The sequence below is a fragment of the Odocoileus virginianus genome, chromosome 12, assembly GCF_023699985.2.
Source record: "Odocoileus virginianus isolate 20LAN1187 ecotype Illinois chromosome 12, Ovbor_1.2, whole genome shotgun sequence".
Taxonomy (NCBI): domain Eukaryota; kingdom Metazoa; phylum Chordata; class Mammalia; order Artiodactyla; family Cervidae; genus Odocoileus; species Odocoileus virginianus.
This window is the reverse complement of record NC_069685.1, coordinates 67,941,386-68,002,333: the sequence shown is the minus strand read 5'-3', so window position 1 is coordinate 68,002,333 and position 60,948 is coordinate 67,941,386. Positions and strand designations below refer to the sequence as shown.

General features: G+C 66.1%; 2 protein-coding genes across 4 annotated transcripts; one reads left to right on the top strand and one right to left on the bottom strand.

Moving 5' to 3' along the window:
- Positions 1-1,030: 1,030 nt before the first annotated feature.
- Positions 1,031-30,289, top strand: GNB1L (G protein subunit beta 1 like). 2 transcript variants are annotated; one of them, XM_070475778.1, is made up of 8 exons: positions 1,031-1,262; positions 2,656-3,844; positions 18,287-18,413; positions 18,798-18,923; positions 22,080-22,242; positions 24,268-24,366; positions 26,712-26,927; positions 29,841-30,289. In XM_070475778.1, exons 3-8 carry the CDS (start codon positions 18,295-18,297, stop codon positions 30,090-30,092), a joined length of 975 nt encoding a protein of 324 aa, XP_070331879.1. In that variant the 5' UTR covers positions 1,031-1,262; positions 2,656-3,844; positions 18,287-18,294; the 3' UTR covers positions 30,093-30,289. The 2 variants fall into 2 exon arrangements, with proteins under 2 accessions (XP_070331879.1, XP_070331878.1); XM_070475777.1 differs by lacking the exon at positions 2,656-3,844 and having other exon boundaries at positions 1,032-1,262.
- An 8,018-nt stretch (positions 30,290-38,307) lies between these two features.
- On the bottom strand, positions 38,308-45,412 carry TBX1 (T-box transcription factor 1). 2 transcript variants are annotated; one of them, XM_070475775.1, is made up of 9 exons: positions 45,338-45,412; positions 44,724-44,834; positions 43,284-43,641; positions 41,526-41,627; positions 40,725-40,896; positions 40,163-40,318; positions 39,553-39,620; positions 39,374-39,474; positions 38,308-39,097 (listed from the first exon to the last, which is right to left on the bottom strand). In XM_070475775.1, exons 2-9 carry the CDS (start codon positions 44,755-44,757, stop codon positions 38,634-38,636), a joined length of 1,455 nt encoding a protein of 484 aa, XP_070331876.1. In that variant the 5' UTR covers positions 44,758-44,834; positions 45,338-45,412; the 3' UTR covers positions 38,308-38,633. The 2 variants fall into 2 exon arrangements, with proteins under 2 accessions (XP_070331876.1, XP_070331877.1); XM_070475776.1 differs by lacking the exon at positions 45,338-45,412 and having other exon boundaries at positions 44,724-44,914.
- Between the last annotated feature and the right edge of the window lie 15,536 nt (positions 45,413-60,948).

Here is a 60,948-nt window from a genome sequence, read left to right as displayed (position 1 = left end):
AACAAAAAAGCGTTCTGGACCCAAGAATGTGTTTTCTGACCGCATGGCCCAGCTGGATGAGTGCCCTGTACAAAGCCAGCTGCCCACTCTCCACTGACCTCCCTGAGCTGCCAAACTGTCGGGAACTCCCCCTCTCCTCTGAAGCAGGAAGTTTAAATTATCAGGTCAATTAGGAAAGACACAACCGAAAAATACAAGTTTCATTCACACTTCCAGGAGGCGTTTCCTGGCTGGGTGCCACCTCTATTATTTTTGGCGAGGCTGTTGAAAGGCCCACAGACCCTGAGAAGGTACAATATAACCTTTGATTCCGTTTCAAGGATCAAAGCAAGTAAGCTTGGGTGCAAACGCAGATAACATTTCAGGGACGGTCTCATGAAAGGAGTCGCTAGACCAGGGCAGAGAGGGGGCTCGTGTGACACCACTCCCGGTGACCTCGGCCCTGGTAACCCGCCCGCGCGGGGCGGCCCCGGGGAGTCCACTCGGAGGGCGCCAGCGGCCCCCGCAGCTGCGCTCTCGGGGTCCGCGCCGGCTCCCCCCGGCTCGCCCACGGCGGACAGTCCTCGGACAGCCCCGCCCTGTCGCTCCGGGGCGCAGGTCCGCGCTCGGCCCTAGCCGGGCCTCCACGACGGGCACTCTGCGGACACGCCGTCCAGCGGGCGGGCGACGCAGCCCTTCTGTGCCAACCCTCCCGGTACCCCTCCTGGCGCTCGGCAGGAACTGAGGGTAAGGGCCGCGCCCTCAGCCGGCGGAGGCCGGGGGCGCCACGACCCCTCAGCAGCGAGCCAGCCCTCAGCCCCGCGACTCCTACAACGCCCGACTCAGCCCCGGCTGCGCCTGCGCACGCGGCCACAGCGCGCGGCGATCCGCGGGGCTCAAAGCAGAGCGCGCTCCCATCAACCCCCGCGCCTCATCGCCCGTGGGCGGGGCCGGAAGCGCCTGCGCGTTCGCAGCCCCCGGGCGCAAGGCGCAGGCGCGGGCCCCTCCGGGAGACCGGCGTTGGGCGTGGCCGCGTCCGGCGTGGGGCCGTAAGGGGCGGCCGCGCGCACGCAGGGGGCGGGGCCCACGTCGCGGCGGGGCCGGCAGCCTGGCCGCTTGGGTCTGCGATCCTCAGAGCTTCGGCAGGCGGGGTCCACGTTCTTCTTTCTCTCCCGACCTCGGCCCGCGCCGTGCCGGACCTGGCCTCGCGCGGCCGGTCTCTCCCGCTCCGTGCGTGCCGTCGAGGGAGCGGCACCGTTGTGGCGCCGCGCGGCCGCAGGCAGGTGGGCTTGGTGCGGCGGCGCGCAATCCGGGGGAGGGCCGGGCGGGCTGGGCACCCGGCTCCCTCAGGTGGCGCGGGCGGGCGGAGCGGGCCGGGGCGCGGCCGCTGCCTCCCCTCGCCTCGCGGGGCCGGGGCCGGAGTGCTCCATGGGCAGCGCGTTGTCAGCGGCCGGTGGGACTCTGTGCTGCTGGGCAGGGCCGTGCGCGGCGTTCACCTGTCGCCTGCGGCCTCTGTCGCCCGAGCGTGTCATTGTCAGGGTGGGACGGGCTTTTGGGTGGAAGACCTCCTACCCCAACATGCACACACAGAGGAGAGGGTGCGGAGGGAGGTATCGGGGGCCACCCTGGGGTGCGGGGCGGAAGGACCTACATGCCGTGCCCCCTAGAGGAGCTCTGGCACATGGGGGACAGATGGTCCCGCGGGGAGCCGTCCCGAAGGTGAGTGCAGGCCGGCGTCTGTGGGCGACAGGTGGAGGGGGCGGGTGTGGAGCCTTGTTGGCGAAACCGCCCCCGCAGGGGTGAAGCGAGGCACGCTGTGCCGACCACCGGTGGGCGTCCTTTTGCAGGGACACTGGGGAGGGGTTGGCCGTCAGGCAGGCTCGCTGCATCTGATGGGAACCGCCCCTTTTTCTCTGCTCTGTGCTGCTTTGGCCCGCTCTAGCAGGTGGCCCTTTGCGTGGTGACCTTGGGGTGGTGAGAGTAGACACAGCAAGTGGAATTAAAGCTGTCGGCCAGGAGGGGCTGGATGCCAGGCTGTTGACAGGGAGGGGGATGCAGGGAGGAGGCCCTTGGGGTGGGGGTGGCTGCCTTGTGAGTAGGGACAGGGGTCTGCACGGGGGTGGGGGTGGGCTGGAGGGCACGTGGATAACAACTGCAATGCTCTTGGGGTCTCGTGACACTGAGCACCTGAGTGCAGGGCATCGGTCCGCGGGACTGTGACGCGTCATGGGTGACGGGGGTGATGAGTGCTGGAGCAGGCCAGGGTGGTCTCAGGCCAGGGTCAGCTGTATCTTCACTTAGTGGTTGGTATTTGGCCGCAGACAAGTGACTTCACTCACCCCCGCACCTCAGGCACGGCGAGAGGACTGGCCTCGGTGGGTCAGTGTTCGCTGTGAATAGAGCCCCCCGTGACCCTCCTCCTGAAATTCCCTGACAGCATCCAGGCTGTCCGAGGAAGCCCGGGGGGACCTGACCTGGGTCCTCCTCCTCCTGGGTGGACATGTCCGCCATCACGCCCTGTCCTTGAAGGGGTCAGGCGGTGTTTGCCTGCCTTCTTGGCCTCCCCAGTGGGCCTCCAGTTCCCTCACATGGAGAGGTCTGGTGGGGCCCGGGGTTGGCCACCCAGTGGTGATGGTGGGGCCTCCTTCCCACTCCTCCTGCCTTGTTTTTGGACAGATCGCCTTGGATGGTGGCCTGCAGCTTTCGGTCCCATCGGCTCTCCTGGGCTCTCCTGTTGCGGTTGCAGTCAGCTGCCCGCTCAGCACTTGCCTGGAGCGCCCCTCTTCAGCCGCCTGTGCCTGTGCGTCCGTTGCTTCGGCCTGCTCTCCGGGCCCCTCTCCTCGTGTCCTCCCTGGTTGGCGCAGCAGCTCCCGTCCACTCCCAGCAGGCCTCGTCACGGTGGCAGGGCCCTCACTACCCTGTCCGGGTGGCGGCCAGCTGAGCCACACACATCCCTGGCAGCAGATGCACGGGGCCTCTCCTGGGGTCGTGGACGCACCCCCAGCGGATCCCTGGATTGAGTGCTCCTACTGTGGGGACCCCGTGTGTGTACACGACTGTGGAGCAGACGAGCTCGGCGAGCTCGGTGCTGTGTCGCAGACAGGGCCGCCCCTGCGTGCCGGGCTCGGTCCTGGGCGCCTTCGATAGCGCGCCTTGGCTGCTGGACCGATTCCTGGCGCAGCTGGACAGTTACCTGACCTCCCGCTTCGAGCACCACTGGGACAACCTCAGGCGCCTAACAGGCTGAGCCTGAGTGTGGGCAGCCCCCTGCCTCCATGGGGACTGGGTACAACCATGGGCTTTATCCCCAGGATCTTGAGGAGGTTATTCAATCCCCAGACGGCCCTGCCGAGTGCCATGCAGCAGTGCCCTGGGCTCTGCCTCCAGCCTTGAGCCGGCCACCGGTGGCCCCACGGCTGCCCGTGGTGAGAGTGCTCACCTAGGCTCTCAGAGGCCTGGCGCGCAACACGGGCATTCTGCCCGGGCACTCCGCCCAGGCCTGGCCCCACTGCTCTGGGCTTTCTGCTGTTCCTAGTTCAACTCCACGTCCAGAAATGCTCTGAGCAGCCGCTGGCGACGGAGGGCACCCCAGGCCCATGGGGCCCCCTGCCTCGTCCAGCTCTGCACACAGTCCTGGTCCCACAGGGCCAGCCGCCCCCCAGCCAGGGCAGGTGCCCTCAAAGCTGCCCCTCCACATACGGGACTGGCCAAGCCCCTGCCCAGAGAACAGGTCCCTCTAGCCCAGGGTGTCCAGGATTCACCCTTAGGTTCCCCCCGGGGGCAGTGGACACTGCCAAGACCCCAGAAAAGCCACCGTTCCGACCCTGCCCCCGTCTGCGGCCCCATTGGAGCACGGGCTGTGCAGGTATGGCGGTGACCCGGGTGAAGCGGCCTGCATGCCCCCGTCATGGCGGGGTGGCCCCGCTGGACACTAGGTGTGGCTCCGGGTGGTGCCTGGGCCCAGCCCCGCTGCTGGGTGGAAGGTGCGTGTGTTCAGGGTGGCTGGGCACAGGCAGCTCTCCATGAGCCCCACGCCCTCCCCAGGGGGAGCTGCAGCGGCGTGGTGGTCTCTGCCTTGTGCCCCTCATCCTCCAAGCCCCCAGTGGCCCCCAGAGCTTGGGGGGGGCACTGCCGGCAAGTGGACCGAGGTCCCAGGATCATCCCCGTCGGACATCCGTGTGGGCTGGTCCCCACCCCTTCCGTCCTGGGATGCCCTGACCTGCGTCCCCACCCTCTGGGCTCCTGTGTGGCTGTGGCATCTGCTCTCGCCGCTGCCCCAGGCTTTGCCCCGTGTGCCCATCCTCGGGGCAGGAAGTTAAGGCCGCCTGGAGGAAGTGGCTGTTTTCAGTCTTGGGTCTGAGTGGGAGGGCCTTGGTGAGGAAGGGTGCCCCCGGGGCTCATAGCCGCTAGCCCGCCGGTTGGGCACCTCCCAGGTCCAGTCTCATCAGGGCCGCGCTGCCCTCCCTGGCCGTCCAGCCCACTGCACGCCTGCCTCAGCCCGCACACCTCGTGCTGTGACGGCCACGTCCCCAGCAGACGGCGAGCCCTGCAGCGGGGCCTCCAGCAGTCGGCCTGGTGTCCCCGGCACACGGGCAGGGCCATTAAACGTGCATGGGGTCCATGGCCAAGCGTGAGTCATGTCTATGGTGGGAGGGGCCGGGGCCAGCCGCGAGCACCTGGCCAGTGTCGCAGGTGAGTCTCCTGCCTGGGCCATGGGCATTGCGGGGTCTGGCTGAAGGAGTTGGGGCTGAAGCAGGGGGCGGGGGGGCTCAGGGGAGCAGTGTGGCCCCAAGGACCAGCTTCCAGGCTGGCGGCGAGGGGAGGAGTGGGCCCCAGACCAGGGCTGTGAGGTTCGGGGCCGGGCCATAGTGACCAATCCTCTGCTCGGGGCCGGGGCAGGGGTCCTGGTGGTGCGCACTGAGGCACCTCGGGCCAGTCAGCAGAGAGGGGCAGGCACACCGGCTCCCATGGGTGGCTCGGCCTGTGCTTCAGGACCCTGTGGGTCTTAGAGTTCTGGAGAAGACGGAAGAAGATCAGTCGAAACCTAAGTGCGACTGATAAGTCATTCTAGAAAAAACGAATAACCAGGTGGTAAAACATTTTAAGTAAAATAGACATCATTGGCATTATTTCACTCTCTACCATGCTGGAAGAGCCTCTGGGTCCACGCGCGTTATTTCATGTCACAGACACCTTGTGAGTAGAATAGCTTCGAGTCTGGAAGCAGGGGGAGGCTGCAGTTCAGTCCCTCAGTCGTGTGCAACTCTTGTGACCCCCTGGACTACGCCCCCCGGCTCCTCTGTCCGTGGGATTTCCCAGGCAGCAGTACTGGAGTGGGTTGCCACTTCCAGCATTTCCTGCTCCAGGGAACCTTCCTGACGTGGGGGTTGAACCCACGTCCCCTGCATTGCAGGTGGATTCTTTACCACCGAGCCCCCATGAAGGCTGGCGGGAGGAGGCGGATACAGCAAAGCAAGCTTGCAGGTGGGAAGTGAGTGCCGTCTCATCTCTGATCTGATGGAGGGGTCTGGATGTTCCTGCCCCTCCTGGTGGCACTGCGGCCCCAGTGGGACTGCATCCGTCCAGCCTGGTCAGCCAGGGCCTGGCCTGCTGTGGGTTGGGAGGGCAGGAGGGCACTGACCTGGCCTTTCCGTTAGGTGTGGACTTGGGGGCGCGGCTGACCTGTTGACACCGACGTGGACTGCTTGGTCTTGCATCCTAGCAGTCTCGGGTTGCCGGCATGAGTGCCCCTCCAACCTCACCCCGCGTGCCGAGCTGCTCAGCCCCAGGCAGCGGTGTGAGGACGTCGCCCTGCTCCCCCAGTTTGGACGCTCTACCTCCATGTGGCTCAGGCCGCCTGGCCTCGGCAGCCCCTCCCCGCCCTCCCGGTCCTGTCTCCCCGTCACCGGCGCATCTGAGTGGCGCCGGACTGGCCAGTGGCGGGGGTGAGCCCACACCTGCCCATACAGGAGCAGCCTGCTCGGGCCGCCTGCTGGCTGCCAAGGAGCCGTAAGTGGGTGCGCCTTTTACCCCCATGGGTGTGGACCCCTCCAAGTTACCTGGAGCTTCCTGCTGCCAGCCCGCGGGCATCAGCCGCGTCCCAGGCCCTGCAGAGCACCACCGGGCACCGTGGTCAGCCCTGGGTTGCTGGGCCCTGGGGAGCAGACCTCCTGGCGGGAGTGGGACCCCCAGGTCTGCGCCCGGGAACAGGCCCACATCCTGGGCAACGGGGGCCTTTTCCACACCCGCACTGGGGACAGGCAGGCCAGCGGCCTGTGGCTGGCTGGGGTCCCACCCTGCCCGTAAGTGCCGGCAGCCGGCCGAGCACACCCACATGGCCTGCCTTCCTGCCACGTCCGACTCCTGGGCTAGCGACCCCTCACCCTGGCGTTGCCTCCTGGCCCATCCCGCCATCCCAAGGGGTCTGATGGGTGGCTGCGTGCCCGTGGCTGTAGGTCAGCCCCTGCGGCTCGTTTGGGTGAGGCCAGGCCACGGAGGTACTCGGGGAGCAGGCCATGCTGAGGCGGGTTGCTGGGCAGGGCCGTCGGGCTGCCCCTGACTGCCCTCCCCACGCATGGCCACACTAGGCCCGGAGGCGGGGGTGACGGGTCAGGGACAGGGTGCAGGTTGGGGTCCCTGGGTACCGGGTTCCTGCCCCCACCCTGGGCTCCGAAGCCACCTGGGGCGCTGGCCTGGCCCCCACCCCCTCGCGGCCCCAAGCTGCCTGCCTAAGCCCCTCCCAGGTCTGCATCTTTGAAGCCACAGATACTGACAGAGGATCCAGTGAATCCAAGGTCGCCCGGCGGGCGTTGACAGACAGCCGGCCACGATACTATTTCTGATTTAATAACCAAATGGGGGCCGGCCCTCAGTAATAATTAGGGCTAATTACTGAGGAGGTGTTGACAGACCGGCTGAGAGGAAACAAACCACCTTTATCCCGGGCTTAGAGTCGGGTTTCGCGGCGCTATCTGCCCTCCGAAAGGAGACGCTTCAATCACTCACCGAGGCTTCAAAGGGGCAGGGGCCCAGCAGGGCGGGCACGGGAGGGCTGTGACGCACGCCTTTGACTCCGTGGCCAGCCGCTGTCCCAGAGACGCTCCTTTGTGCAGTTGGGGTCCCAGGCAGACCCGCCGTTGCACCACCTGGGCCAGGGCTCCATGGGCGCGGCGGGCCTCCCGGGCGGGCAGGGAGGCTGGCGCGTGTCCTAGGCCCAGGGAGCAAGCTGCAGGGAACGGGCCGGGCTCTGTCCTGGACCCTGGACCAAGGCTTCCCTGCAGCATCATAGGCAGGCCCGGCCTCCTGGCGGCGCAGGGCTGGGCCGCCCCCACCAGCGAGCCAGCACTGTGGACAGGACGCTGACCCATGGGCCTCAGCAACAGGACCACCGTGCCGTGTCACAGGCTCCCCCAGACCTCCCCGTGGCTCCGAGCTGGGGGAGTGGCGGGCAGACCTCCTATCCAGCCAGGAGGCTGTCCAGTGATGGCCCAGGCCTCCGGGGGTGTGATGCAACTTCCAGGGGCCAGTCCTGGGTTTGGGCCTTGCCGTGGTCAGGGCTGATCAGGGCGGTGGAGGACGATGGCCTGTCCAGGTGCGGCCCAGGAGGCTCAGAGGGAAGTGTCTCAGTTTTTCCCGCCTGCAGGACCACAGGGCATTCCTTAGGGCATGCCCACTGGCGGGGCCATGCCGCGTGAGGGAGGCCTCTCACTCCCCAACTCCCCTCTGCTCCAGGAGGAGCTGAGAGCGTGCTGACGAAGGTTCCCAGGCAGCTGCTTAGTTGAGTGCGGACCACCTTCTGTGGGGGCCGCTATTTATGGGTCTAAGTCTCAGTTCAGTTAAGTCGCTCAGTCGTGTCTGACTCTTTGTGACCCCAAGGACTGCAGCACACCAGGCCTCCCTGTCCATCACTAACTCCTGGAGTCCACCCAAACCCATGTCCGCTGAGTCGGTAATGCCATCCAGCCACCTCATCCTCTGTTGTCCGCTTCTCCTCCCACCTTCAATGTTTCCCAGCATCAGGGTCTTTTCAAATGAGTCAGCTCTTTGCATCAGGTGGCTGAAGTGTTGGAGTTTGAGCTTCAGCATTACTCCTTCCAGTGAATATTCAGGACTGATTTCCTTTAGGATGGACTGGTTGGATCTCCTTGTAGTCCAAGGGACTCTCAAGAGTCTTCGCCAACACCACAGTTCAAAAGCATCAATTCTTCGGTGCTCAGCTTTCTTTATGGTCCAACTCTCATATCTGTAGATGACCACTGGAAAACCATAGCTTTGATGAGACAGACTTTTGTTGGCAAAGTAATGTCTCTGCTTTTTAATATGCTGTCTAGGTTAGTCATAACTTTCCTTCCAAGGAGTAAGTGTCTTTTAATTTCATGGCTGCAGTCACCATCTGCAGTGATTTTGGAGCCCCTCAAAAATAAAGTCAGCCACTGTTTCCACTGTTTCCCCATCTATTTGCCATGAAGTGAAGGGACCAGATGCTATGATCTTAGTTTTCTGAATGTTGAGCTTTAAGCCAACTTTTTCACTTTCCTCTTTCACTTTCATCAAGAGGCTTTTTAGTTCCTCTTCACTTTCTGCCATAAGGGTGGTGTCATCTGCATATCTGAGGTTATTGATATTTCTCCTAGCAGTCTTGATTCCAGCTTGTGCTTCATCCAGCCCAGCATTTCTCCTGATGTACTCTGCATATAAGTTAAATAAGCAGGGTGACAATATACAGCCTTGATGTACTCCTTTTCCTATTTGGAACCAGTCTGTTGTTCCATGTCCAGTTCTAACTGTTGCTTCCTGACCTGCATACAGATTTCTCAAGAGGCAGGTCAAGTGGTCTGGTATTCCCATTTCTTTAAGAATTTTCCAGTTTATTGTGATCCACACAGTCAAAGGCTTTGGCACAGTCAAAATGTCAACATAGTCTGGCACAGAAATAGATGTTTTTCTGGAACTCTCTTGCTTTTCTGATGATCCAGCGGATGTTGGCAATTTGATCTCTGATTCCTCTGCCTTTTCTAAATCCAGCTTGAACATGTGGAAGTTCACGGTTCATGTATTGCTGAAGCCTGGCTTGGGGAATTTTGAGCATTACTTCACTCGCGTGTGAGATGAGTGCAATTATGCAGTAGTTTGAGCATTCTTTGGCATTGCCTTTTTAGGGATTGGAATGAAAACTGACCTTTTCCAGTCCTGTGGCCACTGCTGAGTTTTCTAAATTTTCTGGCACATTGAGTGCAGCACTTTCACAGCATTGTCTTTGAGGATTTGAAATAGCTCAACTGGAATTCCATCACCTCCACTAGCTTTGTTCGTAGTGATGCTTTCTAAGGCACACTTGACTTCACATTCCTGGATGTCTGGCTCTAGATGAGTAATCACACTATTGTGATTATCTGGGTCATGAAGATCTTTTTTGTATAGCTCTTCTGTGTATTCTTGCCACCTCTTCTTAATATTTTCTGCTTCTGTTAGGTCCATACCATTTCTGTCCTTTAGTGAGCCCACCTTTGCATGAAATATTCCCTTTGTATCTCTAATTTTCTTGAAGAGATCTCTAGTCTTTCACATTCTGTTGTTTTCCTCTCTATCTTTGCATTGATTGCTAAGGAAGGCTTTCTTATCTCTCCTGGCTATTCTTTGGAACTCTGCATTCAAATGGGTATATCTTTCCTTTTCTCCTTTGCTTTTCATTTCTCTTCTTTTCACAGCTATTTGTAAGGCCTCCTCAGATATCCATTTTGCTTTTTTGCATTTCTTTTTCTTGGGGATGGTCTTGATCCCTGTCTCAAGTACAATGTCACGATCCTCCATCCATAGTTCATCACACACTGTATCAGGTCTAGTCTCTTAAGTCTATTTGTCACTTCCACTGTATAATCGTAAGGGATTTGATTTAGGTCATGCCTGAATGGTCTAGTGGTTTTCCCTGCATTCTTCAATTTCAGTCTGAATTTGGCAATAAGGAGTTCATGATCTGAACCACAGTCAGCTCCCAGTCTTGTTTTTGTTGATTATATAGAGCTTCTCCATCTTTGGCTGCAAAGAATATAATCAATTTGATTTCGGTGTTGGCCATCTGGTGATGTCTGTGTGAAGAGTCTTCTCTTGTGTTGTTGGAAGAGGGTGTTTGCTATGACCAGTGCGTTCTCTTGGCAAAACTCTGTTAGCGTTTGCCCTGCTTCATTCTGTACTCCAAGGACAGATTTGCCTGTTACTCCAGGTATTTCTTAACTTCCGACTTTTGCATTCCAGTCCCCTGTGACAAAAAGGACGTCTTTTTTGGGTGTTTTTTCTGGAAGGTCTTGTAGGTCATCACTGTTCAGCTTCTTCAGCGTGACTCATCAGGGCATAGACTTGGATTATAGTGATATTGAATGGTTTGCCTTGGAAACGAACAGAGATCATTGTGTTGTTTTTGAGATTGCATCCAAAACTGCATTTTGGACTCTTGTTGACTATGATGGCTACTCCATTTCTTCTGAGGGATTCTTGCCCACAGTAGTAGATATAATGGTCATCTGAGTAAAATTCACGCATTCCAGTCCATTCTAGGATCTATTAGGGCAAAAATACGGTGGGAAATCACTTTAAGTAGGAAAAGCACTTAAAAACTGGCAGTGTCTGTTTAAAGTCACCTTAACTGGAATGAGAAATTGGATCTAAAGCCAGAAAATGTAGGTAGGAAGCTGGGTTTTCATAGTATCTTGGTGGTGAGTCACTGGAGAAGCAGTGGCCCCCAGATACTCCCCGGTCCACGTGGTTTGGAGCTCAGAGGCCTTGAGGACGGCGGGAGGACACTCGCCCCCGGCTGGTGCGGGCATCCTCTGCGGGATGAGCAGCCTCAGGCACTGTGGTCCCTGATTCCTGGGCTCATTCCAGTTTCCTTCATTTTCCCTGCAGTCCTTCCCCAGGGCCCCAACTGGACATGACCCCTTGGTCGGTTGCGTCCGTGGGGGCTCCTGTGGGCTGTGGCGCCCGAGACAGTGGTGAGCGAGTTTCCCCAGCCGGGACTTACTGCCTGTGTTCCTCACGTCGGGCCTGGGGTTTGGGTTTCGGGGAGCAGGACCTCCCACATAAAGGGCCGTCGCACGCACCGTAGCCAGGGAACGTCTGTCCACAGGAGCCCTGTCTCCCCAGAGGAAGGCGGCCTCCTCACAGGTCTCTGCCCGCTGGCCCATTCCTTCAGCTGTTTCCTTCGTCTCTGTGGCCTCAGGCTGATCCTTACAACATGTGCTTGTGGGGAGGCAACGCGCAGGCAGAAACCCCCCCGCCCAGCCCCGAGCCCTGGCGCCTGCCGTTCGCAGCGCGCCCGGCGAGCTGGGCCGTGCGGTGCAGGCTGGCCCTTGCTCTGTCCTGCGTGGGTGCTTGCACAGCGCTGCGCTCCTCGACACTCGGCTCCTGCACTGTCGCTCCAGGGCGGGTGGTGGTTTGGTCATCTCGCACTGGAGCGATACTCGAACAGAGCGGACCGCTCAGGCGCAGGCGTTTGCAGGCATGATCTCGTTTCTCTGGAGTAGATGTCCAGCGGTCGCGGGGCTGGCCACGTGACTGCTGCTCCCTGGTCCGGGGCCGCCCGGCTGGCTGTGGGCTCCTGCAGTTCGCATCCTCGCAGCGGGTCTGCCGGCCTCACCTGAGCTGTGGCGCTTCTGTTTGCATTTCCCCGAGGCTGAGGGTGGTGAGCCGCGTGTTCACCATCTGCGCATCTTGCAGGTGAAGTGTCTGCTCACATCTTTGGTTTAGGTGGTGTTCAGTGTTTTTAAATATTGTGGATACACAATAAAGCGCACACATTTGAAGTAGATAACTGGAAAAGTTCCAGCATCTGTGTAAGCATTGCTGTGCCTGAGACACACGCACACCTGAGACACATGCACCTGAGACACGCACACCTGAGACACGCGCACCTGAGACACACGCACGTGCAACACGCACACCTGAGACACGTGCACGTCATCCTGGGGAGGTGCCCAGGGCCTCTTCACGACCTCCGGCCTCACGCAGCCTCCCGCTGCCCGCACCACCCCTCCACAGGTGCCCTCAGCTGCTTCCCGTGGCCGCTGCATAGGTTGTTCTTTCTACAGTTTTACCTGAATGGCGTCACGGTGTTTCCTTTCTTCCACTGGCTGCTCTTACGCGCTTTTGAGGTTGACTCGCGGGGAGGCCTGATCAGCGCTGCTTTGCTGAGGTGTAGGGTCCACCACTGTGTGTTCAGCCTCTGTGGGTGTTAGGACCGCCCCCAGTGTGGGGCCTTTTTCTTGAGACACAGCCAAACTGTATTCCAAAGTGACTGAACCAGTATACGCCCAGGAGAGCTCCCCCACTCCCCACGCATCCCAGCAGCTGGTGGTGTGGCCTGTCTTTAGCACTGGCCGCTCCCTTGACCCTGCAGGGCACGTGGCCGCGACTGTCACTAGATTTCCCTGATGCACAGGGCCGGTGAGTATGTTCTCATGTTCTGATTTGCCACTTCATATCTTCTTTTTTTAAGATACACACACACACACATATTTATCTGAATTTACTTGTTGGCTGCACCAGCTCTTAGCTGCAGCCTGTGCAATCTAGTTCCTTGACCATGGATCAAACCTAGGCCCCTGCACTGGGACTGTGATGTCTCAGCCACGGGACCACCAGGGAAGCCCCAGGAACCTCTCTGCTGGGGCCTTCCCTTCATTCATTTCAAGTGTGTTTACCTTTGCCTCATGGAGTACAATCAAAGGTGCTTAAAACCCTTATCTCATGTTCCCAATGTCAGAACCATTGCGGTTGGCATCTGTAAATGGTCGTTTGCTCCGAGAATTTATCTCATTTCCTGGTTCTGTGTGTGGAATAACTTTATGTCGTCCCCTGGACGTACCCTGGACGGACTATTGTGTTGGGTCCCCTGGAGAACGTTCAGTGTCATGTTAGCAGGCCGTCACCGCAGTCAGATGACCCCTCCCTCTGCACGGACCACAGTTTTTTACTCGCATATCCATTTCCAAAGCTTTCGCCCACTCACCAGTCACTCTGCGGTCAGCCTGAGCCCCGGGCCGTGTTCAGTGGTCCCGACTCAGGTGTTGACGCTGATGCTGCTTTGGGTCCATCCCACCCCACACAGCTCAGAGGTGAGCGCAGGCTTTCCAGGGTTCCTTCCACAACTGCCTGTCTGTCTCTGTAGCTCTCTGCCCTCTGCCGTCTGTCTCACACACAGGGCCCTTTCTGCGCGGTCCCTCTGGCCACAAAGTCAGGACGGCCCTCAGAGCCTCTTCTCCCACACAGCTCTGCATCCAGGGCCACACCGAGGGCCGGGCCGAGAGAGGAGAGAAGCAGGTACCGTGCCAGGCACTGCTGGGGAATCAGAGCTGGAATCTCCAGAACCCAGGGTGGTGGTGGCCGTCTGGCACGCTCCCACAGCGTGTGCTGCGTTTTTGACTCCATCCAGGACTCAGCCGTTTTCCCTGCACTGAGCTTAGTTCCTCTCCAAGTCTTAGCCACCCCTGCCTCGCAGCCCTGCAGCCTGACCCAGCCTGGAGGCAGTGCCCCAGGATGCAAACACAGAAGCAGGAAGCTCGTCCCCACTCAGCTCAGCTCTCCAAGTTCCTGCCTGCCTCCAAAGTCTGTCTGCTGTTGTTCACTTCTTAGAGCTTCAGTTCAGTTCAGTTCAGTTGCTCAGTCGTGTCCGATTCTTTGCGACCCCGTGAATCACAGCATGCCAGGCCTCCCTGTCCATCACCAACTCCCAGAGTTTACCCAAACTCATGTTCATCATCTTTCTGTCAGTGATGCCATCCAACCATCTCATCTTCTGTCGTCCCCTTCTCCTGCCCCCAATCCTTCCCAGCATCAGGGTCTTTTCCAATGAGTCAACTCTTCGCATAAGGTAACCAAAGTATTGGAGTTTCAGCTTCAACATCAGTCTTTCCAATGAACACCCAGGACTGATCTCCTTTAGGATGGACTGGTTGGATCTCCTTGCAGTCCAAGGGACTCTCAGGAGTCTTCGCCAACACCACAGTTCAAAAGCATCAATTCTTTGGCGCTCATCTTTCTTCACAGTCCAACTCTCACATCTGTACATGACCACTGAAAAACCATAGCCTTGACGAGATGGATCTTTCTTGGCAATGTCTCTGCTTTTTAATATGCTATCTGGGTTGGTCATAACTTTCCTTCCAAGGAGTAAGCGTCTTTTAATTTCTTGGCTGCAATCACCATCTGCAGTGATTTTGGAGCCCAAAAAAAGTCTGACACCGTTTCCACTGTTCCCATCTATTTCCCATGAAGTGATGGGACCAGATGCCATGATCTTAGTTTTCTGAATGTTGAGCTTTAAGCCAACTTTTTCACTCTCCTTTTTCACTTTCATCAAGATGCTTTTTAGTTCCTCTTCACTTTCTGCCATAAGGGTGGTGTCGTCTGCATATCTGAGGTTATTGATATTTCTCTCGGCAATCTTGACTCCAGCTTGTGCTTCATCCAGCCCAGCATTTCTCCTTATGTACTCTGCATATAAATTAAATAAGCAGGGTGATAATATACAGCCTTTGACACACTCCTTTTCCTATATGGAACCTTTCTGTTGTTCCATGTTCAGTTCTAACTGTTGCTTCCTGACCTGCATACAGGTTTCCCAAGAGACAGGTCAGGTGGTCTGGTATTCCCATCTCTTTAAGAATTTTCCACAGTTTATTGTGATCCACACAGTCAAAGGCTTTGGCATAGTCAATAAAGCAGAAATAGATGTTTTTCTGGAACTCTCTTGCTTTTTCGATGATCCAGTGGATGTTGGCAATTTGATCTCTGGTTCCTCTGCCTTTTCTAAAACCAGCTTGAACATCTGGAAGTTCATGGTTCATGTATTGCTGAAGCTTGGCTTCAAGAATTATGAGCATTACTTTACTAGCGTCTGAGTTGAGTGTAATTGTGTGGTAGTTTGAGCATTCTTTGGCATTGCCTTTCTTAGGGATTGGAGTGAAAACCGACCTTTTCCGGTCCTGTGGCCACTGCTGAGTTTTCTAAATTTGCTGGCATATTGAGTGCAGCCCTTTCACAGCATCATCTTTCAGGATTTGGATAGCTCAACTGGAATTCCATCACCTCCACTAGCTTTGTTCGTAGTGATGCTTTCTAAGGCCCACGTGACTTCACATTCCTGGATGTCTGGCTCTAGGTGAGTGAGCACACCATTGTGATTATCTGGGTCGTGAAGATCTTTTTTGTACAGTTTTTTTGTGTATTCTTGCCACCTCTTCTTAATATCTTCTGTTTCTGTTAGGTCCATACCATTTCTGTCTTACAGCTTCAGGTAATTGCTATTTATGTTTTGCCTGGAGGTTTTCTTTGCAGTTGACCGGAGAGAGAGGAGAGAGTCAGCATCGAGCCTGCTCCATCCCAGCCAGAACCAGAGCTGCTGGGGCGGCATCAGTCCTGGGCGGGAGCACCTCTCCTTAGCTTCAAGGACTGTTCTCTTGTCTTAGTGTGTGGATTGTCTGTTCTTGTCTTTTGCCCAATTTTCTATTTGGTATTTAGCTCTTCCTTCGTTTTGAAGACGTCCACGTGTTTTAAAGATACTTTAGGTTTTTAGCCCTTTTGATGTCCAACAGTTAAACGACTCCTGGTTAAGTCTTTTATTTTCTTAGTTGGGACTGTAATGGAATTTTCTCTGCTGGGTTGCTGTTTGTGTCCATGGAGCCTGTTGAGTTCTCTTTGCTGCTACCACCGTGCTGAAGTTTTCCTTGACTGTCTGAGTCTGTTTCACCCTTTTTTATCTCGGCTCTCCACGTAAACCAGGAGCTCATTGCGGCCCGCACGTGGCGTGCGGTCAGCGCGCTCTTCAGGCTCAAGTTCAGAAGGGTCGCCCTGCTGTCCCCGTGACCTTGACTTTTGCCCTGAGTCTGAGCCGCGTGTCCTCTCTGGGCCCCTGTGGGTGGGTCCGGAGGTTCCTGAGGCCTGGGCAGATGGGCGGGCCTGTCCTCGCGTGTCCCCCGGGGGGTGGTGGGTGGGGCGGCCTGTCCTCGCGTGTCCCCCGGGGGGTGGTGGGTGGGGCGGCCTGTCCTCGCGTGTCCCCCGGGGGGTGGTGGACGGGGCGGCCTGTCCTCGCGTGTCCCCCGGGGGGTGTAGGTGGGGTGGCCTGTCCTCGCGTGTCCCCCGGGGGATGGTGGACGGGGTGGCCTGTCCTCGCGTGTCCCCTGGGAGGTGGTGGACGGGGCGGCCTGTCCTCGCGTGTCCCCCGGGGGGTGGTGGACAGGGCGGCCTGTCCTCGCGTGTCCCCCGGGGGGTGGTAGGTGGGGTGGCCTGTCCTCGCGTGTCCCCCGGGGGGTGGTGGACGGGGTGGCCTGTCCTCGCGTGTCCCCTGGGAGGTGGTGGACGGGGCGGCCTGTCCTCGCGTGTCCCCCAGGGGGTGGTGGACGGGGCGGCCTGTCCTCGCGTGTCCCCCGGGGGGTGGTGGACGGGGCGGCCTGTCCTCGCGTGTCCCCTGATAGAGCATCTCCTCTGCAGCCCCAGAGCAGCCCCTGCCCCGAGCAGCCTCTCCCCGGCCCGGTCTCTCCAGATCTGAGCAGGCTGCACTCTGCTGCAGCTCGGGCCGTCGTGGTCCTCAGCCGTGCAGCGTTGAGTGCGCCCCAGCCCTGCACTCTGCTGGGTCCCTCCGCACCTGCAGGCCCCCCAACTGGGCCGGCCTCCTCGTCTGCTTGCGCTGTTGACAGGGGCCGGTCCAGGGTGCTCCCCATGAACCACCAAGGCCTGGTCTCGGGTCCTGGTGAGGGATACTCAGGCTGCAGTTCCAGCCCCGAGGTAGCTGAGAGCTGTGAGGCGATGTCGGGCAGCTCTGGGCGCAGCTCCAGCTCCAGTTCAAGCCTGACAGTTCCGCCGGCGCGGGGTCTCGCCCTCAGGGGCTGCTCCTGTAAGATGACCTGCCCCCCAGAGCCCTGGCCTTGTCCCTCGCAGGCCAGGACTCCAGGCCAGGGGTCAGGCACAGGCTCCTGCCCCTCCTGCGCCCACACGGGGTGGGGGGCCTGCAGAACCCAGAACCCCCACACAGTGTAACCCCTTGGCCTCCTCGTCTGGGGGCTGGGCTTGGGGGCCTCTTGGGGCGTGTGTCGCAGTGGTGGAAGAGCCTTCAGACTCTCTTAATTTTTTAAGAAATGTGTCTTGCAAAACGCATAGCTGTGCTCTGTGGATTAACTGTTGGACTCCTCTGCCCGCCGAGGGGGAGAGTGACAGGCCAGGGGCGAGGCCTCCAGGTGGCTAGGTGCTCACCGCTCAGGGCGGCCAGCTGCCAGGAGATGGGATAATGTGATTATTCTCAATTAGATTAATAAAGAATAATTAGACGTCATAAATCAAGTCATCATGGGGTATTGTCATGGGAAAAATATGTAGCTAGAATTAATTAGTTTTCAAATAAAGCGTTTACTTTAATTGCCTGAAATGATGGAGCCCTTAATTGCTGAGGCTTCGTCTTGGCCTGAGCATCCGGCTGTTGTAACAACGTGACGAGTTTGTTCCCTGCGTCCTTCCGTCGGGAAACAAGGTGAGGGGGCCTGATTCATCCGCTGGAGCCAGCCCCGTACAGGTTCTGGAAACTCCCGTCAGGCCGCGGGCGGATGGCGAGTGCAGGCTGGGCCTCTGCTGGTGCTGCCCCGGGCCCGTGCTGCGTGTGCGCGCGCCCGCTGTGTGAACACGTGTGTGTGCCTGGTGGCCTGCACTGTGGGAGCCCCTCGGCCCCTGCCCCGTGGCACTCTGATGGCTGTGTGCAGACTGGGGGGGACTGTCCGGGGCCCAGCAGGACAGCCCCTCAGCCGCCCTGGGCCGTTCCCAGCTGTCCACTCGGCCTGGCCCAGGACCTGTGGGCAGACAGGTGGCTGCCAGCGGGACTGGGGCAGGGTGGTCAGGGGGGGCTCAGAGTGGCCCCGGCAGCTCCTCCTTTGGGGGGTCCACAGGCCTTAATCACGAGACCAGGGATTTGAGGCAGGGTCTGTGCTCTGTGAGAGCAGCCCTCCCGGGCGGTGTAAAGTTACCGGGCCTGCGTCTTGCCCGCACACCGTGGGGGCCGCTGCTCTGCCCCTGGGTGGCAGCGTGCGGGGTCCGGAGCCTGGAGGAGGCCACTGGCCGGCCCGTTGCTTGGGCCGGGGTTGGGGGGATGACCGGGACCTGCACACCCCCGACTGCGCAGGGAGGGCTAGGCAGGAAGGGCAGCCCCGGGGATGCAGAGGGCAGGGCAAGGGCTCCAGGTGATGGGGGCCCACCGTCTGGGGGACCCCGGGGCGCCCATGCCATCTGGAGGAGTGAGGAGCACGTGGTTGTTCATGCCCCCCTCTGTCTGCAGGCGAGTGCATGGCAGCCCCCACGCCCCCACCGCCGGACCCCCAGTTCGTTCTGCGCGGCGCCCACTCAGCCGTGCACGCACTGCACTTCTGCGCTGGAGCCGAGGGGCATCCACTGCTCCTCTCAGGGTGAGTGCCCTGCCCAGGCGGCCAGGAGGAGTTGGGGGAAGGCCCAGGCTGCCCCCACCCTAGGCACGCACCCTCGGCCACCCCACAAGCATGCAGGGTGTCTCTCTCAGCACCCGCTCCCCAGGAGAGAGCTGCTCCGGGCTCCTGCCCTGCCTGGAAGCAGAGTACATCTCCCGGGCGCATGTGGCCAGCTGTCCCCTGCAAGTTGCTGGCTGGAGCGCCTGCTCACTGGCCAAATAGTGTCCCCCCAGCCCCCACCCCACACCCAGGCCTGACTTCAGCCCACCCCCCGACCCCGAGGCCTGACGCCAGCCTGCCCCCCCGCCCCTGGGGCCAGCCCTGACCACCCCCCCCCGCCCGGCCCTGACCGTGCTGTCTGAACAGGTCGCTGCGTGGGCTGGTGCACATCTGGAGCCTACAGACGCGGAGGCCGCTCGCGGCCCTGGACGGCCATGGGGGCCAGTGTGTGACCTGGCTGCACACGCTTCCCCGGGGGCCCCAGCTGCTCAGGTGGGTCGCGGTGGCGCTGACCCAGGGGTAGAGGTCTCCTGTGGACGGCCCGGGGCCCCAGCCGCAGGGCAGCCCCAGCACCACGGGGCTGTCCTAGGGCGGCCTCTGTGGAGAACCCACCGGGGAGCTCCTGTGGGCTGGGGCTGTGGATCCACTTTGAGCACAGCGGCCGCAGGCTCCCCCTGTCAGGGCCCACAGGCCGCGGGCGGCTCCTGAGTGCTCGCGCCCCAGCCAGGGGCCTCGTGGGTGGCAAGGAAAGACCACGTGCCACAGCGAAGACCAGACGCGGCCACAGCAGCTAATGAAGCAAATGCTGAAGATGAAGGGAGAGCCACTCCTCGCCCGGATGGTTGAGGCCGCGCCCCGCAGCCCCTGGCCCGGGCGGGGCCCACACTGGCCCGCCGCCCTCTGCAGGCTGGGCCGTGGTGTAGGGATACCCGCTCCACAGCTGCCTTCCTGCGTGGGGGAGGTTGGTCCCCGGGGCGGCACCGAGCCTGCGCTGAAGCTCTGCAGGCTGCTGGGGGGGGGCGGGTGCCGGAAGGCCCTGCAGGTGCTGGGGGGGTGGGAGATGGCAGAGCGAGGGGTACAGTTTCCGGGCAGGAGACCATGTGTGTGGAGGCCGCGTGGGCCTGACCTGTGCATCCCAGGAGGGGCTGGGGGCTGGCATCAGGGCAGGGGCCCGCGGAGGCGATGGGACGCGCCCCAGCTGGGCGGTTGGCCAAGAGGCAGCCGGAGGGCGCTGGGGGGTACAGGGCACGCTGGGGGCCTCCGCCTTCCCCTGGAGAGAGGCACCGTCCAGGACTGGGGCCCCACTGTCAGACTGCCTGCTGTCTGGGGCTCTCTGCCTTTCTTCAGGGGTCATACCCCCAGATAGCTGACAGGTCAGAGGGCTTTCCCAAGCACCCTCTGCCCCAGAACTCCTGGACAGGTCGGCTCTGCGGCTCTGGACTTGAAGCCTGGGCACCTGGGCACCATGGCGCCTGGTCCCCAGGAAACGAGGCCTCTAGGCCCCAGGGGGCTTCAAAGCACTTTCATGCTGGACGCAAGCATCTTGCGAGCCTGGGGCGGCTGAGGCTGGGCAAGTCGGGGCCGTGTCCTGGGCGTGTGCTCGTCCAGCCCCTGCAGGGCCTCGCCCCATCCCCCACACTGCCCAGATGCACCCCTTGCACATGGGCCTCGCTCTCTCCATGATGGTTGGAGTAGAGGCTGTGTCCGAAGACCCTGCTGAGCTGCCCAGCCTTCCTCCTGGGTGTCGAGTGGAGGTGTAGGCCTTTATGGGCCCCCTGCTCCCCCAAGCAACCTGGGCTATCCTGGGGGAGCCCCCCAGGAGGCGGGCCCCTTGGAAAGCCGGCCTGTGCACACGTTGGGGGGTGCTGGCGTGCGTGCGTGACAGCTGGCCAGGGTGCCCCGCCGGGACAGACACAGAGCGCGCAGGTACTTGAGGGGCCAGGTGTGTATGGCAGCGTGGAGGCTGGGGCCCAGCTGTGTTTGTAAGTCTGGCCTCTGAAGTGGCACTCGAGGGGAAGGTGCCCCTTCACGTCAGAGGCCGGAGGACAAATCTGGGGCCCGGGCCGGCCTCACCAGGCCCCGCAGCCCCCCGGCCTGGCCTGCACGCCCGAGGCCACACCTGTGCCCATGGGCGGGCCCCTCCTTCTGCTCTGGGCCGAGTGACAAGCTTACAGAAAGAGGCCTGGGAGTTTGAGCGTGGCTGTGTGGTCGTGGGAGAGCCCTGGGCAGCCGCGCTCCCCCGCCCCTGCTTGCCTGGCCCTTCCTCTCCATCTTTGGAAGGATGCCCCCACCTTCTTGCTTTACCGTCTGAACAGGCATCTCCAAAGTGCGGAGACTCGTTTTCAGTTTTGGGGGGTTTTTAACCTAAATGAGCGACCGGGCAGCTTCCGCCCACCCTGCCGGCGGGACGGGCCAGGGTGTGCGGCTGCCATGTCGTGAGTTCCTGTCCTGCTCTGCACGTGTGGTCCAGGTGCCTGCCTTTGCCAGTGCGCAGCAGAGGGTTTCACCTGGGGCTGGTGTGGATGAGGCTTGAGAAGCCTCCCGGAGGCCCCCGGTGCCCAAGAAGAGGCTCCCGCTGGCCGGCCTGGGGTCGGGGTGGTCGGGACACAAACATCAGTGAGGACCGTGGGCGACGGCCCGTTAGTCACACGGGAACAGGCGGAGGTGAGGGCCCCCCCTGCCCCGGGGGGGTCACCATCGTCCACACAGGTGCCCACTTCGGGGGGGCGGCTTTTAGTGGGCACACCTGGCAAGCACATCTGTGCAGGCGTGACGGGTGGGCGTCAGCCTTGTGCACAGGGTCGTCCCCGTGTTGTTGGCCCCGAGTGTGAAATGCCACCCTGGAGATGACACCCAAGGGCCCCCACACACACGAGGGACAGGGCGAGGCACAGCCTGCCCGGTCCAAGGACCTGGTGAGCGCTGGCCAACCATTGTTCGCCCAGGATCCAGGCTAGCCACTCCCAGCCCGGCGATGACGCGCGTGGCTGTGCCTGGTCCTTCGGCTCGGGGGCCAGCATGGAGGCCCCGTGTCCCCACTGCCCTCGTGGGCTGCCCAGCCCCGTCTCTGCTTCTGTCCCGTCCCACGCATGACTCCTGCCCCGGGTACGGGCTCATGGCCCGCAGGGGGTCTCGTGCAGCCCCCAGGTCAGCCCACCCGCTGTCCCGGCCCCTCCGTCCCCTCCCACCTGTGCCCACGTGCCTCCCCGTGTTCCTGGCCCTTGGCCGGCCCTTGGTTCTTTGGGCTAAGCCTCCCGTTCCCTGGACCCCTGGGGCTCTCGGCTCGGACTGCTGCGGTGGGCCTTCGGGAGGAGACCCTCTGCGTCCATGCCTCGTCCCCCGGGGGCGTGCGCGCAGTGCACATGTCGGAGACGGTCCCCTGCTCCTGGGCTCCTCGGACGGGAGACCCGAGGGCCAGCAAGGGGCCGCTGCAGGGACGCAGGCTTGAGCTGCAGTGGGCCCAGCCTTTCAGGGCGTCAGTGCCAGGCAGTGGGCGGGCTCCCGCGACCTGTCCTCAGTGTCCGCCCCTGTCTGCCACGGACCCCAGGCCGGCGCATCTGGGCCACAGGCGCAAGTGTGGCCCTTCTCAGTGCAGGAGCCGGGGCCCTCCCCGCGAGGGTCACAGCCCGCCTCCTCCTGTTCTGGCAGCCAGGGCCGCGACCTGCAGCTGTGTGTGTGGGACCTGGCAGAGGGCAGGAATGCCGTGGTGGACGCCGTGCGTCTGGAGAGCATGGGCTTCTGCAGGGCCTCCATCCTGGCCGATGGCCCACAGCGCTGGATGGTGGCCGTGCCCGGGAGAGGTAATGACGAGGTGAGTGAGCCCCGAGCAGCTCTGGGGTCTCTGAGCGGCCTAGGCCTGGTCTTCTACATGGTGGCCATGGTGGTGGGCTTGGGCAGGGGGCCCAGGTGGGCTGAGGTCTCCGGGAGGCCCTCAGGGCATCAGGAGCAGGCAGACCCATGTGGTCCAGGTGGGCCTCAGAGCCGGGCCAGCAGGGGAGGTGGCCTATTGGGGTCAGAGCTGGGCGCCGGCGTGAGGCCTTGGGCAGGGCTGGGACGCTGCTGGGGGACATGTACCGGGGTGGCGACTGCAGGACAGAGGGGGACGTCAGAGAGCAGGCCCCAGGGTCACTGTTTGGGGGGCGCAGGCTGAGCGGGGACTGGTCAGCTGGGCCTGGGGGGGTGCTGGGGGGCTCAGAGCCACATACCTGGGGGCGGCACCCCCTCCATCCCTCACTGTGTCCCTGCTCCCTGAGGGCCGTTTGGCAGGCAGGGCTGGGCAGGCACTCGAGCCCTGCACCCAGGAAGTTTGGCCAGCGCCCAAGAGGAGCCGTGAATCTCAGAGCAGACCCAGCTCATAAATAACGAGGCAGGAACAGGCGTCTGTTTGTTCGCCGAGGCACCTAAATCTCCAATTAGGAGCTACATGTGCTTTTGTTGCCAATTTGCCAAAAACCTGTTAAAAGTTTTATTAATGTGAAGAGAGAGGGCTCCGCTCTCTACTGCGGCAACAGCTAGATGGTACTGAGCCTTCTGCACTGGCGCCCTTCCCGAGCGGGCGGCGGGGTCTGGGCCGGGGGATAGGCGCCTCCTGGGAGGGGGCCGTTCGCCGTGTTTCCGCCTGGACTCAGGCCGCGGGCCCGGGGGCGCCGGATGTGCCCAGGACGTGCTCCTGCCCCACCGGGCCTGGCCGTCTGGGTGGCCATGCTTGCCCGAACCAGACATCCTTCTGGAAGCAGAACGTGCCCTCGGATGCCAGGAGGGAGCAGTGGTGTGTGGGAGGCCCCCCACCCACCGACCACAGGGACCGCGGCCACGCGCTCTCAGGCCAGCACCGCCCCCGGCCAGGCCCCCAACACGCAGGCCCACGGCCCCTGGGCCCTGCCCTCGGCCGGGACGCGCCTGGACGCCTGAGGCCTGGGGGGCCTCCCCCGAGAGGACCCAGTGTCCTGGTCTGCCCAGTCACTTCCGGGCCACACCCTGGGCCTCTGCGTCCTCCCCAGCGTCCTTTGTCCTGCTGGCACCTCTCCTGAGCCTCACAGCTGCCGCGGGGGTGTGTTCGGACTTGTGGCGGGGCAACCCTCTTGTGGCTCAGGTCCTTTTCCGCATCTTTGGGGCAGTGAGGACAAGGTGTGCGGGGCAGAAGCTGGCCCTGCAGGCACGACAGTGTGGAGAGCGTGTGTCAGACGCATGTGCGTGTGTGGTGTTGGTGAGAGCGTTCACCCCCACACCGCATGTCTGCACCTCTGGTTCACCCGGAGTCCCTCCCAGGGGTCCTGTGTTCGGTCCTGTATTCCCAGCAGGCGTCCAGTCCTCTCAATGCTGCAGACTGCACCGCGGCCTAGCCATCCGCAGACCTGGGCTGCCTGTGTCCCCGCTGGCACGCTGCCCGTGGCATGTCCCCCACAGAGTGACCACCGGGCAGGGCACCCAGGAAGGTCTGTGCTGGCGTGGGCGACTCCAAGCACAGGCCAGCGCAGCGGGCACTGGGGGCCAGGACAGCCCGGAGGCTCCAGGCCATCCATTTCAGGCCCAGTCCGGCGGGGGTGCCAGGAGGGCGGGGGCGCAGGCGCTGAGTCAGCACGCCGGGCCAAGCCGCCCGGCCGACCAGGAGGTCAGCGTGAGGGAGGCCCCAGGCGGCTGCTGGATGGTAGCGCCCTTGAGGGCCCCGCCGGTCACTGGGGAGTCACGTGTGCCTCCCACACGGCCGGGAGCCAGGGGGCCGTGCGGAGGCGCAGACAGGCCCGCAGCGCCGAGCTGAGTGAGCCTCGAGACTCCTGCTTGTGCGGCCCAGACTCAACCTGGCTGCAGCCCAGACCCGCCTGTTTTTTACTGTCAGGTCCAAGTTCTGGAGCTGCCGTCCAAGACGTTGGTGAGCTGCCTGAAGCCCGAGGCGGGGGCCAGACTGGGCATGCCCATGTGCCTGCAGCTCTGGCAGGTAAGGCCCCACGCCCGGCCACGCCCTGGCCACGCCCCCGGGCGTGAGTCATGCCTATTAGGGACGGGGCTCCTGGTCCCCCTCTTCCACCACCTTGCCATCCCCAGCCTGCCCCGCTCCTGCTGCAAAGGCGCCTGCAGCCCCCGCAGGACACGGGCTCGTTTTCGCGCCCGTGGGTGGTGGGGGTCAGCGGCCACCTCCCTGGGGAGCCACGTGCAGCCCTCTGGTTTGTGGGCGGTGCTGGCCAACTGTGCAAGCCTCGTGGCCTCTGCTCGCGGGATGAGCTGCCTAGCTCTCTAGCTGGTGGGGGGCTCAGTGCTGCTGTCCAGCGGCCGTGTCTGCCTCTCTCGGCCGACCTTGCTGACCGCATGTGGTCGGGAGGTGTCTCCGAGGTTGCAGCGGGGGTGGGGGCGGCCTCGGTCGCCGTGGCATCTCTGCTCCGGGGGTAGCGAGTGGACGGCTCAGGGCATGCACTCCGGAGACTGGGCGGCGTCCTTGCTGCCACAGACACCATGGGGAGCGGGTCACTGACCGGGGCCGCTCTCCTATGCCACTGGGACTAGGGGAGCCATCCCGCCCTGCAGTTAGATGTGGCCCCACGGGGTGAAGGGGCCTGTGCGCCCCGCTCCTGGCCCTCCAGGGCCCTGCCCTTCCTCATACTCGCTGCCCCTGCAGCTTCTGAACTGAGAGCAGCCCACGGGGGCGTAGGGAGGTGTGGGCCCCGAGACGCCCCTGGACGGTGAGGCTGTGGGTGCCAGGCTGGCGGGCCAGGGGGGTGGGGGTGCTCACAGGCCCCAGAGGGGACACATCGCATCCACTCACTCTCTCTGGAGACGCTGTCAGTGTCGTTGCCTAATCGTGTAAGAATTCCATCAGAACCACATGTAGAAACAGGATGTACAAACTTGTCAAGGTAACCAGCACAGCTGACAGAAGGACACGCTGAGCTGCGATGGCTGATACGGATCCAGCCCAGAGCCCCTGGCTCAGAGTCCGCTCTGGATGTCTCTCCAGGCCTGGGTCTCGGACTGCCTACCGCTGACGGATCCAAGTGTGGCAGGGGGCCTGACCAGCCAGTCAGAGGCCTTCTTGTTCAGCTCCTGAGAACAACGGCGTGTGTTGTGAGGAGGATGGTCACGTGGGAGGTCAGGGGTCATGCACACCCGACCTGGAAGCTGGCCTACCAATGCCCGCCCTCTGGCCAAGGAGCTCCCTGGGAACCTGGAGGTGCTGGGGCCCCTGTGGCCAGCACACCCGAGGGCGGGTGGGGATGCTGAGTGAGTGGGGGGGGCCTGCCCGTGGGGTCTCTGTGTACGGCAGGGGGCCTGGGGGTCTCAGCGCAGGGGGGTGGGCCCCGCACCAGGAGCTCTGACTGCTGCCCCCACCGCTGCACGGGGCCCGGACGGGTCGGTGGCGTGCAGCCCTCACTTAGCCATGTGCTCGGAGCCCCCGGCCCAGGAGCGGGGCAGCCCCCGTGCCAGGGGAACATGCAGGCAGGGGCGGCGGGAGGCCAGGGCGGAGCCCCCAAGGGGTGGACCCAGGCCCAGCAGTCCGCACGGTGGGAGCTCATGTAGTCATCTGAAAACCGGGCACACGGGGGCCCTCCCATCCCTCCAGACCCCGGGTGGACCCGTGCGGGGCTCCCCGCCCCCTTCTCTCCCCGGCACCCTCGCGTCACGCGTGCGGTGCAGCCCCAGGCCCGCAGGAGGGCCGTGTCCAGTGAAGCCCAGGCCGTGTCCAATGGCAGCCTCCCTTCCCAGGGCTGCGGCAACCCCGGGCCAGGCCCCCGCTGGCCCTCCAGGACCCAGGGCGGCCACTGAGCCCCTGGTCGGGGAAGCCTCGCGGCCCAGGTGAGGGGCGGGCGTGCTCGGTCAGCTCTGAGCCCCGGGGGCTTGGCCAGCGGTCCCGGGGCGGCCACCAGGCTCAGGGCAGCTGCTCCTGGTTGGTGCCAGGCCGGCCTGGGGTCCACATGCCCCCCACCCCCTGCGGCTGCTGCGCAGCCTCTGACCCGTGCCCTCATCTATCACACGGCGGGCGGGGCGCTGACTCCATGGGCTTGGCGGCCAGAGGCGGGGGGCTCGCAGTGACGTTGACAGAGTGCAGAAGGCTCATTTTTCACAGAGACGGAGCTCGGGGTTTTCTTTGGCCGGCTTGCCAGACAGGTGGCCGGCCCTGCCCAGGGGTAGCCGCGCATGTCAGTGGCGGGAAGGAGCCGGAGGGCCGGCCCGTGCCCCGCGTCCCCTGGCGCTGGCCCAGACTGCCTGTTGGACCCCCGGGCCCAGCGGGGCGGGCCACCGTCCCCAGCCCTTTCTCCCCACGGAGCCGATGCCCCACTGTCCCCGCAGGCTGCGTCCAGCTCCCGCCCGTCGCTTCTGGCCGGCTACGAGGACGGCTCACTGGCCCTGTGGGACGTCTCCACGCGGAAGGTGTGCAGCCGCGTCGCCTGCCACTCGGAGCCCGTCATGGGCCTGGCCTTGGACCCGTGGAGGGCCAGGGGCGTGTCGGGCTCCGCGGAGAAGGCACTGGCCGTCTGGAGCCTGGAGGGGCAGCAGGCACTGCAGGTCAGCGGGCCGGGCCGCGGGTTCATCCATCCTGCTCCGCGCCAGCGGTCTGATGGGCTGAAACAATATTTAGGCATGAAGAGGACTTGGTGCAGGTCCCCGGCTAATTAATCATTCGGGCCGGCGCGGGCAGGCGGCGGGTGAGGGGCCGGCACTCCTGAGCAGTTCACAGGGCTTGGGTTTCTCTCGGGCCTCGGCTGACAGCGGTCACGTCTCGTCCATCTAGAGGAAAGGCATGTAGATGCGGGCTGTGCAAGCCAGTTTGAAAACTCAGAGGAATTTGGTCAGTAAGGAACTGATTAATCAAAAAAAAAAAGAAAAAAAAGAACCAAACCGTACGTGGAGAAATCCCCTAGTGAGGCCCCTGTAGCGTCTGCATGCTGCCTGGTGGGGGTAGGGGGGCCTCGGGGCAAAGTGACCCAGGCCTTGCCCACCCTCCATGTCCACAGAGCCCCTGGGGCCACGTCTGAGTGCCCAACCCTGTGGGGAGCCTGGGTGCACACTGGCTTCTGGGGGGGGTGGGAGCCCCCGTTCGCCAGGAGGCCTTGGGAGGCTGAGATCCTGTCCACAGCCAGCTCTGAGGGCCCAGGTCTGGGGAGCAGGTCCTGCACCCACCGAGGACCCCTACAGCGAGGGAGCACGGGGCAGGGCTGCCAGGGTGAGCCACAGGCAGGAGTTGGGGGCTGAGGCTAGACTCCAGCGGCTAGAGGAGCGCCAGCCTCCAGAAAGGCGCCCCCTCGGGAAGCCTGCGCTGGAAGCAGAGCGAGTGGCCGTGGCTGCAGGTGGCGTCTGAGCCGGGCACCGTGTCCCCGTGGCCGGGGCAGCACCCCAGCTCCCCTGGCACCGGCCCGCTCCCCGCAGACCGGCCTGTACCTCACTCACCAGCCAGCACGGTGGCTGCCGGGCCTGTGTCTCAGCGAGCCCTCGGCCCCTGTGGGGTGGGGCAGACCAGGTCCCCACCGGGCTCTCTGCTGTGGGGTGGCACTTCTCCCATCACCAGGACCTTGGAGTCCTGGACGCGGGTGGTGGGAGTGGACATCCCCGAGGTGGGCAAGGCTGCACCTACTTATCTCACGTTGAGGGCAGAGGGCCCACCAGGTGGACATCAGGGCCCCTCCTCCTCTGCCCCTGCCTGCTGCGGCCGAGGCAGCACCCCCACCCATGGGGTGCTGCACCACTTCCTGGTGTCGCTTGGACTTCAGCCCAACTGGCCGAGGCCTGGGGACCAGGCGGCTCCACGGAGAGCCCCACCCACCGCAGCAACCCTAGCCGCCGCCGCCCCCCCCCCACCCCCGGCTGCTCCTGCTGTCTTGGCCCAGGTCAGCCTGATGTGTCTTGCGTTGTGGGGGAAACAGCGACAGAAACGTAAGACTCAGAGCATATGGGGCGCGTCCAGCACAGAACTGGAGGTGCCGCTCGCAGATATACTGGGAACTCCGGGCAGAGGGAGGCGGGAGGAGGCTGGCTGGGCCCCACTCCGCACCATCCCAGGGGTGCGCCACCTCCCGGCCACCTGCTGCCGCCTCTCCAGGGCCGCCCGTCCTGGAGGCTTCCAGGGGAGGGGTCGGGCCTCGGGGGCTGGGTGCGCTGGTGTACACGGGCAAGTCGTGGGCCTCAGTGCTGCCCTGGAGCCACGTGGGCAGAGATGTGCCTCGCCTTCCGGCCACGGCTCTAACAAGCCCAAATCAATCTCTCCGTGGGCAGGCGGGCAGGCTAGCGCTGCAGACGCAGCTGGGGCTCCGCGCGGAGCCGAGCGAGGTAATGGGAACCAGATGGGCCCAGCGCATTCCTGGCACCTGAGGTCACGCGCCGAGCGAGCCCTGGTGGCCGGGTCCTTCCCCGGAGTCCTGGTCCGGGCGGGCTCAGCAGGGCCCACGGTGCCTGGGCCCTGGGTCACCCTCACCAGGACCCTGGGCATCCGCCCACCTGGGGGTCCCCGCTCTGCCCCCTCTGGCAGGCTCTGGGCCGCGGCTGCCCTCAGACAGGTGGTGTGCAGACCGCCCTGCCTCCCGCCTCAGGCGGGTCCATAGTCTTAAAGAGGCTGATTTACACTAGCCAGGCAGCTCTCCCTCCAGGCCCAGGCTGGTCGGCCAGGCCTCCCCTCGCCCCCATTGCTGGCCGGGGCGTGCCGCCCTCCCCAATCCTGCCAGGGGTGCGCCGCCGAAGCAAGCAGTGGGATGTGCGGGCCGGTGGGTGGCAGACACTGCCCACGCGTCCAGGGACCAAGGACAGGGCTCTGACCCCATGACCAACCCCGGTGCTGGCGGGAAGGATGGCCCGTCTTCTCCAGCCCAGGCGGTCCCAGCTTCCAGGAGGAGGAAGACCCTGCCCCCTGGGTCCCTCCCAGGCAGCGATGCTGGCCTGCATGCACCCCACCCCGCAGGGACCCCCTCTCTGTCCCCACTGTTAACAGCCCCCCAAAGCAGGCCACGTGGGTTCTGGCACGTCCACCGCTCTGATCCCAAGGGCTTGAGCTCCCGGGAGAGGCAGGGGCAGGTCCTCACCCCTGACAGTCAGGGCGCAAGCCTGCTCTGCGCGCTTTGCCTGCCCCCGCGGGGCCTTGCCTGTGGAGCAGAGGGGCGGCTGCTCTGGCGCTGGGGCACTCAGCCCCGAGCCTGGATTCCTGGGCAAGACGGGCAGAGGGCGTGGGACCCGCGGGGTGCTTGTCACCGTGGACGGGGAGGAGGAGGGACGTCCCGGATGGTGGGGAATCCTGGAGGCGGGGCTCCTGGGAGTCCCCGGGGGTGGGGCGTCCAGGGAGGCGGGGTGTCCTGGGATGGGGGGTGTCCTGGAGTGGGGCGCATCCAGGGGGCAGAGTGTCCTGGGGGTGGGGCATCCTGGGGCTGATGAGGGAAGAGCATCGGAAGCAAACCTAAGGAGCCGCCTGACGTCTCCCTGCCGGTCTGATCACAGGTGCGCGGGACCCACGAGCTCACCAACCCCGGGATCGCCGACGTCAAGATCCGGCCAGACAGCAAGATCCTGGCCACTGCGGGCTGGGACCACCGTGTCCGCGTGTTTCAGTGGCGGACGATGCGGCCGCTGGCCGTGCTGGCCTTCCACAGCGCCACCATCCACTGCGTGGCCTTCGACACCGCGGGCCTGCTGGCCGCGGGCTCCGGGGACCAGCGCATCAGCGTCTGGTCGCTCTACCCGCCCACGTGACTCAGCATGGAGGGGATGCAGGCACAGAGGCGTGGTCCTGGGCCCCCTCCTGCCCGGGGCCAACTCCCCATCATGACGACGCAGAGACTGTGGGCCCTGGTGGCTGCTGTTTACGGCATAACCAGGCTGGATGCTGGGCACCTGCCAGGCAAGAGAGGCCATTCTCCGTACCTGACAATAAACTCGTTTGCAGACCAGCAGTTTGGAGGTGTGAATTTTCCCAGGTGACCCCTGCTTCCCTGGGGCGGCAGAGCCAGGGCCATCCTCAGAGCGTCCCCCGGCAGGTGGCCGGCCACACAGCGGGGTGGGGGTGGGGGTCGTGGTCCCAGGCTCCACGCCCCCGCAGACAGCCCGGGCTGAGGGCTGAGAGTGTGCCCGAGCGAGAGGATGCCAATGGGGGGTGGGGAGGGGGCCAGGCCTGCAGCGGGGCCCCAGGAGGAGGGCTCAGCCCAGGAGTGAGGCTGATGAGCAGTTGGCCACCGTAGGGTGGCCTTTGGGTGTGGGGCGCGGTGGCTGAGCTGGGAAGACGGCGACCCGGAGCAGCTTCTGACCCTCCTCGCCAGGCTGTGGGCTGGGAGGAAGAAGACCCTGGCGCTGGGCGTGGGGGCTGTGGGAGACCCCAGCGGAACCCAGGCCACAGGCCCCTTGGTCCCACCGGCTTCTTTGTGAAGGAGCCCCCGGGCGCCTGGTCAGGGAGGAGTGCCCGCTTTGTCTGTGGCCTCGGAGGCCTCCCTGAGGGGCGCCCGGGGCCCCCGCCCTCACTGTGCTTCACGCGGTGGGCCCGGGCGGGTGGGCCTGTGGGGGCTGCGCTCCAGGGCTGCCCGGCCCTCACCAGCATCTGGAGCCCACGTGTGCATCCAGGTGGCGGACACCGTGCTGCGAGGGCAGGGCCCCGCCGGAGGGTCTGGCCTCCAGGTCCCACGCGGAGCCAGGGGACGGCGAGCTTCAGCTGGTGGGGTGAGGCAGGGAGGCAGGTGTGGTTGACATGCCAGCACCGCGGGGGCGGCAGCAGGAGGGCCCGAGGGGGTTGGGGGGGCTTCACGTGAGACCGGTCCCCCGCCCCAGAGGAGGCAGCTCCTTGCAGCCCTGAGGGGCACCCGCATCCTTGGAGAGCTCTGTGATTAGATACGAGCATTGTCACTGAACTTGCAGCCAGCGTTGACGCATTGGGGAATTCTGCTCTATCACAGCCATAAGCTGATTTATGAGCGGAGGTGGGGTGTGACGGCATGGGGAGTTATCACTGCACAACATCCAGCTGATCAGTCTGGAGGGTGAACAACTGACGTTTTTATTTGGAAATTTCAAGCATAGATCAAAGTGAAGGGGAAAAGCACAGAGCCAGCACCCAGCTTCAGCGTGAGGCCTTGGCCTCCAGTTGTCAGGCCAGCTCTGGAGTTCATCCGGGGGGCCTGGGCGAGCCGAGGCCACGGGCCTTCCCTGGGCCACGACCCTGGGCCTCGATGCACCTCTCAGCTCAGCTCCTTGGGGAAGGACGGCAGGAGATGGTTCGGGGAGTGACTGAGCCCCCGAGTTGCACGGCTGGGCTCAGGGATGGGAGGGGGAACACGGGGCAGGGGGCGAGGGGCCCGGCCCAGGGCTGGGCTGGGGGGACACCACGGGGCTCCGGGCGCCGTCCCCCAGCCCCACTGCCCCATTCCTCCCGGCGTCCAGCGCCGCCCCTTCCAGCCTGGGTGTGGACATGGTGCCCAGCCGTCCATGCCACCGTCCCCCCTCGTCTGGGCCGGGCCCCGTGGACAGAGGGACCCCGCGGGGCGTGTCCCTGTCCGTCCGTCTGCCCCTCGTGGTGGACGTGCACCCTGAGGCCCCCTCCCGCCCAGCCTGGCCGTGCGCAGCCCTGAGCGCTGGGCCTGGACCCCCCGAGCCCGTCCTGGGCCTGCTCTCCCCGCAGCATGGCTGACCCCGTCCTGGTAGACGTCGCTGTCTTCCCCGGCGCACACAGTACTCGAGCGCAGAAACTCTCTGAGGACGCCGTGGCGCTGGATGTGCCCGGAGGTGTCGCTCTGCCCACCCCCCTCCCCGGGCCTGGCCCCGAGGGTCGAGGGTGGGAGCCCCACACACAGAGGGGAAGACGCTGGGTGGGCCAGGAGGGTGCGGAGTCAGCAGGACCCCCCCACTCCCAGGGTCAGGGTCAGGGGTCAGGAGTCGACACAGGCTCTGACTGGCACTTCAGTAACCTTCCTGGTGGTTTCGGGGACCTTTCTCAGGGTCACCCCCCGGGCCTGCCCCACAGGCCCCTTCTGCTCCAGAGCCACTGGGACAGGCCAGGCTCTGGCTTTCAGAGGGGCCCTCTCCTGGGGGTCCTGAGCCCACACCCCGCTGGAGCCCGCAGCTGGACGGCCTGCCTCATGGCAAGTCTGGGCCCCTGGGCACGGGGCTGGGTGGACCTGGCCTGGTGGGCACACAGCCAAGAGAGGGGCTCCCGCGGGAGGGACACGTGTCCGTCCAGCTGCGTGCCAGGCAGGCCACGGGGCTCAGAACACCGGCTGCGCTGTGAGCTGACCCTAACCCTGTGCCCCCAAGATTCCTGTGCCCTCAGGGGGCTTGCCTCCACCTGCCTAGGGTGACAACCGGCCGGAGTCTCCAGACAGGAAACGACCCTGGGAAAAACTGTCGGTTTACAGACTCGTGAGGACTGACTTGGGCTTCCCAGGGGGCACGGTGGTAAACAGCCTGCCTGCCAAGGCAGGAGACTCAGGTTTGATCCCTGGGATCTTCCCTGGAGGATCCCCTGGAGGAGGGCATAGCAACTCAAGCCAGTATTCTTGCCTGGAGAGTCCATGGACGGAGGAGCCTGGCGGGCTGCAGTCCACAGGGTCGCAGAAGAATCAGACACGACTGAGTGAGGACTTACTTGATCAATTCGAGATGAATAGCATGGTTTTAATAGACTGTGAATAACCCAGGGGTTATAAATTGTTAAACATACGTAAATACACTTAAAAGTTTCTGGCATCTTGGCTGTTTTTTGGTGCACGGCTCAGCGGCATAGGGGCCCCACACGGGGTCCTGCAGCGGTCAGCACACACATCTCCAGAGCTTTCCGTCTTCCCAAACTGACGGTCTGCCCCGTCCCTGTCCTCCGCCCTGGTCCCCACCATCTACTTCCTGTCTGTGACTCTGATGACCCCGGGGCCTCATGCAGGTGGAGCCACGCAGGGTCTGTCCTGCGTCTGGCGCTTCACCGGGCATCCGGTCCTCGGAGCTCATACGTGTCGTGGCGCCAGCACGTCCTTCCTTTTTATCCCTCGTGTGGACAGACCGGGCCTCTGTCCATTCATCGGTCGACCTGTTCCGTCCACTGCTGAGCTGTCTGCGGGGGAGGGGGTGTGTGACTCCCGCCACTCGAAGGCTGGACCACCCTGAGCGTGGGCTCAGGGCCCGCTCCCGGCTCTCCTGGGTCCACACCGGGCATGGGATTCCATCCACCGGCTGTGCCTGCTGCCTGGCTCTGCGCCCGCCAGCACTAGCTGTCTTCCGGGGCTTTCTGCTGTTGACAGCCGCCCTTGTGGGTGTGAGCTGCTCCTTGCCGTGGTCTAATCCAGGTTCTGCGTTCACCCTCAGTTATCTTCCAGGGGTGCACATGGCAGGATCTCTATCTTCTGGGAACTCGCTCCCTAGGGGGCACACTTGCGTGGCAGCCGCTGACCACTGGAGGGACCCAGGAGCAGAGAGCAAGCCTGGGCCAGCTTCCCCGGGGCCGAGTCCGCCCTGTTGGCACGGGGTCGGGTGTCCAGCCCACCCCAGACAGGGGCCCTTCCCGGCATCCACGGTGCTGGGCGGCCGGGACACCAGGGCCCCACCAGCAGCCCACCTGCAGAGCAGAGGACCGGCTACCAAGGCCTTGGATCCGGGAGAGCACCCCGCCCTGCCGTGTCGCGGGCACGGCTCCCAGCTCTCCCCAAGTGGATGCTGATGGCGTCCTGGGCCCCCTCACTGAAGGCACCCCCCAGCCGGCCCCCCGAAGGCACAGAGGGCCTGCTCATCTGGGCCACAGAGGGGAAACGTGCCAGGACCGCCAGCCCCCAGGCCACCACCCGCCTGCTCGGAGAGGGGGCAGCTCTCCAGGAGTGCCTCCGGTCACACAGCCCAGGGGGCAGCAGCCCATGTGGGGCCCATGGCCTCCCCTCAGCCGCCCCACAGAGACGGGGCTTCTCGCTGGCACAGGGGGCCATGGGGTGATGGGGGGGTGCGGACCACAGTGGGTGGGGGTGGGGGGCTACGGGGGGTGGGTGGTGGATGGTGGGTCGGTGGTACCGTCGGGTGCATGGGGGGTGCGTGGGGGTGGGCGGGGCCCCAGGGTGGATGGTGGGGCCCGCTCAGCGGGCAGCCTGGAGGCCTGTGGCCCCTGCGGCCATGTCCCCCCCCTCGCTGAGAGGCCCTCGGGCAGGAGTGCAGCTGGCAGCCCAGGGCCCCACAGGCTCTCCGGAGGAACGGCCGCCTGAGAGCCCCCAGATCTGGCCAGCTGCCTCTCAAGGAAGCTGCCTGATTTCCTTCTCACGTTAAGAAGATCCACTCGCTGTTATCAGGAGGGAGGCCGCTTGCACATACGCGGTAGCCCCCATTTGTGCTACAGCCTCATGGCTGGACCCCCAGCCCCCAGCGCCGCTTCAGAGTTGGGAGGTGGCCTCCAGGCACCTGGGGAACCTCACCCAGGCCAGTCAAGGGCACACGGCCTGTAGGGCTCCTGCAGCCAGGAGCCGGCGGCCAGGCAGCCCATGGGCACAGGGCGTCCCAGGGCGTTGAGGCACATGGGAGGGCCCAGTGGACCAGGCGTCCCCGCCGTGGACTGCCTGCCTGCCCGCGGCACACAGCCTGCTTGGGGAAGGCCCGTGTGCATCCCGGGACCACGGGGAGACAAACCGTTGGCCCTGCCCTGCACAAGGCCCCCATCGGCCTGGCCGCCGCCACCATCCTTACTGGGTGATGAGCTCATGGACATACTGGGGAAGAACCTCAGAAATGCATCCGGGATAAAGCCTGAATTCAGAGGCGGGAGGAAAGGGAGAGGGGCTGAGGCCAGGATGACAAGGAGGAGCTGGGACGGTTAGCGTCCTGGAGGGGCCAGTACTGGGGGGGTGTCTTCCAGGAGAGAGGGCACCCCCAGAGCTGCAGGGGCCTGGCCCACCACACACAAGCACGTAGCTGAGAACACGAGGCTCCAGGTGTCGCTGCTGAGGCAGGCTGAGGCCCTGGGCATTGGCGATGGCGCCTCAGGACTGCTGGTGCCCAGGGCCACGCCGCAGGAGCACCCGTCTGTACGCGGGCCCAGCCGGGGGTGGGGGGGCAGGGGGCGCGGTGGTGGGGCTGGGAGGAGGGGTTGGGCGTGTGCTCCCTGCGATCAAGAGCTGATGGAGAAGGGATGTCAACATTACCCTTTATAATTAAGAAGATCGTTTAATCGCTGCTATTAAGACCTAAGCTCCCCCAAAGTGGGCTGCTTTCATCAGAACCCCTTTGGTTCTGCCGATTCCCACACGCAGACCTGGCAGCAGTTGAGTGGAGGCTCCGAGAGTCCCCATCTGGTTTAAGAATGACAACGAACAGGAAAGGGAATTGCATCAAAGGCACAATTGGTGTTTTTCTAAATACAGAGCGTGTGTGAGGTGGACCAGCACACACCGCATCTGCCCTCCAAGAGCGGGGCCACGTCACACTCCCCACACCCCACCCCGGCCTGCTCCCAACTGGGAGGCCGCGTGAGCATCCCCCGACCCAGACCACGGCTGCCACAGGGATGTCCCCTGAGAGCCCTCACTATAGCCAGGACCTCACGCTGTATGGAGGGTGTCCGCCTCGCGTCCTCACGCGGCGAGGTCGGGTCTGCGGGGTCTCGGGGCTCCTACAGCGGGCCTCTGGGGGCCCGGCTGAACAGGCACCGGGAGAGTCACCAGAACCGCAACCGCTGGGCCGGGGGCGGGCGGCTCCTGAACGCCCCGGGAGGCGGCAGGACCAGGGCGCCCTCCACCCCGGGACGTGGGACGCGGTCCCCCACAGCCCAGGCTGCTTGGGATCCAGGGGCTCCTCCCCCCACTCCTGCCTTTACCTCTTCACGCGGCGGGCGTCGAGGCTCTTCGAAGAGCTTCGGGACCGAAGGGTCCGGAGCCCCTGGACCAGGTCTCTGAGGTCCCTCCTGGCCCTGGAGACAGACATGGGGCCAGAACGGGGTCTCTGGGCACAGGGAGGATGCTCAGGGTGTCCGACAGCTGGGAGGGAGCCCCCGAGGAGGATCCCAGCCCCCCCAGAGAAGGGTCGGAGTGGGAAGCAGGGGCCAGCGGGGTGGGGGAGGGGGATGGCCTGTCCCAGGGAGGTGCCTGCACCTGGGGACAAGTGACCGAGAGGCCCAAGTGCCCTTCAGAGGCCCGATGACCTGAGCCAGGCCTCCCCCCGATCCCAGGATGAGAGGGAGGGTGACTGTGGCGTGGGGGGCACAGCACAGCCCAGCACCCACCCAAGAACAAGCGAGGGCCCCTCACATGAGTCTGGACGTGGGTCTGCAGTGGCTGGCGGGAACCTCAGCTCGTGGCTGGCCTGTGACAAGGTCTCAGCCAGGTCAACTCAGCCGCGGAGGAAGCGGGAAAAAACACATCTCTAGGAGTGGGGGCTTCGCCCCAGGTCAGGCAAGCATCTGCAGAGCCCAGCCACAGGTGCCTGGCTCTCGAATGCAGCTGGTGGGAGCCCAGCATCCACCTTTATTCCATCCTTCTTGTTGGCATTGGCCCGCCCTGCGGTGGGCACAGCAACCCTCGCTCTAGTCTGGGGAGGGGGCGGTCTTGGGAGGCGCCGCTCAACTGCCAACGCTGGTCACCAGAGAACACGTGCCCTCACTTCAGCGCTGAACAAACCCAAAATGGAGATTTCTGCACCCGTGGTTCTCCCTGGTCTGGACGGAGCGTGGGAGGACGGAGCGCCACGTGGAGACCGACTGGGCAGAGCAAACCACGGCGTGTCTCTCCACCCAGGACGAGGAGGGCTGGCTGCATTTGTGGCCCCAAGCGAGGAAGCCAGGGGCACAACCGACTCACTCAGAGGCAGACCTGGGGTTGAGGGCAGACTATCCACTAGGGCGGAGCCGCTGGGGCAGCATCCAGGGCTGCGTTCCTGAAGCTCTGTCCACCAAGCCTGCTGGCCACTCAGGAAGACGCTGCAGGGGTCTTCACGCCCGGCGCCAGGTACTCCGTGAGGATCTGGGGGCCCTGGTCCCCCTGCTCACTCCTCAGCAGCCGTGGTCACCATGTCCCATCCTAGACCGGACTCACGAGAATGGCTCCTGCCCTCCAATCGCTGAGCTCCACTTACCGCCTCCAGGGCAGACACCTCCAGAAAGAAAGTGTCAGCCCAGGGCAGACATCAGGAACGCCCGGCCATGCCCTGGGACTGGTGGCCCAGGCCCTGGCTGCCAGGTGGCCTCCAGGCCCACAGACGCAGCGGGTCAGGCCCGGAAGGGGGACGGGGCCTCAGCCACTCGCACTTCCTGTCCCTCTCGTGTCCAGGCCAGCAGCCTTGACGCTGACGGCTCTTCCTGCCTGGACTCAGGAAGGGACCGCATCAAAGGTCCGGTGTAGCACTGATGGGGAGAGGTCCCACGCCACCTGGCCTGGGAAAAACGCTTCCCAGGCAGGTTTCAGGATGACTCATGACCACTGTCATTGTGGCCTCGCTCAGGCCACCCCGTGGGGACTCTGGCAGCAAAGAGAGTCAATAAACAGGGGAAGGCACAGGCCTGGGCGGGGGCCAGCGGGGAAGCGCTCTGAGAGCAGAGTCAGGGTTTCTTCCCTTCCCAGCCCCCAGCGGACAGAGTCCATCCTGCTCGACCAGGACTGTTATCCCAGCTTCCATGGAAAAACAGGACAGGCACCGGTCCTGAAAACGGGCCATGGGCGGGGCCCGGGTTCTAGGCAGAGGGGCAGCTGCCAAGGCAGGAATGTCAAGCCGCGAGGCCGGATGAACACCTGGGACGAGGAGCTCAGGCCGCGGGGACCGCGAGGTGGAAGGGGGGGGGTGCGGAGCGCGCGGGCGGGAGGGCCGGGGGCGGGGCAGCAGGTGGGCTCCGGGAGGCGGGGCTGGCAGCGCGAGGCAGGGACCCCGGCCCTGCGGCCCTCCTGGCCGGGGAGCCCGCGAGCCCCCGAGTCCGGCTCTCCCCAGACACCCTTAGCGATGTAACCCGACGCAAAGAAATGGACACTCAGGCAGCTTCCAAAAGAGGCGAAACCGTTTATCAAGGCGGCGCCGGCGCGGTATCTACACTTTTATCTACAAATATCTACAAGTATCTACACCACACCGCCTGCAGACGGGGGTTCTCGGGTCGTCCACGCTGCAGCGGCCAGCCGGGCCGGGGCCGTCGCGGCCTCGCCGGGAACAATAAATACCACTTCCTTCCCGCGCGCACCGCGCACTTCGGCACGGGCAGCGCGCCCCGGGAGCCCCGGGGCCGGGGAGCGGGGTCCTCGGGCCGCCCTGGGACTGGCGGGGGGCGGCCCCGCGCCGCGTGGCCTGGGCCCCGGGCGGGCGGGCGCACTATCTGGGGCAGTAGTCGTAGGAGCCCGGCGGCGCAGCCCCGGCCGACGAGTACATGCTGGCGGCGGCGGCGGCGGCGGCAGCGGCGGCCGCGGCCGCGGCGGGGCTCACGGCCGGGTGGTGGTGCGGGTGCGCATGCGGGTGCGCGTGGAAGCCGTGGCCGCGCAGGCCGGGCAGCGGGTAGGGCGCCGGCCGGCTCTTGGCCCCGAGGTAGTGATCGTAGGCAGCGGCCGGGTACTTGTAGGGGTGGTGGTGCAGCGGCTCCGACGCGCCGGGCGCCTCCAGGCGCAGCTCGGGGTGCGGGGGGCTGGGCCGGCCTCCCGGCGCACCGGGCAGGGGGACCCCGGGCCCAGGCAGCGCGGGGCTGAGCACCCGCGCCAGCAGCTGCGGCGGGTGCGCCGGGTCCCCAAGTCCCGCCGGGCCGCTCGCTTCGCGCTCGAATTCTCGCCGGGCCTCGGCCGTGTCTGCGGGGAGGGCCGACGGCTGAGCCGCGGAGAAGACGGCGAGAGCGCGCCGGCCCCCGCCCGGAGCCCCTGCCCAGCTCCGGGCCCTCCCCAGGGGCCCGCGCCCGCCAGCGGGCGGGGCGGGGCGGGCGGGCGCAGCCGTCGGGCCGGCGGGCTAGTGCGCGCTTGCCCGGCCGCCGCGGTCGTTGTGCAACCGCCGCAAAGGCCGCGAGCGCCCCTGCGGCGCGGGCGAGGCTGGGCGCGGCCGCCCGCCCGGATCCCACGACCCCGGCCTACCTTTCTCCGCGCCGTTGGGCTGCGTAGGGGAGGCCACGGGGTTGCGCGAGCGGGCGAACGCGCTCATAAGCGGCAGCGCGCCAGGCCGGTGGTTCCGGGGCCTGCGGAAGGGAGGCGGGCGGGAGTCAGGGGCGCCAGCGGGGCGCCCGCGTGCTCTTGCTCTCCTGGGGGACACTCACCAGTCCTCGGGGTCGCAGTCTCGGAAGCCTTTGGCGAAGGGGTTACTGGCGATCTTGAGCTGCGTGATCTGCGGGAAGCGGGCACTGGGCTCGCCCTGGGGGCCACGGGACTTACCCATAGGGGAGGGAGCGGTAGGAGCCCGCCACTCTCCCCTCTGCTCCTCCCCCACTCCGGTTCTCCATTAGAAACGGCTGGAACACACCCGCTCCCTCCCACGCAGGGGGCTGCGCGCCTCAGGGCTGGGGAGCCCTCCTTCTGGCTGAGGCCCTCCTCCTCTTCTGCACCCGCAAGTGCCCCCCAGGCTGGGCTAGGAATGCGGTTATGTCCACCCCCGACCCGCTGAGGTCTGGAGTGGAGGGCACCCCAGCAATCAGGCCCCTGGTGGGAGCTTCCAGAATGGTTTGGAAAACAAACTTTCAGGCTACAATGACAGTTGCTGCTTGAGGGGTCAACCAGATAGGAAGCTGGTCTGGCCAGGGACACAGAGGGGAGGGGGATGGTCTGAGGCCCTGTGGTGGGGGGGCGGGGGGCGGTGCTCCAGACTGGTTGGGTTTCCCCAGGCAGCCACCCCTTCCCAGGGGTGCTGAGCAGGCCGCCCCGGGGCCTCACCCGGTGGTTCTGGTAGGCGGTGACCGCGGTGAAGCGAGTCTCCTCAAACACGAAGGTTTTGAAGTTCTCCTCAGCGTACTTCTCGCTGTCTTTGCGTGGGTCCACGTACACCACGTGGAAGCGTGGCTGGTATCTGTGCATGGAGTTGAGGATGATCTGGAAGAGAGGTGATGAGGTCCGAGCTCAGCTCGGAGACCAGCAGGGCCCAGACAGGTGTGCACTTCCCGACAACCCGGCACAACCCTGCGCTCACCCAGGAAGCCTGCCTCTCAGGAGCCGCCAGACTCCAAAGGCTGCTGCCCCCACCCTACCCCACAGCCCCCCATCCTTTCCAGGGAAATCTAAATCGTCTCCAGCAAAAGCCCAGCAGCGGGGTGAAGGGACCAGCAAGGCTCTCTCTCCAAGGCCCAGGCCCCTGACCCGAGCGCTGGCTTTCCCTGGCCCGTCCGTCATCCACACTGCCGTGGTGCGGGTCAGCGGGGACTCCCTTGGCCTGCCGGCGGTCAGCAGGGACCCCCTCGGCCTGCCAGGGGACGGGGTGGTAGCCTGGGGGGCCGCTCACATGGCCGTTGTCGTCCAGCAGGTTGTTGGTCAGCTTGAGCTTGTCGAAGGAGACAATCTGCTTCATCCACTGGGCCCCCTTGGCCGGCGAGTCGGGGTGGTAGTGGACGCGGCCCGGCGTGGCGGGGTCTGCCTTCCCAGCCACCAGCCAGGATGAGCTGTGGAAGGCATACCTGGGCCGTGGGGGGACGGGGCCACGACACAGCGGGTGAGGGCCTTGCCTGGGGAGCCTGAGGTGCCCGAGGCTCCCACGGGCGGACGGGGGGTTGCCCAGGGAGCCTCGAGGAAACGGAACCCCATTCTGACACACAGGCAGCAGGAAGCGCCAGCAGGGAGGCAGCCGGCTCTGGCGCCACAGTTCGCAGCACGCGGGTCCCGCCAGCCTGCAGCCTCCCGAGTCACAGGCCAGCGCGGCAGGGAGGGGGGGGCCTGGATCTGGCCTGCCAGGGCCTAGGGCGCAGGGCGGACCGGGCTCTCTTTATTAATTGCTGTTAATTGTCCGGGCGGCCAGGCCCGCCCAGCGTAATCTCTCCCGGCCACCCCACCTTTCCTGCTGGCTCCGGGGCCAGCGTCCCGGGGGAGGGGGAAGGGACGGGCTCACCTTGCAGGAGAGGGGAACGCGGACAAGGCTGGTGGGGGGCCCCCAGCACATGTGCGCCCCCCCAGGGCCAGTCCCCAGAACTGCTGGGGGTGGACGGGCCTGTGGGGCTGGGGTCTGGCGGGACCGGAGAGTTGGCCACCGGTCGCAACCGACCTTTCTGGGCCGCCCGCCTCCACCCGCCGGGCCGGGCCGGGCTCTCACCGGTAGCGCTTGTCGTCCACGGGCACGAAGTCCATGAGGAGCATGTACTCAGCCATGGGGTCCATGCCGAACAGCTTCACTTGGAAGGTGGGGAACATGCGCCTGGGGGCGGCAAGATCCCGTCAGCTCGGGAGGGGAGGGCAGGCCGCCCGCTTCCAGCGGCCCAGGACGTGGCAGGCCGGGGCCCTGGTCATATCTCCTCTCACCCGGCTGCCTGACCGACCTGACTAGGCCCCTGCCCCACCAAGGGCGAGTGGACAGCAGCACAGCCCCTTGCCCCCCCACCCCGGTTAGAAACCCAGAAACGGCTAACTCAGCGTGTCAGGCGGGCCTGCAGGCCCTGACCTCGGCCTCTGGTTTCTTACTGCACCTCCACCCGCGTAGACCCAGCCTCGCTGACTGCAGATCAGGCCATCGGGGCCGGGTCAGCCCAGTGGGCCGCAGCAACGCAGTCCCGGGTCCTGGGCCCTCAGCAGGACGGCCCCTGACCGCCTGATCTAAGCGATCGCTTTAAGCTCCCGGCTCCAACAAAGTGAAAGCGAGGCGGACCGACCGAGGGATTCCAGGAGTCCCGGGCGGCCTTGCAGCTGAGTCTACGGCTGCTTCCCCGGTTCCCCCCGAGAGGCCAAGCTGGGGAGTCCACAGCCCTGGCCCTAAGGCTTCTCGCCAGTTCCTGGGGTTCTCCCCACCTTCCTTGAGGACACACGCAAGTTCCCCAGGCACAGCTACTCCAGGCCGGCCTGGCCTGTGTCCTTGGGGTCCCCTGACCGTCCCCTCCCCTGAGCTCCAACTCGTCATGCACGCAATCCCAGCTCAGGGCGATGGCCGCAGGCTGGTCTAGTCCCGGGTGCCGGCTGCCGGTTGGAACAGCGTGCCGCCCGGCCCCAGCCCGCCTGTCCCGCCGCTGCCTTTTACAGGCACCTCCTCTCGGGTGGTGGGCTGACGCCAGCCCTCCTGGACAAGCCACCCCTACCCCCTGCCCCTGCAGGCCAGAGGGGGCTGCAGAATGCTGGCGGGGCCAGGCAGAAGGCTGAGCGCCCAGGGCCGGCTGGAGAGCTGGAGAAGGCCTCGGGCTCCCTGGGGAAGACGCCGCGACAGGGCAGGAGGAGCCCGGCACGGGCTCTGCAAACAGGCCCTGAGCCCTCCCGGGCCGTGCAGATGCAGAGCCGGTGTCTCCTGTGTACATTAGACACAGACGGGCACCCGCCTTTGTCTGCCGGTCACATCGGCTCCATCGCAAAACTTGTTCCCCTTCTCTCCGGGCCCTTCAAACAAACACAGCCCAACGGAAGGCGGCGGCCCCAGCGGCAGAGCCAGGCCCCCCGCGGTCGGCAGAGACGTAGGCCTGAGAAAACGGGGTGGCAGCCTCCCCACAACACAGCCCGCCCAGGAGGGTCTTCACTGTCCCAGAGCAGTTCCGACCCACTGCCCCGTTGCCGGGCAGCGCCTCCATCTAGCCCGGATGGACTGAATTGAGGAACCAGAGACGGGAGTTTCCTCTGAAAAGTCGGGATCCACTTGGATCCGCTGGTTGGCGAGGCCCCGAGGAAGTGAGCCGGCCCCTGCCTCAAGCCGCGGATGTCCCGGGGTGGCGGGTGGACCCCCGGCGGCCTGCTCCTCGCCGGCCCCTCTGCTGGCTCCCCAGGCAGCTGTCGCCGGAGCCGGGACCCGGTAGCAGAGAAGCCGGCCGTGCCCCCGCCCCACTCGCCGGCCCCTCCAGGCTGGGGCGGCCCGCGGCCGAGGAGGGGGCGCCCTGACCTGCCGGCCTTGGTGACGATCATCTCGGTGCCCAGCTGGTTGAACTCGTCCCACAGCGCCTTCATCTCCAGCTGCACGCTCACGCTGGCCACCTTCGCATTCTTCTTCACCGGCGCCTTGGCGGCGGCCACGCAGCTGGCCCCGGGGCCCTCGGGCTCGGCGGCGCTGCTGGCGGCCCCGGCGGCCGGCGCGAACGGGTAGGCGTGAGGCGGGCCCGGGGCGCCCGGCGCGGCGGCGGAGCACGGCTCGTAGCGCGGCGGCGGGGGCTCGCGCGCGCCGTAAGGGTCGGCGCCGGGCGACGCGGCGCCCGGGAAGCCCCCCGCCGCTCCCAGGCCGCTCAGGCTGCTGGCCGTGAAGGCTGCAACGTCGCAGAAGTGCGAGAGCTGCGTGAGCCACGGGCTGGACACGGCGGAGATCATGGCCCGCGGGCCGCGCGCCCCGCCGAGGTGAGCGCTGCCCCGCGCCCCGGGCCGAGTGGCGGGCGCGCGCCGCCCAGCGCCGCCGCCCGCGGAGCCGCCCCGCCCCGCCCCGCCCCGCGCCCCCGCCCGCGCCGAGACAATGGCCTCCCGGCCCCCTCCCCGCCCCCCGCCCCTCCCGGCCCCGGACCGCCCGGACCGGCTCCCCGGGCGGCGGGCGAGCGTGCGAGCGCCGGAGCGCCCGCCGGCTGCCCTCCCGCGCGGCGCTGCCCGCCTGGGCTCCTGCACTTTGCTATTCCCTTACCTTTGTTTCCGTCGCTTTCGTCTCCCCTCCGCATCCTCCGGCCTCCCTGCACTGTCTCTCGCGTCTCTGTCTCTGTTTTCCTTTCCGCCGCTTCCCCTCTCCTGCTGCTCCCTCTGCGCTCTTTCCTTTCGGTCTGCCTGTACCCCTCCCGTCTGTGCGTCTCTCTATTATTCGTGGCTTTTAACTTTTTTTTTTTAAGACCGAACTGTTTCCCTTGACTTTCTTCTTAAGACTCGACTTTCTTAACTTCGCACACTTCTCGTTGGTTCTGGCCCTCTTCGTCTCCTTTCCGTCTTTCCCCTTTCGGGTGTCCTGTTTTCCTCTCCTTTTTCTCCAGCTCTTTCCTCCCGCCGTCCCCTCCTGCGCTCTCTCTCCTCCGAGTCCCCCGGCTTTCGGGGGCTCCTCTGCTGTCCCCCCGCCTCTCCGAGCTCTCTGACTCCCTGTGGTCCCTCTCTCTGTCCCCCTCCTACCTCCCACACTCTCTTCTGCTCTGGGCTCAGCTGCACGGGTCTCTGCAGCGGGGTCCCCAGGCGAAGGGGGCACAGGATTCGGGCAGGATGCCGCCCTTCCTCTGCGCCCTAGAGTCCAGGCTGGAAGCCGGGCACTCACTCCGCCAGTGCTGCCTTTCCCGTCCTCCCCCAATCCCGCCAGCCCTCTTTGCATGGGCCCCAGGGGCCGGGGTCTGGCAGGCATCTGCCCAGACACAGCGGGGAGGCTTACCTTCCATGTCCCTGGTGACGGTGCTGAAGTGCATGCCGGCCGGGGATCCCAGCGGCTTCGCAGGCGCGGAGGACCCCGGGGCCGTACGTGCGGTGCGCTCTGCGGCCTCTGCTGCAACCAGAGAGGCGATGCTGAACGCGCTGGCCCGGGGAGACAGCGGGCCCCGCGCGTCCATAGGCGCCCAGCGGCCTGGCCGGCGCCGCCTCCGACTGCGTGCACCCGGCCCCACGGAGGCCGGCCCAGCCCACGGCCCGGGGGCGGGAGCCTGCGGTGCCACTCACCGCCGCGGCCCCAGGCCCAGGGGACATGGCGTCACGGCCCCCCACCCTGGGCCGAGGGGGCCCTGGCGTGTGGAGCGCCCCGGAGGGTGGTGCGGGCCCTCCTGTGTTTCAAGCTCCCCAGCCCTTCGCCTCAGCTCCCAGGGGCCTCCGTGGCCAGCGCCCCCAGACCTTTCGCAGCTCCCCAGGCCTGGCCTCCCTCTGTACAGCGAAGCCACCGGCTTCCACCGCCCCGAGGGGAGGCGAGAGCAGGCGCCCCCAGCCCCAGACCGCGGCCGCGGGGCTCCGGCTGGGCCCTGCCCTGGACTCCTCCCGCCTCCCCAGCTGCCCCTGCACCTGGGCGCGGAGAGGGCCGTCCAGGCTCCGGCAGCGGCCACGGGCGGACGGCCCCAGGGCCGCAGTGTCGTTCTTTCCTCGGCGCCCAGGGACGGGACCCGGCCCCGCGAGCGGCTCCCGGGCCCCTGTGGGCGGCTCACGGTCGTGCCCAGGGACCCTGAGCAGAGGGACACCGCCCAGGCCGCCCAGCCCGGGAACCCGAGTGTCACGCGCACCCGCGCGCCACCCGCCCCTGGCCTGGACGCTTATACATCCGGAGGGTGGGCAGTGCCCGCTCCTCCGACCTCCCCGAGCACCGGCCGGGCTCAGGGAGGGCCGGGGGCGGGGCCTGGACTGGCCAAGGGAGCCGAGGACACGTCGGAGGAATTCAGGCCGTGGCCGGTCCGGTTGCTCGCTGCCCCTCGCCCGCCCCACGGCTGGCCTGCCCTCCTGGAAGGCCCGGCTGCCCACTTGGGCCTGCTGACCGAGGCTTCCCGGATGCTAAGCTTGAAGCGGCCGGCGCTTCCCCGCACCTCCTGCCTCTGGGGCCACCTCCGCCCAGTTGGGGGCATCCATGGCCGCCCAGCCCAGACGCCCCCCTTGCAGGGCGCCAGGCCTCCGTGACCCAGGACTTGCTTGGGCCCTGGGCTCTGGCCCTCAGGCCTGTCTCCAAGACCTGTGCTGCTTCGCCTGTCTGGAGCGAGAGGCAGCAGCCTTTCTGGGGGTTGTTGGACCCCCAAGCTGGAGAGTGTGCTGGCCGAGAACCCGGGGGGTCTGGAGCTGCTCCGGCAGGAAGCACGGGGCTCCAGGGCCTGAGGTCCAGGACTGGCGCGGCCTAGAGCAGAGGCGGTGAGCACGTGGGCCCTGCTGTGTGATGGGGTGGGCGACCGTGACCTCGTGAGCACTGAGCCCCGCCCCTCCCCTGGACAGTCTCTGCGGCCCGTGGACCAAGCTGGGAAGGCGCGTGGTTGCCAGGGGTTGCCCTCCCCAAGGGGTGGCTGTGGCCATGTCCTGTGCGGCCCGGAAGCAGGTCCAGGGAGTCCTATGATGCAGGAGCAGCCAGGCTTGAGCTTCCTGCCCACCCCCCCAGCCAGCCACCCCCGCAGCAGGGCCAGCCCCGGGGCTGCCAGGAGCCCAGGTCGAAGGACCCGCGGGCAGGAGGAGCTGCTGCAGGAGGTGAGCATGTCAGCACCCAGAGGGGCACACGGGGTATCCCCAGGGGCATGTAGCAGGTGGGTGGGCGGGCTGTGCGGGTGCCCGTGGTTGTATCCGTGCACCCGGGGAGCCTTCCCGTATACCTGGGCGAACACCGGAAGGCCGTGGGCAGGTGCTGAGTCCAAGGGAGACACTGGCCTTGGGAAAGGAGCAGAAGTGAAAGTGAAAACTCTGGGGCCTCTGGAGTTGTGGGGTCAGCTTCCGGGGCTCTGTCCTGAGGGCCCTGGCCCTCAGAGGAGTTCGAGGTGGGGGACAGGAGCAGGGTCCTCTCGGCCCTTCTTAACCCCTTGGTGCCTGAGCCGGAACATGGGCGGCCAGGCTGGATGGGGAAAGCGCAGAAGGGAGTGTGCCAGTTCTGGTTGAGAGCAGGACGGACGAGGTCAGGGCGCTCCTCCTGCAACTCACAGCTCTGCTTCCCCCGCTGCCGCTGCCCACTCCAGCCACCGCAGGCCCCGAATGCAGCAGCAATGCCAGGCCCCAGCTGGAACCCAGCTGCAGGGGCCAGAGATGCTAAAGATAGTGCAACACTCTGGTCACCTGATGGGAAAGGCCGGCTCATCAGAAAAGACCCTGATGTTGGGAAAGACTGAAGGCAGGAGAAGAAAGGGGCGACAGAGGGTGAGATAGTTGGATGGCATCACTGACTCAACGGACGTGAGTTTGGGTAAACTCTGGGAGTTGGTGATGGACAGGGAGGCCTGGCGTGCGGCAGTCCATGGGGTTGCAAGGAGTCAGACGTGAATGAGTGGCTGAAGAACAAAAGGGACCGGACCCCTCAGCATTGCTGCCTCCTGCGCCCCTGGGGGTGCACTCGCCCGTCCCTCCTGGCCCCCCGCCCCGCGCCACTCTTCGCTACGCGCACCCCAGTGCCCTCACCGCCCAGGGGGAGCATGTGCCCTGCCATGCCGCATCCACTCTCCCTCACCTCGACCTGCATGGTTCCTTTCCGCCTCACTCCCCCTGCCGGCCGCACCTCCGAGAGCAAGAGGTGGGAGTCGGGCGGGCGCCACCAGGGCCGAGGGCTGATCAGGTTCTGCCCAATCAGGGCACGACGCCCCCTTCACCCGGGATGCGGGCTGAAGACAGGACCTGCATTCCCCGCGCCGGTCAGCAGGATGGAACCAGGATGAAACTACCTTACAGGCCCTAGAAATGAGGCTCTTGTGGACCCTCAGCCCGACGTGGGGGCCAGAAGGGCAGCCAAGGGCAGAAGGCGGCCGGTGGGAGGGAGCGGGCAGCCACCCCCTGCTTCTCGGGGCTGCTGTGGGGTGAGCCCCAGCTGCACTCACCCTCGCCCCCAGCATCCCTAGCCCTGTCTCAGAGGTTCACTTCCCAGCTCACAAGGGGCAGCCTGGGGTGTCTGGGCGGCACCCAGCTCCTCCCCAGAGCACACGTCGGTCCCCAGGGGAGCCGGCAACACCGGGGTCCATGTGTCACTCCTGCCGCCGTGCAGGCACTTCCGTGGCGTCTGCCTGGCACTCTGAGCTCCCAGCCCTGGAAGGATCGGTGGGCCCTTGGGTGTCACTGTGCTCGAGTGCTCCTGGAGACACGGTGGGCTCCACCTGCACCACCACACCCCCCCTCCCCCCCCACTGCCTGGGTCTCCGGCCGCCACAGGGGCCAGAGCGCAGAGTGGGGCAGCGGCTGCCACAGCATTCCGCAGGAGCGCAGCAGGCTTTCTTCCACCTGGCTCGTTCGTTTCAGGACTGGTTTGCCAGGAACATTCCCCACGCCCGCAGTTCCCCTGGCCCCACAGGAAGGCCTGCAGTCACTCCCCCGCAGGGGGCAGTGCGGGGTCTCAGGGGAGGCCGGAGTGGGACCGACCTTCGCTGGAGCCGGGATGGCTCCCTCCCCTTCCGCCTCGCTCCTGCGGGTGCCTGCTCAGGACCTTGGCCCCTGGGCACGTCCCACCTGCCTTCCTCCAGCCAAGGTGCTGGGGCTGCGATGCCAATACAGGCGGCTCTCTGGGTGGCCCTCGTGGGCACGAACGGGCAGTAACCCGGAGCCCCGGAGGCAGGCAGGAGGCCCCCTCTTCCTCTAGCGTGGCCGAGGCTGGAAGAGCGGGAGAGAGAAGCGGGTGCAGTCTGAGCCGGGCTTCCAGAAACCCAGCTCGCAGCCTCGGGGCCTCGCGTGGTCGGCCCATCAGGGAGGGGGGTGCAGAACTTCAGGCCCCAGGGCAGGGCTGGGGCTGGGAGGAGAGGCTAGCGGCCAAGCTACACCATTCATCCCGGGTGAGGGCGGCTTCTCTCCCCCGCACCCACCCTCCCCCCACACCCGTCCCCTCCCCCACACCCCTCTCACTCTGTCCCACCCCTCCCCTCCCCCCACCCGTCCCCTTCCCCACCCTACTGCTCCCCCACCCCATCCCCTCCCCACACACCTGTCCTGTCCCCTCCCCCACCCCACCCCGCCCCCACCCCTGCCCCCACTGACCTGGGCTCTTGTGACACCACCTGCGTTTGGAGGAAGCGCGCTCCCCGCCAGCCTGGAGGCTCCTGCACTGGGACCAGAGGTGGCTCTGTTGGCCCCTAACTGCCCCCAGGCCGTTCCCGCAGGGTGCCCCCAGCTGCAGCGCACGTGCCTGCCAGTCCCCCAGGTGGGGAGCTCTAGGCCTGAGGTTCGGCTCGTGCCCCACTGTACACTGGGGTTCCCGTGCGGGGCCTGAGCATCCGAAGAGGTGCTGGCGAAGGCTGGCGCCGCAGCGGCCTGGTGTGTGCTCCTCGCTGGCTTGCAGGTGTCTGGGTGGGGTGAGCTGAGCCGCGTCTGGGGGGCTGCCCCCACCCCTTCTGAGGCATCACCTGGAGCTCTTCCTGGCCTCTGGGGGCGGGTGACTGCAGCGTGAACACAGGGCAGTGAGTGGGGGACGCAGACGGGGGCGGGGGGGAGGGGGATGGACAAGGCAGCCAGGAGAGCCTCACAGCGCACCCTCGGAGCTGGGAGGGTCCCCGGGTCGGCGCAGCTGGTGCACCTCCACCCCCTCCCTGAGGGTGCTCCTTCCAGGCCCAGGAGAACAGAACCCGGGAGACAGTGAGCAGGGGCTGGGGGACAGAGGGGGCTGCGGCCAGACCCGGGTGACAGCGGCCCCGCCCCCCTGCAGGCTGGAAGTCCACCTCCGAGAACAAGCAAACAGAGGACCACGGCCGGGCCTCTCCGGTTTCTGGGCCTGTTGACTTAGCTGCCCACTTGGTGGGAGGACCCAGCCGCCTGGAGAGCCGGCTGTCCATCTGTCTGTCCATCTACTGCCACACCAGCCCCTCCACCGCAGGCGCCGTCAGGCAGAGACGGGACTCAGAGGCCCCGGGGACCTAGATTGAGGCCCCAAGGCTTCCGCCTTCGTGGTCAGGGTGGGGAGGGACAGGCCCCGCTGGGGTCTCGGCTGAGGGCGAGGGCGGGGAGCTGGACGCCTGAGACCGTCTCCTCAGACCCCTCTGGTGGGCAGGGGACCCTGACTGCATGCACACACCGGTGAGTGCACGCCCGCCACACACGTAACACACCCACAGATGTGCGTGCACATCACACACCACTACACACACAGAGACCAACACAGGCCAGGGCGCACACGCAGGAGCATGTGTGTGCGGGTGCATCCCCCACGGGCCCCTGTGGGAAATCGTCACCGTCCGGGGCACTCAGCTCAGTGAGTTGGGGGGCCTCAGCCTTGGCCAGCTCAGACGAGGTCTGTGTGGAGTCCTGGGCACCCCACAGGGAAGGAAGGTCCGAATGTTTCAGCCTGCTCTTGTGGGATGATTTCCTGAAGTTGATGCCCTCAGACCGTGCCCTTCTTGAGGGCAGGTCCGATGGCCAGTACGATACCCCGGCCAGGGGCAGGGGCGGTCACTCTGCGGGGGTCTTCCCAGGCAGGCCCCAGGAGGCCAACCTCCCAGCTCAAGCCGCAGCCCTGAGTCGGGCTCAGTGGGCAGGTGGGCTCGGGAAGCAAGGCTTGGGAGCAGGGCCGGAGGTGATGGACAGTGACCGCCGGTCTGGGCCCAGCACCTCTGAAACTTAGAGCAGTTAGACTAACTAAATATATCAGACCGGGAATTTTCATGAGATACTTGATCCAGTTAGTAATTTAAATTCAAGCTGTTCTCACTGCCACAGCCCTGGGTGGGAGTCTGGCCTGAGTTGGTGGAGGGTCGGCTCCAAGCTCGACCCCTGCGCCCCCCCCCCCTGCGTCCTGTCCGCTCCCGGCGACATTTCGCCCAGAAGCTCACCTGGGCCTGGAGGCCTGGTGTCCAAGAGCTGTGCCCACTGCCCCGGGCAGGCCGCCTCGCACTCCCTTCAGCCTGGTGCATGGGAGCTAATGGCAGCAGGCAGGCCAACTGGGCCGCCCAGGGACACCGTGCGGTGGGGACGCTGCTGTCCCGGCAGTCATGTGAAGGCAGAGGGACCAGGGGGCAAGGCTCCAGGACCTGGACCCACGGGTAGCGGTGCCTGGGGAGGCAGCGGGGGCAGTGTTTTGAAGGGGACGGGCCTCTCGAGCTGGCTGAGCTGGGGTGGACGGTGTGGCTCCAGCGCCATGCGGGGATAGGCACGAGCCCCACCCTGCAGCCGCTGCCTCCCCAAGCCTCCAGGTCGCTGCCCGGCAGGCGAGCAGAGCTGCGCGCCCACGTGTGGGCTGAGCAAGCTCCCCCCGCTCCCAAGCGGTGCTGCTCTGCCCAGGGCCTGGCCACTGCCCAGCCGGCCCCCCGGGACCGTGGGGAGGGCGGCCGCTGCATCTGTGGGCCTGGGGACCACGCAGGGGTTCCGGGAGGGGGCTGCCTGGCTCTACCCCCAAGGCTCGCTTGAGTCTCCTCCACCGGCTTCCACGCCCGGCCCAGGCGTCTGCACAGGCCCTGGTCTCCCGCGTCTGCGGGCCCCGCCCTGCCCCACCGACCCCAGACAAATCCTTCTCCTCCTCCCCGGCTCTGCAAAACCAGCTTGGAATTTCTCAAAAGCAAACAGCTCGGAGCTGCGGTTTTAGGAGCGGAGATTCCTCCTGTCTTGTCTGAGGCGGCATCGGGCGGGCTGGACGGGGCCCGTGGCCGAGCCCCTGGGACCCCGGCAAGGACGGCCCGAGGCTGCAGGCTGCGTGGGGGCAGAGAGGACCCTGGATGTGGACAAAGCCAGCCGCGGGTGAGCACGGAGGGCGGGGCTCGCGGCATCCTCGGGCCGGGATGCGTGGGAACGTGGGGGTGGGGGCCCCCCGGAGAGCACCTCGAGGGGCCCACGGGCTGGGCGAGGGGGGAGGGGGCTCTCGCCAGGTGGTCTTAATCTCCTCAGTGAAATAGGAGTCGGGGTGGGCGGGGGCGGCGGGCGCCTGAGGGGCAGGAGACAGCTGCGGGGAGGGGGCGGCCTGGGGCCCTGCACACGGGCCCACTCCCACAGCCGTGGGCGGCCACTCCCCCCGCAGCCCACGGGGCTGAGAGGCTCTGGGCTGCCCCCAGGGCCGGCCCTTCCCGCAGTCGCCCCCGAAGCCCCCCACTCGGGCCTCCCGGCCTCACCACAGCCACCGGGCCCCAGGGGGTCCTCATAGGTGCAGGGCGCTGGCCAGGCCTGCCAGATGGGCACACTGAAGCCGAGGGCCCGGGAAGGGCCGGTGGATGCCCCCTCCAGCGAAGCGGGCGCTTGGCACCAGCTGTGCAAGACACACAGACAGAGGGAGCTTCCACCAGCCCCTCCCGCCGGGGTGCCTGCCAGAACCCAGTGCACGGGCCGCCCGCGCTGGGCGGGGTGTCAGTGGGCGCCAGGCTGTCTCAGGCCCGGCTGGGATCGGCCAGGCCCTGGGGCCAGCGGGAGCCTCTGAGGTGCTGCCTGAGGAGACCGAGGCAGCCCCGGCCGAGCCCGCGTGGTGTGTGGGCATCTGCGGCCCTGGCCTGCCCGTCTCCGGAGCGCCTGCCGGAGGGGTCCCTGCCCTGCATCCCCCATGCCCAGCTCTGTGATCCCGGGCCCTGCTCTCCCGGAACCCCGGGCTCGGGGCCGTCCCCTCACATGGCCGCGGATGTAGCTGCCCCGAGCGCCTCACCCTCCCTGCACACGCGGGACAGGACGCTATTAGTCACGCTCACCTCACCGTGGAGGGGATCTTGCAGATTCTTTCCCAACCTTTGCCGCCAGCAGCGGAAGAAGGGGGTGTCCTGCAGAGGCTGCCCCGGGGGGGTGGGCACCCCGGCACAGCGGAGGGAGGTGGAGAGGCTGCTCCCTGTGGAGACATGTCTCGTTGGCCGGGGAGAGGTTGGGATCTGGGGGGTTCTCTCCCGACTCCAGCTTTCGGCCTCTGGCTTCGCAGACGCAGCCTGTTCTCTGCGAGAGGCCTGCCCCGCGATGTGTGGCCCTAACACTGTGGCCTCCTCAGCCTGCCTCCCTCGTCTGCAGGCCCAGGCCCGGGCGGAGGGGAGTGACCGCGGTGTGGACGGCGGGTGAGGGCAGCCCCAGGCTGCAGTGGGGACGGACTGTCCCAGCTCGGCCTGCGGGACCCTCGGGGTTGTTGTGAGAAGCGATGGGTGCCTGTGGGGCACTGGGCCGCGGCGGTCGCCCCGAGGGGGCCGCCGGGGTCTGGACCCTGCCCTCTCGGTACAGCGTGTCACCTCCTCCTGTCCACATGTGCGGTCTCTTCTCAAGTGGCCTCACGGTCCCTGGCTCTGATCTTGCTGGACGTTTCTAGAGAGGTGCCTAGGCCCTTGCAGACCAGTCTGTCCCACGCGCCCACTCCCTGCCGGTTGGCCTGCAGCCTGAACCCAGGCTCAGAGCGGCTGCGGCAGCCAGTGTGGACGTCCAGCGTCAGGCCTCTTGGATTTCTAAGCAGGGGATCCCCCTCCTGGGGGCAGTTGACACCTGAGCCCCTGCCCAGTGGCAAGGGCAGGGGTGAGCGACCTGAGTGGACACGGCCGCCGTGGGGGCTGCAGAGAAGCGCAGCGCCCCTTGCCTAGTACCAGGGGGAGACTGAGGCTCAGAGTGGGCGAGGGCCCGACCGCGACGGCCCCCGCTGCCCACCGCCCGCCCAGGCAGAACGGCCATTTCCTCCGGCTCACGCCCCAGGGAGCAACACGGAGCTGCAAAACAAACAGGCCGCTGCTCCCGCCGCCGCGGCCGCTGACGGATGACCGGAGGGGCTGGCCGCGCTGACGGACGGCCGCCCGTCATGTGTGGGCCGGGGCGGGGGCCCGCGAGGCCGCGGACGCAGACGCGCCCTTGCAAACTGAGGGCTGGCCTCAGCCCACCCTGAGACCCTCTGGAGCCGGCCGACCCAGCGGACCGAGCCCTGGGCCGGTCAGTGCCCAGCTGCGGTCCCCCAACGTGCACCTGGCACGAGGCAAGGTGTCCTCTCGCGAGTCCTCACAGCCTTTCCGGGGTGCACAGCTGTCTCTGGAAGCGCCAGGGCCCCCTCCCAGCCTTCTACACTCAGGCTGGGCCAGGCCGGGCCTCCCAAGGCCGTGGTCAGCCCCTGTGTGTGCCAGAGGGCAACCACGGGGCCCGGCGCCCACTCAGAGAGCCCGCTCAGGGCAGGTGCAGTGTGCATGCTGACGGGGAGCCGACAGGGGCCCTGGTCTCAGGGTGAGACCGGGCCAGGTCCAAGTGCTGCCTGTAAGGCCCCGGGGCATCTGCCCGCATCGGTCCAGCTCCAGCCTCCCTGGCAGCCCCTGTGTCTGTGTCTGGGTGGGAGGGTCACCTTGTCTTACAGACGGGAGAACCAAGGCTTGGGGGTTCCAGCAGGAGGGACCACAGGCCAGGGCAGGCCCCCCCGGGCACAGCTGATGCTGATTACTCTCTCTGATGGCGACCCCACAGGCAGGGCCTCGCAGAGACCGTGGTGGACACACCTCCTGGGCAGCCCAGGGACCTTCTGGCACTGACTGCTGACCACCTGCAAGGCCCGAGGGATGCCCAGACACCCAGCCTGAAGCTTGCCACAGCCCAGGCCACCCAGCTGATGACCGGACAGAGAGGAAGGGGCAGCTGGGGCCGGGCCTCTGACCCCCGGGAGCTCGTCTGGCCGAGAGGAAGTTTCTGAGACCCCCTGTTTCCTGAACCTCAGGGTGGGCCAGGCTGGGGCCGCCCACTTCCCTCCAGAGCCCCCAGCCCTGCCCTCGATGCCTCCAAGCTGGCCCAAAGCCCCTGCACCTCCAGCTGCATTGCTTCCTGGGGCGGAGGGGGGTGGGGTGGCCCGGCGACTTGCCCTGATCTGGGGTCAGCAGGGGCAGGAAACCCCTTCGGACAGGGCGTGGAGGGTCCCAGGCAGAGATAGAGAAAGGGCTGGGCCAAGGTGGGGGGCCTGCCCTCCCCCCCAGAGGTGAGGCCGCCCACGGGGCAGGGTCGTGACCTTTTCCTTCATACCCTTGGACCCAGGCAGGGCCACTGGTTCAGGGCCAGCCCCGTATGTGCCAGGAGGGCCAGCCTCTGCTGTGTCCAGGGAGATGGTCTGAAGCAGCAGGCAGCCTCCGGGGAAGGGCCAGGGACTGCTGAGGTCAGAGCCACCCCAGGAGGCAGGCTGTGTCGCAGCAGGTGGTGCCAGGGCTGGGGCACTCAGGCCTGTGGGCCGGGGAGTCTGGCCCAACCCTGCTGGGCCTGGGGCAGGAAATGGGGCCCTGGGCTCCAGTGTGGATGGGGTGGGCTCCGCAGGGCGGTTTCCTCTCCGGGAACATCCTGCCGGGCAGGCAGCAGGAGGGAAGACGGCTCAGTCCGGGCGGGAGGAAGGGCCCAGGGCTGGGCATCCCGTCGGACAGGGCCCTAGGGGACCCTGGGGGGGAACGGCCTCGTGGCCAGCCGAGCCCTGGAGCTGGGAGGCAGGCCGGGCCTCCCCCAGCCAGAGCGCCCGCGGGCAGTGGCCAGCCGTTCACCGCTTGGAGCAGCGGCGGAGCCGCCAGTGGAGCCTGGGCAGGCAGCCCAGCCCGCTGCCCCGCTCCGGGCCCCAGGAGGGGGTCGGCAGCCCGCCGTCCACTGCCCCCTGTCCACAGCCTAAATATAACCTGGGCAGCCGCCTGCCCGGGAATAGAGACCTCCGTCAGTCCCCAGCAGGTGCTGGTGGAGAGAAGGTCAGCGTGACAGGCGGGGTGCCCGGTGGGCGGGCCGCCAGATGCGGGTCATGTGAGTGTCCGGTGGTGAGGCTGCGGTGGGGGCGGTGTGTCCTCCCGGGACAGCTGGGTGCCCGGCCTGTGCTGCCCAGGGCTGGCCAGCCGCTGCCCTGTCACCCCCCACAGCTGAGGGACGGCAGGCCCCAGGAAGGCTGGGGCACCCCACCCTGTCGCGTGGATGACAGCCCAGCACGTGGGGCTCTGCTCCTGGGGCCTGGGCACCTTCTGGCCCCACGTGGTGACAGACTGCCCGCCCGGCCGCACATGGTCGCTCAGAGCCTGCCGGGTGCCCAGGGTCCCTTGCCCTGCAGGGCTCCCGTGCCCTCCACCCGCGGCCCACCCGTGTGTCTGCCCACCCCCCCAACTCCTCCAGGCTCTTCTGAGCTGAACTCCTCCAGACCTCACCCCCTGCCACAGCCTCAAGCTGCTTCAGATGGACAGGGAGGGTCCTAGCCCCATGCCCGGGGGTCAGGGCTCCCGGGGAGGCAGGGGCCTGATCCACGGCTGGAGCCCAACCCCAGAGCCCATGGTGCTGCCCCCACCTCTCTGCTGCCTTCCCCAGTCCCTCACGACGTCCTGGGCCCTAGGCCCAGCCCAGGTCCCGAGCCCAGCACCACGTCCCCACGCCAGGTGAGCCCCAGACCCCTGGCACTGGCAGGGGGGCTGATCAGGGGCTCAGCATTCTGTACCCCCGGGGGGCCACCCATCCACCCTGACCCTCAGGGCCCCCGGAGGGCGGGACCCAGCCCCGTGGCCGGACCGGAGCTAGTGGCTGGACGCGCTGGAGGCGAGGCTGCGCCCACCCTGCGTGTTTGTTCTGCATCTTGTTTTTCTGGTTTGGAGCCTGGGAGCCCAGGCGGGGTCGGGGGCCTGGGGAGGGGGGTGGGAAAGGAGGGGGCCCCCGGCAGGGGTGCGGCAAGGGAAGGGGGTGGGCCCGGGTGAAAGCCAGCCCCCGGCCCCATCCACGCCCACATCACCTGCAGGACCCACCCTGAGCCCCGCAGCCACCGCGTGGGCATCCCCAAGGCCGCCCGTTTCCACGTTCACCCGCTGGCCTGAGTGCACACCGCTCAGAGGCCCAGGGGCCCCGTCTCCGGGGTCTTCCGGGTCACGGGGTCAGGAGAGCCGGCAAGTGCCAGAAAGCAGGCGTTTTGTGCTTGGTCCCTAGGGGATGGCAGGCAAGGGGCAGCGGCTCGGGGCCCTGGAGTGTGTAACTTCCGCTGGGGGCCTCCCACCCACGCAGCGTCGGAGCACTCCTGGGGGTGGTGGTGGGCACCGGCTCTGACCACCTGGAGCCAGTGGCTTCCAGGGAGGGCTGGTCTGCGTGCTTCAGCCCCGGTGGGCACAGCCCCCCAGCCACAGCCTGGCGGGGCCATCAGGCAGGGTCTGCCCGCTGGCCGCAGGGCCTGGTAAGAGGTGGGAGCCCCAAACAGCTGGTGGCCCTTCCTCCAGGCAGCCCACCTGGATCTCCCCCGACCACTCAGGATACCCAGGGCTCATCACCATGGACTCTCCATCTCAGAGCCAGGGAAATCGAGGCAGGGCAGCCGTGTGTCTGTTCACACAGCAGGAGTCCGGGCCTGGCAGTGAGGGCGGCCTGAGAGCGGGGCGGGGGGAGCAGGGCCAGGCCTGGGGGCGTTTCTGTGCCTGATGGATCCACTGGCGTGGAGTTCGGGGTGTGGCCGAGCCCCACTCGCTGGGACTAGACCGGGGACTCAGCACAGGTGCCTGGAGGACTGGGGGCCTGGCTACACCAGCACCCCGAACACATCTTAGAGCCAGGGCCCTTAACGCCTGTCCACCCTGCGGTGTCCCACCCCCACCCCGTCCCAGGCACTCCAGGCGCTGGGAGCTCGGGAGGAAGGCGGCCCCTCTGAGCCCAGCGGGCTGGGGCCTGGGCCCCTCAGCATGCAGGCCCTGGGGCACCTTCTTGTGCTGAGGTTAAGAAGACGGGGATTGAATCGCCCACACCCCTCGCATTGCAAGGCAGGCTCTTTAACCAGTGGATGCCCAGGGAAGCCACCAGGCTGCTGCTCACTCCCCGGATGCCCCGTTCTCACCCCCGCAACCCGGGCCGGCACCCCAGATCTCCCGCCCTGCCGGCCGCGAAGCCTGGGGTTCCTCAGCCCTGGGCTCCATCCAGGGGTAGAGCAGCCCACGGACCCACCACCCTGATGGCAGGCAGGCAGGGCAGATCTTGGGCACCCCCCACTCCCAGGTCAGGAGAGGCCAGCCCTTGAGATTCCGGGGCTCCTAGTGGGCCTCAGGAGGCACCAGAGGCCGGCGAGAGAGGCCAGCAGGCTGGGGGCCCACACCAGCCCCCCACGTCCTGAAGCTGCCCCGACTCTGGCTCCTCAAGGGGGCTCCAGGCTCAGTGACCCCCTGTCACTGGGAATTGTAGCCCAGGGGGCTAGGGTTGGCTTGTGGGTGGGGGTCCCCTCCTCTGCGGCCGCTCCCCGTCCACGAGGCCCGGGCGGGCGCCTCAGCTCAGCTTGGGTTCCAGAAACATTTGCTTTAAGTCTTAAAATATCAGGTTCCTGCATCACGGGTTTCTCTGGGGGCCACCGGGCAGGCAGGAGGGACTGAGGAGTGAGAGGATCCCCCCCGCACCTCCCCAGGCCCCACCCCAGCAGCCTCTCTGCCAGGCCCTCGGCCGAGGCCAGCCAAGCAACAAGGGTCGGCCTGTTGGGGGAGGGCTCACGGGGGAAGCCCCCAGGGTGCCCACAGCAAACCCCACCTCTCTGGGGCCCCTATGCACCTCAGAACCCTTCACTGGGGGAGGCGCAGGTCCCAGCAGCCACACAGTGCCCCTGGGGACAGACTCCCTGCCGCAGGGCCCACGGAAGGGTGCAGCCAAGGATGGGCCAGATGGGGAGGGGGCCCGAGAACCAGCCTCGTCCTCTCAGCCGTGGAGCCTGACCCGCCAGGTGGGAGGGGCCTTGACAGAGGCTGGTGCCAGGTGGGTGCTGGGCCCACAGCCGGGTGGCTCCCAGGGACAGGGGCGCTTGTGTGGGGTCCTGAAGGATGAGTAGGAGTTCTAGGCTGGGCCTGGTTCTGGTGGTCGGGCTCCCCGCACAGAAGGACCAGACTGGAGGGACCAGACTGGAGGGCCCGGGCTGGGGCCGGGCTGGTGGAGCTGGACACAGGCAGCGGGTGACTCGGGCGCTCAGGTGAGCCAAGCTCCGGGACCTGCAGGACAGGAGCCCTGCCAAGCTCAGGGGACAGGAGAGTCCTGGGTGACCCAGCAGCGTGAAAGTGGCTGCCTCTCCTGCTGCGGCCCCAGGGACCACCGCCTGAGGAAGGCTCAGGCCCCCCAGCCCGCCCACCCCGCCCCCGGCAGACCACCGGCCTTGGCCCCGGGGACCCGCCTCGGCACAGAGTGGGAATTGGAGCCAGGCAGCAACAGCTGGGCCCACTCGAGCGTCCCCCGGGGCCCCGCCTCCATTCCCAGGCCCCCATCCCAGCCTGTTCCCAGGCTGCACCCCCGCCCCCAGAACCCTGCTCGGGACCTGGGTGGACCACCAGCTAGGACCTCTTGCCCACCCCCTGGCGACTCGGGCACAGACCCGCCCTTGGGCCAGAGGGTGCTCCTGGGGTGGCGGGGGTCGGACTGCCCCCCGCCCTCCCAACCTGCCCTGTCCCTGCCACGGGCACATAGCCCATGGGGACCAGCGGCAGGCCCCAGGCGCCTCTCGGGCAGGCCTGTGCAGGTGCAGACAGACGCCGTTTTGGTGGCTGCAGGGGTGCGCCTGCCACTGCCTGCCTCCCCGGGAGTGGGTCTCAGGGACCCCACGTCTCTGTCCTCACCCCCGCCGCCACGCACAGTCTGGGCGCCCGCTACCATCTGAGGCTGTGAAGGCCCTACTGCATCCCCCAGAGGACTGGCCATGGCCACTCAGGGGGGTGGGTGCCTCCCAGAAGGGCTGGCTCTGCGCTCTGGCCGCCTGGCTGCCCATCTGTTAGTGGGGCCTCCTGTACCTGGGCTGGACCAAGCCTCCCATTTCGCAGATGGAGAAACTGAGGCCGTGCAGAACAGTGAGCTGCAGGAGCCCTGTGGACGTCAGGCAGGGCTGCCAAGGGAGGCGGGGGGGTGGGAAGGAGGAGGGATGTGGGGGACCAGGGCTCGACCCCCAGATCCTCGCTGCCCGCATGGTCCTGCCTCAGGGCAGGGCCAGAGGAGGCAGGGCCCCAGCGGCTACCCCCTCCCAACCCCAGGAACCAAGTGGGGGCGGGTAGTTACCGCCTGGAGAGGATGAGGAGGTCGTTGGCGCCCCTGAAACCCAAGCCGGCACCAGCTCTGGGAATGGACGTCTGACCCCTCTATGGCCCCCAGGGCCCCGGAGAAAATCCTCGAGGCCAAGTTAATACCAAGACCAATTTTTATTTCAACAAAGTTAATTCTCAACAATGTGATACTGAGGGAGCAGGGTTTCGCTGCCTGGGGGAGGGGACTGGAGCCCTGGTGCAGCACCGCTCCCCTCCCCCAGCTGCCCCCTCCCCCAGCCATCCCCTCCCCCCTCCCCCCTCCCCCTCCCCCAGTACAGGCTCGGCTGGGGACAGAGGGGTCCAGGCTGCACCTCCAGGGTGGCGGTGGACCCCCAACTCTGCTCTTGGGCCTGGAGTGCCCTCCCCACACCCCAACCCCGGCCCGAGCCGGTGGGGGGACCCCCAAGCTCGCCCTGGTCCCACTGAGGACATGGCCCCACCCTGTCTGTGACCCGGGCAACCCAGCAGCCCGGGTCCCTGGGCGGCACCACCAAGCGGACCGTGACCACGCGGGCAGCTGCTTATGAGGGCCTGGGCTGGGACGGGGTGCTCCCAGAGGGCGAGCAGGCCCCCCACCCCGTCTCTGCCCACCTCCAGGCGCCCAGAGAGAAGCGGAAGGGAGGGGCAGCGGTGGAGGGACTCGCCGACCTCGCTGCCCCGGCCGAGCCCCGGGCTGGACCCGGAAGCCGCCGTGCAGGGATAATCGATGGTCTGGGGGCTTGGGAGGCTTGGCAAGCCTGTCAGAAACCCCTCCTGATGAGGGCCACATGAGCTGCCTGCGGGCCCTGCCGCCCTCACCGGCCCCTCCGCTGCCCTCCGCCAGGTGCCCACGGCTATGCATTGGCAGAGGGGACAGCCCGCTCGGGGTGTGGCTTCCCCGCGGCCCCGGCCGGTGCCTGGTGTGCAGCAAGGCCGCCCTGTGGGGCCCTGCACCAGAGGGGCATGGTCTGCAGAGGCTGCCCACGTGGGCCGGGCTTCCCCTGGAGGGCAGTGCCCGAGGGCAGGGATGGGCCAAAGTCAAACCAGATGGGCTGGGGGCCCCAAGGGGCAGGCGGGCCATTCGTCACCGTTATCTGCCCTGCCGCCAAATCACAAACA

What these genes read in the sequence shown, in the direction of transcription:
- GNB1L (XM_070475778.1), top strand. Translation starts at nt 18,295, where the DNA reads ATGGCAGCCCCCACGCCCCCACCGCCGGACCCCCAGTTCGTTCTGCGC. An exon ending in CGGGGGCCCCAGCTGCTCAG is followed by an intron (nt 18,924 to 22,079) that starts GTGGGTCGCGGT and finishes CTGTTCTGGCAG; the next exon opens with CCAGGGCCGCGACCTGCAGC. An exon ending in AGGGGCAGCAGGCACTGCAG is followed by an intron (nt 26,928 to 29,840) that starts GTCAGCGGGCCG and finishes GTCTGATCACAG; the next exon opens with GTGCGCGGGACCCACGAGCT.
- TBX1 (XM_070475776.1), bottom strand. Translation starts at nt 44,898, where the DNA reads ATGGACGCGCGGGGCCCGCTGTCTCCCCGGGCCAGCGCGTTCAGCATC. An exon ending in CGTCACCAGGGACATGGAAG is followed by an intron (nt 43,642 to 44,723) that starts GTAAGCCTCCCC and finishes GCGACGTTGCAG; the next exon opens with CCTTCACGGCCAGCAGCCTG. An exon ending in GCCCAACGGCGCGGAGAAAG is followed by an intron (nt 39,098 to 39,373) that starts GTAGGCCGGGGT and finishes CCCTCCCCGCAG; the next exon opens with ACACGGCCGAGGCCCGGCGA.